At 36.6% G+C, this 72089-nt stretch overlaps 2 protein-coding genes and 3 long non-coding RNA genes across 13 annotated transcripts in view; 3 read left to right on the plus strand and 2 right to left on the minus strand.

Moving 5' to 3' along the window:
• The window catches only part of LOC111901574 (uncharacterized), a 4940-nt gene extending 4929 nt beyond the window's left edge, over positions 1-11 (minus strand). For both annotated transcript variants that reach the window (XR_006183842.2, XR_002853544.3), the window contains exon 1: positions 1-11. This exon is cut by the window's left edge. This is a non-coding gene — a long non-coding RNA (uncharacterized LOC111901574).
• Positions 12-22861: 22850 nt separating this feature from the next.
• LOC111901568 (uncharacterized) lies at positions 22862-25511 on the plus strand. Of its 8 annotated transcripts, none has more exons than XR_006183840.2 (4): positions 22933-23426; positions 23571-23620; positions 23699-23812; positions 23957-25511. It is a non-coding gene; the product is annotated as an uncharacterized LOC111901568 (long non-coding RNA). The 8 variants fall into 8 exon arrangements; XR_006183838.2 differs by having other exon boundaries at positions 22942-23426; positions 23699-25174; positions 25268-25511; XR_006183839.2 differs by having other exon boundaries at positions 22942-23426; positions 23699-24124; positions 24222-25511.
• A 2179-nt stretch (positions 25512-27690) lies between these two features.
• LOC111901573 (uncharacterized) lies at positions 27691-30154 on the plus strand. Its single transcript, XR_002853542.3, has 3 exons — positions 27691-27877; positions 27982-28063; positions 29541-30154. It is a non-coding gene; the product is annotated as an uncharacterized LOC111901573 (long non-coding RNA).
• Positions 30155-31667: 1513 nt separating this feature from the next.
• LOC111901567 (guanine nucleotide-binding protein-like NSN1) lies at positions 31668-35024 on the plus strand. The gene is made up of 9 exons (XM_023897435.3): positions 31668-31827; positions 31959-32203; positions 32804-32933; positions 33049-33213; positions 33302-33519; positions 33607-33871; positions 33959-34138; positions 34222-34436; positions 34544-35024. Exons 1-9 carry the CDS (start codon positions 31809-31811, stop codon positions 34880-34882), a joined length of 1776 nt encoding a protein of 591 aa, XP_023753203.1. The 5' UTR covers positions 31668-31808; the 3' UTR covers positions 34883-35024.
• A 3418-nt stretch (positions 35025-38442) lies between these two features.
• On the minus strand, positions 38443-40268 carry LOC111901566 (uncharacterized). Its single transcript, XM_023897434.3, has 3 exons — positions 39839-40268; positions 39017-39171; positions 38443-38880 (listed from the first exon to the last, which is right to left on the minus strand). Exons 1-3 carry the CDS (start codon positions 40251-40253, stop codon positions 38656-38658), a joined length of 795 nt encoding a protein of 264 aa, XP_023753202.1. The 5' UTR covers positions 40254-40268; the 3' UTR covers positions 38443-38655.
• Between the last annotated feature and the right edge of the window lie 31821 nt (positions 40269-72089).

Below are 72089 nucleotides of genomic sequence, written 5' to 3' on the forward strand. Positions count from 1 at the left end.
CGTGTCCATAAAGAATCGATATAATGCCATAAATTGCCCAAAACGAAAATACTCAGTAAAAAATCCAGGAAATGACAAACCACCATAAACAAAGGGCCGCTTCTGACCAAACAGCATGAAGTTTACTGTTGCTAACTTAGGACTTTTTTAACATATATATATATATATATATATATATATATATATATATATATATATATATATATATATATATATATATATATATATATATATATATATATATATATATATATATTAAACATAATATGTTAAATAAAAATCATACATATAATATTATTTTTATTAAACAATATAAAGCATTATAATATAAAATAATATATAAAGTAAATGACTATATATGTAAAATTTGTTCGTATATTTATGAATTTTTTATATTTAAAAATGCAAAAATCGAAATTGAAATGAATGTATAGTATGAAGGACTATAAATGTAAATTTTATTAATTAATAGTAATATTATAGTAAGGTTTTTTTTGTTTTTCTCGTAATGAGGTGTCTTTATAGCCAACCACTTAGCCAAGTGAAAGTGGTTTTTGACTTTTAAAAATGGTTTTGAGCCTAGTTTCGGGTGTGAATAACAACATCCCATTTAAGATTGTTAGAAGTGTTTTAAAATGTTATTGAAAAATAAATTTAACACTTATCACAATTTTAAATGTATAAGAACTTAGGTAGGAATGAAAAGTAGAAAAATATTTGATTTCTTTTCTCTTTTTACTTCATGAACTTAATGGGGACGGAATAACATAATTGATAATCTAGTAGGAACAAATTAATAGAGAAAGTCTTTCAGGTTCCAAAATGGGTCGAGTCTTAAATATGTGTAGGTCATGCAGATCATCAAACATAGATACAATTGCCTCAATGTTCTGATACAACCATTGGTTTAATGCCACATGTAAAGAAAAAACAGACAAGGTCAGATTTGTAAGAAGTTATGTTGCGCTTGGTTGTGGAAAATTCTCTAGTTTATCAAGAAAAGTTTTCCAAGAAAAGTGAAATTTTTGAAATGCATTTGGTTTGCTGATTTTTCTAAAAAAATCTGTAAAAACAAGAATTCTTTATTTTCCAAAATTACAATGAACTTGGAAAAATGATAATTATTGTTTTTCACAGTTTTCTATTTCTAAAAGTTTTCTAAGATATATAAAAGCACATACCCAACCCCACCCACACCCCCACCTCACCAACCACTAACCACACCTATCCTCACCCACACCCACCCAAATCAACCCCCACACCTACACCTACCCATAATTACACCCATATCTCACCCACTTCATGCTACCCAACCCGACATACCCCTACTACCTATATCCACCCCATCCTTACCTAACCTAGACATCACACCCCTTACATATCCACATCACCCACTCCCATCCATACCTAAACCTAGCCACCTTAGCCACTCGCATACCTACCCCACCCCCACCATACCTGCCTTACCCATATCCACCCCTACCCATCCACACCCATCCATCTTACTTGTGCACCCATACTCACCCTTACATTCTCCTCACCCCTAAACCTCTTAACACTCTGTAACAACCTAAAAATCATTATAAAAAATTTTCATTTGTGTAAACCGGTTCCACAAACCAAAATATAATAAACCACATGCAACAACCCAAAAACAATGATAAAAAAATCATCTTAAAAACCATTAGTTCCATACATCAAATGTATCAAATTCGACCACAATACAAAAATGTCAAAAACATCATAGTACAAATAGCCACAAGTGCAGAATCATGAGGGGGATGATGTGCCATCACATCGGGTTCTTCCCTTTTGTAACTGAAGTACCTAAAACCATAAACATAAATTGTAAACACAAAGCATAGTGAGTTCCCCAAAGTACCACATATCAAACATACAACTGGGGCTAGCCGTGGGGTATACTCCAACCCAATATACAATCATGGACCTAGCCATGCGGCCTATCCCTGAGGTCTCTTTCAACCCATCACATACTTATGGGCCCAACCTTGGGGTTTATTTCAACCCAATCATACAATAATGGGCCCATCCCTAAGGTTTATTTCAACCTATTCATACAAATGTGCTAGAGTCACAAAGACAGTTAGCATCCTACATACACAATTTAGTGGGTTGACATTGGTGCCCTCGACCCACAAGCACAATGAGAAGACTCACCTCTAACTGAAGATACCGAACCACACACTCGAGTTATTGCTACCATGGCTCCTCACACTGATCATAACCCAAAATCAACCCTAGTTAATAATTGAGGTTTTAACACATAAAGAATGGTCCAAATCATCTTTTATCTTAATAAGGGAAAAAAACCATTTTACCCTTCCCATCCACGACCCAACTATACAAAGCCCAAATGATCAAAACATATCCATGAATCCTCATCCCACAGGCTTCCTAAATTCTCCAAGACTCTCCCCGATTCGAGTATCGATCCTGTGTTTTCACTAGTACGGTCCCAATACTACCTTCCACGCCTATCCATACTTTCCTCAAGAATCACCCTAAATCCTCTAAGTCACATTCTCAATTGTTACTCCAAATGCTCGATGAACAGAACAACTAAACCCCACTGAAGCACTTCCTAGGCTTTCATAGGTTTTCGACCTCACCCTGCCATTACCTGCTAAAGAACTCCCCATAATGTCAGTTAGCTACCTCATGAATACAATCACATTCAAAAAAGCTTATATAATCCTTCAAGTAAAAGAATCATCCCTACAACGATTAGACTCAAATAAGAGTTGCGCAATAGTGTCAAATCCATTACTCTGAGATTATTCGACCTTTATTACATGTGACTTAACATATTCACTTAATAGCTAACTCACGTCACTTAAGAGTCCCACAAAGCACGAAGCAAGCAACATTCGTGTAGTAGCACTCCAATCCATAAAATAACCGCAGAACATTCAAACTCACATACTACAACTCATACTAGGAACTTCCACTCTCATTGTCGGTTACCTTATACATGCAAATTATACACAATACAAGATCAAATAGATTGTCGAATAAAAGACTCTACCCTAGGACCACAACCAAATGAGGAACGGGAAATAAGGCCAAATCAATCAATCTAATACCGATACATATTCCCATTCCAGCATAGCATCCAATGATCCCTAGGCTACAAGGCATCACATATCATGCCAATCTATCATGAAATTCCTGAAAGTATCCCTAGCATCATCCTAGCATGCAATTCTCATAACATATAATCATAACAAACATGTATGGGTATTCTGGGAATCACTTACTTGAGCTCGACCGATGAATGCATCACACCCCCTTTGTATTTACAAAAATCCTTTTAGAAATTTCCTTCCATTTACAAAAATATTTTTAAAACTCGTTTTCTTTTTTAAGAAAAATTACCAATTCCTCTTTTTTAAGAAAAATATTTTAATGCCACTAAACAATAACCACAACTAAATCTCCTTACAATACATTAATCGTGACTAACCTATGAGAAAAAGGCAAATCAAATTGTTACTTATAATACTTTGGAAAGCTTGGTTACCACTAAATGTAGTTGAAGGTTGGTTCTACACAAAACTCATGTTAAACACTAAAAACACTTTGCAGCCTTCTGTCACACCCTGAAACCGATGGCGGAAACATTCCGGGGCGGAGGACGTCATGTATAGCATCACAACCAATGAATAACAGCAATCATAGCAACACAACCACTACAGTGAATATTTGAATAAAAACATTTACATCTCTTTGAAACTCAGTTTGAAATACATCCAATAGTTTTACAAAATAAAAACTTAAAATCTCTAAATGCTTCGGTTCCTCAAAAATCCAACAAGTACCTGTCTACTGATTTCCTAAGAAGACAAGCAGTTTGAAAAATATCAGCATAAAGCTGGTGAGTTCATAAGCAGTAATTTGTAATGAAAACTTATTGATAAGCGAGTCAAAATGATTATGTAGTTTCAAGAAAATCCGATATTTTCTTTTGTGAAAAACGTACTGTGATCGATTTCGTATACAACCATGAATGTTAAAGAACTGAAAATCGTATAGATATGCAAAATACTACTTCATGTGACTAGCTAAGGCTAATCATGAAGTATACGTATTTAAATATAAAACTGTAGCATAAATAATTCGGTTTTTGAAAACCCTGGCTCGGCCAGTATGCATAGTGTGTTTAGTTCTATTTGGTATAAATAAAACTACTAAAGAAAACCAGGTTGGTAAACTATCGGTGATTTATACATAATGTGAGTCGTATAACCATGCTTGATATGACTAGAGACCTTTCCAACGTTCTTCAAGCTTTGACGTTAAATGACATTTGTACATCTTAGGCGTGCCCGCCAAAGTGTAGCTAATAGTCCAGATGTGAGATTGTCAGTCCTGAATAGATCTATTCACAAACCTCACGCTCTCCCTCCAGGAGACTCTGGTTATACAGTTGTAGGATTTATCCCTGTACACCTAAGGGTACAGTAATGAAGTAGCGCCTCACAGTATCGTACAATCTAGTTTACAAGTAAAGCAGTAGCGTTCTACCGTAATGGAAATCCGAGTGTATACCACGTATAATGATAACTTACAGTTATGAAAAATCATGATAAAACAATGATATAAACTGTAAATAGTTTCTGTTCCAGTGCATATGTTTAGTAGAGAAAGTTTTCATGCTTGATAAGTTCTTAGAGAAATTCCCAACTATACCGATTATAGTTTGTATGAATAATGAAGCGAATATCGAATCCGTAAAAACTATGCAATTTTCGTGAAAACGTCCCTTATGCTCGACATAGTACAAAAGGGAAATAAAAGTATGAAATTTTGCATAAGTTTTATGTATATTCCTAAAAACATTTATGTTTAGCTTATAAGAAAAACATTTATGTTTAGCTTGTATTCCCCCTGAAAACCTTAAAAATACGGAAAAACGTAGGGGTATGAACTCACAGTTGTTGCGTGGAATTGTTGACTGAAAAGAAGGTTCCCGAGTTGTTGCACGTGACACTTAACAAAATCCTATTGTCAAATAAATACATATATGCATCTAAATTAGCGATTTCGATGAATAAAGTGTCGGAAAACACTTGAATTTGGTTAAGGAATGTTACCGAGACTTGTTTGAATCGAAGGAATGAGTTTGCAGCCTTAGAACTCGAGTTTACGGTCTCTGAAGATGGGTTTATAGTTTCTGAAATGAGTTTACGGTTTCTGAAATGAATTTACGGTTTCAGCAGCTGGCTGAGTTTACGACCGTAAACTCAAGAATTGAGTTTACGGTCTTTGAAGCTCGGACCGTAACCTAGAATACAAATCATGGATTAGGAAAGAGATGCGGATACTTCTATTTCATTTGATCTTCGCGCTCCCACGTGAATTCAGGCCCCCACTTGGCATTCCAGCGGACCTTCACTATAGGGATGCGACTTTGTTTCGTTCGTTTGACTTCCCGATCCATGATTTTGACAGGTTCTTCCACGAAGTTGAGGTTCTCGTTGATTTCAATCTCGTCGAGAGGAATCACAAGTGTCTCATCGGACAGACACTTCTTTAGGTTCGATACGTGGAAAACAGGATGGATGTTGTTAATCTCTTGCGGTAACAGGAGTTTGTATGCTACGAGACCGATCTTAGCAAGGATCTCGAATGGTCCGATGTACCTTGGGTTTAGCTTTCCACGCTTTCCGAAGCGTATCATGCCTTTCCAGGGTGAGACCTTCAGAAGGACACGATCACCAACCTGGAACTCCAAGGGTTTTCGTCTCTTATCGGCGTAGCTCTTTTGCATGTCTCGTGAAGCTTTCAGTCGTTCCCGGATTTGTACAATATTCTCCGTTGTCTCTCGAATGATTTCAGGACCGGTGAGAGTACTGTCGGGGATTTGACCCCTGGCTAGCTGTGTGTCGCCCACCTCAGCCCAACATAGAGGGGATCTCCACTTACGGCCATAGAGGGCTTCAAACGGCGCAACCTTGATGCCGGTATGATAGCTGTTGTTGTAGGAAAATTCAACCAAAGGAAGATAAGTATCCCATGACGCGCCGAAGTCAATGACGCAGACTCTCAACATATCTTCCAAGGTCTGAATTGTTCTCTCACTCTGTCCATCAGTTTGCGGATGATAAGCCGTGCTCATATCCAATTTAGTTCCAAGAGCCTTCTGTAAAGACTGCCAGAACCTCGATATAAACTTGTTGTCTCGATCGGAGATAATGGATGAAGGTACACCATGAAGGCGAACTATTTCTTGAAGGTAGATCCGTGTGAGTATCTCCATCTTGAAGCTTTCTTTGATTGGCAAGAAGTGGGCGGACTTCGTCAACCGATCGACAATTACCCAGATGGCATCGTGCCCACTCGGAGACCTGGGTAACTTGGTGATAAAATCCATGGCTATCCTTTCCCACTTCCACTCAGGTATTTCTGGCTGTTGAAGTAAACCTGAGGGTTTTTGATATTCAACCTTCACCATGGCGCAAGTCAGGCACTTGCCCACGAAGGTAGCAATCTTTGCTTTCATGTTTGGCCACCAATAGAGTTGTTTGAGATCCAGGTACATCTTATCCGAACCTAGGTGAACGGAGTATTTAGTCTTGTGCGCCTCATTCATGACAACCTCTCTGTAACCACCAAACTTTGGGGTCCAGATTCGGTTCATGAAATAGTACACTCTGTCTTCTTTGACCTCCAAGTTTTTGTCCATTCCTCGCAAGGCTTCCCCTGTCAAGTTCTCGGGTTTTAAGGCTTCTAGCTGAGCCTCTCTGATCTGCACGGACAGGTGGGAATGGATGGTCATTGTTAGTGCCTTCACCTTATGCCCTAAATACTCCTTTCGACTGAGGGCGTCTGCTACCACATTGGCCTTGTCGGGATGGTAGCGAATTTTGCACTCGTAGTCACTAAGTATCTCAACCCATCGTCGCTGTCTCATGTTTAACTCTTTCTGATTAAAGATGTGATGTAAGCTCTTATGGTCGGTGAAGATAGTGCACTTGGTTCCATAGAGATAGTGTCTCCAGATCTTTAACGCAAAGACCACTACTCCCAACTCCAAATCATGAGTTGTGTAATTGACCTCATGTGTTTTCAACTGCCTCGAGGCATAGGCGATAACCTTTCCTCGTTGCATGAGCACACAGCCTAGGCCCTGAATGGATGCATCGCAGTAGACCACGAAGTCTTCCATCCCTTCGGGCAGGGACAAGACAGGTGCGTTGCACAGGACCTGCTTCAATGTTTGAAACGCAGTGTCTTGCTTGACTCCCCAACTGAAGGTTACACCCTTTTGTGTCAGGGTAGTTAAAGGCTTAGCGATTCTGGAGAAGTTTTGGATGAATATGCGATAGTAGCCCGCAAGACACAAGAATTGCCGGATTTCTGTGGGTGTCTTCGGTGCAGACCAATTCTCAATCGCTTTGATCTTGGATGGGTCAACGTGTATCCTTTCCTTGCTAATCACGTGTCCAAGGAAATTCACCTGCCTGATCCAGAATTCGCACTTCGAGAATTTCGCGTACAACTTTTCTGCCCTTAACGTTTCAAACACCTGCCTTAAGTGTTGTTTATGGTCGTCCTCACTCCACGAATAGACAAGTATGTCGTCAATGAACACAATCACAAACTTGTCTAAGAAAGAGTGGCACGCCTGATTCATCAGGTCCATGAATGTTGCCGGTGCATTAGTTAGACCAAAGGGCAGTACTACGAACTCGTAGTGTCCATACCGAGTTCGGAATGTTGTTTTAGGCACATCATTCTCATGAACTCGCAACTGATGGTACCCTGATCTTAGATCGATCTTTGAAAAATAACTGGCCCCCTGAAGTTGGTCAAAGAGATCGTCGATTATGGGTAAGGGATATCGGTTCTTGATGGTCAGCTTATTCAGCTCCCGGTAGTCAATACACATCCTAAAGGATCCATCTTTTTTTTTCACGAATAAGATCAGAGCTCCCCAGGGTGAGGAACTCGGCATTATGAATCCTTTGCTGATCAGCTCATTAAGCTGGCTGGATAATTCTTGCATTTCTGTTGGCGCTAAACGGTATGGAGATTTAGCTACCGGAGTAGCTCCGGGGATCAATTCGATACGGAACTCCACTTGACGCTCGGGAGGGATTCCTAGGAAATCTTCAGGGAAGACATCAGGAAAGTTACAAACTTCGGGGATGCTCTCGAGGTCTCTAACTTTTCGCGTTTCGTCTACAACATGAGCTAGGAATGCATGACACTCCTTCCGTAGATATTTTTGAGCTTTGATGCACGAAATGATACGGAGGTTCGAACTGAGCTTATCACCATAAATCATGAGGGTTTCGCCAGAAGGAAGATTGAGACGGACAGCCTTCTCGAAGCAAAGAATATCAACATGATTGGAGCTTAACCAGTCCATGCCGATAATGATGTCGAAGCTCTTGATGGACACAGGCATAAGATCGATAGGAAAAGAATAATTGTCTAGAGTAAGAGTGCAGCCTATGAATATGTCGTTAGTGCTCTCCTTCTTTCAGTTAGCCATCTCGACGGTAAATGTTTCGGTTAAAGGTTGGGATTTACCTTTGATTAGATGTTTGAATGAATGACTAACAAAACTCCTCTTCGCACCAGAATCGAAGAGTATGCATGCATAAGAGTTGTCAAGGAGGAACGTACCCGTAACAACGGTAGGATCAGCAACTGCTTCATTCTAGCCCATAGCCAAAACTCTACCTGTATTGCCACCAGTTGTTGCCTTGGGGTAGTTTCTCCTGTAGTGCCCAGCCTCTCCACATCCATAACAAGTTTGACCAGCGCCCGCCCCCGGGGCCTGGTTGGTTGGTTGAGCCGGTGTCTTGTAGTATTGAGTTGTGTGTCCCTTCTTCCCACAGTTGTTGCAGATCAACTCATGGCAGGGCCCGTGATGATGGAAGTTACACTTGGTGCACAAAGGCAGTTTTCCAGCATAACTACCTGTAGGGGATTGGGTGGTTGGAACAGCAGTGGGAGCAGCAGCAGGAGCAGTAGCAACATGAACTACTACTATTTGTTGTTTCTTGGAGGGCTCCTGCGAAGACTGACCCTTTCGCTTATTGCCAGAATTCTTCTTCTTCCCACCGCTATCCTTTTGGGGTCTAGGGACAATTGTCACTTCATCCAGATCGATTCCATGATCGATCAAAGTTTGTGCCAGATCCTTGGCGCTTTCGAACGTAGTTGGCCTAGCAGCCAAGACGTTTCCTTTGGTAGGTTGTGTCAGTCCCCAGATGTACCTCTCGATTTTCTTGCTTTTCGGGGTGACCATTCCCGGACAGAGAAGCGCCAGATCACAGAATCTAGTAGTGTAAGCAGCGATGTTGGAACCCTTCATCTTCAAGTTCCAGAGTCCGTGCTCCAACTTTTGCACTTCGCCCCTGGGCAGTACTCCGCTAGCATGAGCTCCTTAAGCCTTTCCCAACCCATGGCATTAGCCACTGGCAGGGTTAGGGTTTTGACTTGACCATTCCACCAGGTCAAGGCTCTGTCAGTGAAGGTGTAAGCGGCAAACTTCACCTTGTTGGCTTCAGAACATACGCAAATTTCAAAGATGGATTCGATCTTTTCGAACCATCGAGTCAGGGCGATGACACCTCCCTTTCCATCGAAGGACTTGGGTTTCGCAGTCATGAAGTCCTTATAGGAACACTCTTTCTGATGTCCCTGACTTCCATCTTATCTCTGTGGGTCGGTTCCACCTCCAGCTTCTCCAGTGTTTACTTGTGTCATTGCTACAGTCACGGCGGCGGTAACTGCTGCCTGGAACATGACAGGGTCGAACTGAGGAGGTGGTGGTGGTGGTGGCGGAGTGTCATTATTCATTCTGATGGGTCTTGGTCGGGGAGACATCTTGTTCTAGAACAATTAGGAAGAAGATGATGGTAAGTCCTCGAGATATATATAAAAGAAACAAAATATATCTCATCCTGATAATGAAAGCATTCTACCGAGTGATAATCATAGAAAGGTTACTAACACAGTAAGTATCGCTTAAGGAAGGAGATGTAGCAACACTTATAGTGAATTCGCGTACTAAGTTTGGCTCTAGCGAAAATACTCCTATAGCATTTTATGTGAGATGATTTTGGTAAGTTTTAGGCTTGCTCTAGCACCACAGTCACCCCCAAACACATGTTGGTCATGTCTCGGCTGAATATAGTTGATCAGGCTATATTCACCCTAGACATGATTAAATAACTGCCTAGGTTTAACCGCAGCGTTCCAGCATCCAAATACTTTTGTTCCGTTCTACTAGCGACACGAATCCTGTTATGTATGCATGCTCGTATATTTCTTATAAAAATACTTATATTTTGAAAGTATACTTTTAGCGTAGAGCACTTAGGCCCCTTAGTGTTTATAGTTGTATACCACGTAAGGTTCGGTATATTAGTTCGCTATAAACATGGGCTCTGATACCAATCTGCCACACCCCGAAACCGATGGCGGAAACGTTCCGGGGCGGAGGACGTCATGTATAGCATCACAACCAATGAATAACAACAATCATAGCAACACAACCATTACAGTGAATATTTGAATAAAAACGTTTACATCTGTTTGAAACTCAGTTTGAAATACATCCAATAGTTTTACAAAATAAAAACTTAAAATCTCTAAATGCTTCGGTTCCTCGAAAATCCAACAAGTACCTGTCTACTGATTTCCTGAGAAGACAAGCAGTTTGAAAAATATCAGCATAAAGCTGGTGACTTCATAAGCAGTGATTTGTAATGAAAACTTATTGATAAGCGAGCCGAAATGATTATGTAGTTTCAAGAAAATCCGATATTTTCTTTTGTGAAAAACGTATTGTGATCGATTTCGTATACAACCATGAATGTTAAAGAACTGAAAATCATATAGATATGCAAAATACTACTTCATGTGACTAGCTAAACCTAATCATGAAGTATACGTATTTAAATATAAAACCGTAGCATAAATGATTCGGTTTTTGAAAACCCTGGCTCGGCCAGTATGCATAGTGTGTTTAGTTCTATTTGGTATAAATAAAACTACTGAAGAAAACCAGGTTGGTAAACTATCGGTGATTTATACATAATGTGAGTCGTATAACCATGCTTGATATGACTAGAGACCTTTCCAACGTTCTTCAGGCGTTGACGTTAAATGACATTTGTACATCTTAGGCGTGCCTGCCAAAGTGTAGCTAACAGTCCAGATGTGGGATTGTCAGTCCCGAATAGATCTATTCACAAACCTCACGCTCTCCCTCCAGGAGACTCTGGTTATACACTGGTAGGATTTATCCCTGTACACCTAAGGGTACAATAATGAAGTAGTGCCTCACAGTATCGTACAATCTAGTTTACAAGTAAAGCGGTAGCGTTCTACCGTAATTGAAATCCAAGTGTATACCACGTATAATGATAACTTACAGTTATGAAAAATCATGATAAAACAATGATATAAACTGTAAATAGTTTCTGTTCCAGTGCATATGTTTAGTAGAGAAGGTTTTCATGCTTGATAAGTTCTTGGAGAAATTCCCAACTATACTGATTATAGTTTGTATGAATAATGAAGCGAATATCGAATCCGTAAAAACAACGCAATTTTCGTGAAAACGTCCCTTATGCTCGACATAGTACAAAAGGGATATAAAAGTATGAAATTTGCATAAGTTTTATGTATATTCCTGAAAACATTTATGTTTAGCTTATAAGAAAAACATTTATGTTTAGCTTGTATTCCCCCCTGAAAACCTTAAAAATACGAAAAAATGTTGGGGTATGAACTCACAGTTGTTGCATGGAGTTGTTGACTGAAAAGAAGGTTCCCGAGTTGTTGCACGTGACACTTAACGAAATCCTATTGTCAAATAAATACATATATGCATCTAAATTAGCGATTTCGATGAATAAAGTGTCGGAAAACACTTAAATTTGGTTGAGGAATATTACTGAGACTTGTATGAATCGAAGGAATGAGTTTACAGCCTTAGAACTCGAGTTTACGGTCTCTGAAGATGGGTTTACGGTTTCTGAAATGAGTTTACGGTGTCTGAAATGAGTTTACGGTTTCAGCGGGTGGCTGAGTTTACGACCGTAAACTCAAGAACTGAGTTTACGGTCTTTGAAGCTCGGACCGTAAACTCGGAAAACGAGGTTTTGAATGCTAATTTTGATGCGAGGTTTGATTCCAGACGCTCCGAAGTGCTCCAAAAGGTGTTTTTCGATGTTTCCCGGAGCTTAAATGCGATTTAAGGAGTTTACGGTTAAATAACCTTAGAGAGAGGAGGAGAGAATGCGGCCAGAAAAACGTCCCAATGAAGTCGGAGGCATCGTATTTATAGGGTGAAAGTGGGGGCCACTCATCACTGACCGTAAACAGGGTTTACGGTCGTAAACCATTTTACGGTCGTAAATGAGTTTACGGCCGTAAACCTAGTTTACGGTCGTAATCCCCTTTAGACCAAAAATGTTGATTTTCGAGATTTTCAGGTTCATGCGCGATTTTTGGTTTCGACTCGTAAACAATTTATTTAAGCATAAATAGATTATTTTATTAAACCAAATTTTTTACAGAAAGTTAATGGATCTGAAATTTAATTAACGGAAATGCATAACAGAAAACGGAAAAAGTTTCGGGTTGTTACACCATCCTGGACCTTCAATTATTCTACCAATATACTGCACATCTAGAGTTCCAGAATTAGGCTCAACTTGCGTCCTCTTCAAGGCAACCAACATTCCTTAAGAACACAACTTGTACCATACCGTGTTAACTCCACCATGTGATTATAGCCATGGGAACCCCTGGAAACCCAAATTTCTAAATAAACAAATCCAATAATAAAGAAAAATGAAATATTGAATTGAGGAAACCAAAAAAGACCATTTTGCCCTCTATTATTAGACCATGTCTTCAATCTTTTAATTTTTATCTTATAAAAAGTACGTATGTCCAACTTTAAATTGGTTTCCATTTAAGGTACCAGTATATAGAGAAAATTGAAGAACACAACCTTGATGTTATTTTTTACTCAAATGTTGCAATCTTTTCTTGTAAATAAGAAACCCCGCAACCTGATTCTTGACCCTGACCCATTTTCATGGGTCCGCTTGTCTGTTTTTATCATTTTCTTCAATTTGTATTTGAATTTTACTATAACCAGATTTAGAAAAGGACAAAAGCTCTTTTTGACATGTATCTTTGCTTTCTTTCTCTTTCTCTTTTTTATTTTAAATTTTTTTAATTCCTTGTAGAGCTTTGGCAACTTTTTTTCAGAATCGTGTGAGTCGGGACTGATGTGATTTCAGACAAATTCCAAGTTCAAGGTCTCATCACATAGGAATTTGAAAAGTAAAACCCTCTACAAAATAAAAATAAAAAAGATAAAAACTTTATACTAAATGATCATCAAATGTAAGATATAGCAATGATATCCAATTGTAGTAATGAAAATTGCTTTATGTATCCATGATATTGGTATAATCAGTTAGGTACAGATTTCTATGAACAATATTGCACTAAGAAGAAATAAAAGTAAGATGTTACAATAAAAAAACATAAAACATGGCATTAGGGGTAGAAACGTCAAAAAAAACAATAGCATGGTAGTATGAAGAAACTAACATCTGGGTTTGAGGAGTCCTCTAACCTATTGATATACAAACCACTTCATTATCTGTCTCGATCATATGCATAATCATATTATGTTAAGCAAATTTTGCTAACTCCATATAGAGTGGTTGGTGTGGTCTGTCAGGGTATTAATAATGTCTTGAGAGCAGGGTATTTTTTTAATAAATTTATAAAAATATGTGTATTACAAAATTTGACAATAAAATTTCAAACCTCAGACCATGTGGTCGGGATTTAAACTTACTCTTATTTAGAGAGAGAGAGAGGGAGAGAGAGAGAAGGGGGGAGATAGGAAACCATTAATTTGGATATTTCGATGGTGTTGAGGGAGATGGTAGTTAGTGTAGAGAATTGGTGTAGCAAAGTAGATAAATCTAAAACCTTTCCTCATAAACTCATATGTACTTCTTCTTCAATGTTATTCCTCTGTTACTATAACAACAAATCAAATTTAAAAAAATTAAGTGGAGATAAAATTAAATAAGTAAGATTGGGTTAGGGAGTGTGGTAATCAAGATTTATATGTAAAAAACATTTATAGAAGCTTACATGGTTCCGATTTTGATGATTGGTGCGGGTTCAGCTCACAGGTGTAGAAAGATGAAAAGAATCATGGTTAATGTGAAAGGGATTTCGTTATTCCCACCATCATTCCCAAAATTTCTCTTCTTAGCCATCTTTCTAAAGATGATTTCTCCCTTTTTAGCCACAATCCTTCCTCATATTCTAATGTTTCTTGTTTCCCTGAACACACAAGGATGAGATTATTCACCGAGAAAAGGGAAATGAAATAGAGGTGGCCGATTTCTAAAGATGGAGAGTAGTATCAGTTCGATCTAGGGTTTTATGTGAAAAATATATTAGGGCTCGATAATCAAACAATAAATCGAAAAGAATGTATAAAGAAGAAAGGAACGAAGCATTCAAGTGTTACCTTGCAGCAAGAGTCTATAACGGTCTGGAAGTAAACCAACCAACATAAGGGTAGTGAGACACTACATATAGGGGAAGGACACGGGATGCAAGAGATAAGTGACGAAATTTGGGAAGCTTTTGGAATTCAAATAATAAGTCGTAACTAAATTGGTGAAATACCGGTTCCAATCAAAATCTGTTTTTGGGTTTTCAAAGAGCATGGAGAGACACATTAGCTGGTTGAAGGTGGTGAGGGTAGTGATTCCATATAAAGTGTATTCAAAGTGTATTTAGTGTTGACCGATTCAATTGGTTGAATATAACATGGGTGACCGATTCCAAATTTGACCGATTCATTTAGTTTATCATTGACTTTTTTACTGGATAAGATTTATATTTTCTACATGCATAAAATGATTGTAAACACTGCATTAGGGCTTGTACGACTTAATTTTCAGCGTTTGACCAAAGATGCTTTATAAGGTGATATATATATATATATATATATATATATATATATATATATATATATATATATATATATTTGTTGCAAGTCCTTATCAATTATTTCATTCTTACCCAATCTTACTCTTAGCTCATTCCAAGATCGCACACATAAAATATGTTGAGCACTATTTTCATGTTCATCAAGTCTTTCATAATGGTGTTTCCAATTATTAAATCCATTATTTGCCAAAAGAAATTTGATTATTATTATTAATAGATTTAAACAATTTACAACAAAAACAATAAAATTTTATCTACTTGTTTAGAATAAATTAACCATTTTCGATCACTTGTTTCACCATTACCTAGCTTTCTAGTATAAGCACCATAAGAAAAATGTCTAGATAAACTATCTTTAGGAAACACAAGATTTGATTCTCTAATTTGTCATTTTTCAACTAAAATTTCCCTTAATTTATTGCCAATATTATCCCAATTACATGGATCATAATATTTAAAGGAGGAACAAATTGATGACCATTTTCATTCATATCATTATCATTACTAACATTGTTTTCATTACTAATTTTATTCTCATTAGTGTTATTTTCATCTTCTTTAGTGGCATTACTTTCATTGGGAATTTTATTCTCGTTAGTGTTATGTTCATTCTCATTAGTGGCTTTATTATCAATTTCATTTGTATTAGTGTTATTTTCATCCTTATCGGTAACAATATTTTCATTACGAATTTCATTCACATTATTATTATTTTCATCTTTATTAGTAACGTTATTTTCATTATCAAATTCATTCTCATTAGTGTTAATTTCATTATCATTGTGGCCATTTTCATTATCACTTGTGATATTTTCATGTTGAATTGAAGCATTGGGATTATCTATTTTTTTGTAAATGTATTCATGGAACCCTTATGAGTCTGTTCATCTTGCTTTATTTTTTGTTTCTTTTTCCTTTTTTGACTTCCAGATAGATCCTTTCTAGGAAGCATTATTATCTTATAGTTATTATATGTGGATTTTTATTTAAACAAAGCAATGGAAGACAATGATAATATAAGATTATTAGATAGAGCAATGGAAAAAGAACACCCGATTCATCAATTTGTAGGCTCACTAGGCTGTTGCCAAGTTGCTATTTGCTTCCAAAAAGATTCATATTTCTTTTTCAATTACTCAATTACTTACACTCAATATATGAGACAAAGTTAAATCCGTATATATAAAAAAACAGAAACAAAAAAATTGAAAAGTTCAAGTTGATTAAATGGGGGCTGATAACAGAAGTCAGAAGTCAACAAAATCGATGTTGGGTATCATCTATATCATGATTCATAAAATGGTTTTGGGGACTTTCACAAATCAAAAAAATCTATTTGAAAGATAAAATATAAGAAATCAGATGGAGAAGAAAATTGAGAAAACACGAAATCTAGAAAATTGATAAATCTCTATCACTCTAAGAAATCAGAAAATCGATAAAAAAAAAAAGAAGTAAAAATCAATTGCTTATTCTTACCTGATCAGATGTTATTGCTTCCTAATTGGTCAATCGATTACTAGACGTCTGGATGGAATCGATTTCAGAAATCAGTTGTTCTCGTTTTCCTTCAATATCGGGAGCGGGAGTGCGGGACTGTGGAAGATACGAGGGGTCGAGGGGACGGTTCAAGAATCAAGGTTCAAGGACAATAACAATTGGCATTGAAAACTGAAGAGTCCTGCTTTAGGCTTGAACGAATCAACGTGTGTACGAGAAGCTACGGAGAAATCAGGCGCCATTTTTTTGTGATTACCTAATCGAACTCTATATCATCATATGGGCCTCAAAATTTCAGAAAACACATACCGGACTATTTCTATTGGCTATACAAGTCTTCTAAAATGGGCCCTATACAAATTTTGGGGCCCTGGGCCATTACCCAGCCTGCCCCCCCCCCCTATTGGGTCGTGCCTGGTTGGGCGTACAAGCCTGTACGTGCATCATAAAAGCCTTCGAGCCAGTACGCTTAGCGTACAAGCTGAGTACGCCAAGCATACTCAATCAGGTGGCATTTCAATGTTGGGATTTAGGTTTGGGCCACGTTTCTTTTTACCACAAGTAGAGATTTTTGTTATGATTTAGATCCCAAATGTTAATTGGTTTTTATTATCATCTGATAGCTCGAGGAGTTGTAGGACCAGCAGCTAGGGATTATTCAATTCTCTCAGCATTACGAGGTGAGTTTCCCTATTGGGTTTAGCGCGTCAAATGCACCAATGTCGGCCCCATGTTTATGTTATTGTTGAGCATCAGCGCTTCCGGTTGATCTAAAACCAATCGGTGTTAGAAAAGGCGCAACCTTACCCATATAGCGCATTCAACCCTCTAGGACCAGGCATTCTATTGTGGCACTCTAGGCCATCGTGCGAGGACTTGGTCGATGCCATTTCTGACCCCCAACAATCCACCCCCTCAGAAATTGCTCCCTGAGAGAATAGAACCCTCGCCACTGGCTATGATACCACTTGTTGAGCATCAGCGCTACCGGTTAATCTAAAACTAATTTGTATGATGCCCACTTTGTATGATATGTATCTTTGTGATTATTGCATGTGTATGTGTTTACTTGATATATGTTATATGTATGTTGGGTGGGGCCCAATCTATTTACCGAGCGGGGCTCAATGTTAGGCGAGGCCCGATGTCGGGTGGGGTCCGATGCCTAGCGGGCGCGATGATAGGGAAAGGCCCATTATTTGTTTATTTGTATGTATGGTATGTGGTATTTTGGGGGAACTCACTAAGCTTTGTGCTTACGGTTTTTAGTTTATGTTTCCGGTACTTCCGATTTCAAGAGGAAGAGCTCGGGTTGACTGCATCGCACACACCACATGTATTATGTTTTTGGGACACACTCTGATTTTCATGATGTGTGGTATACTTATTTTTTGGGTTGTATGAACAATGTTTTTGGAATATTGTCTTATTCAAATTTAAAAATTAAAATTGATGGATCATATTTTTGGAATGCTTTAAGTTGGTATCAGATCCTTAGCTTGAGGGATTTGGGCACACTCTCGGGTGTGTCTGAACTCAAACTGAGGATTTGGTAAAGATTTTCAAAAAGAATTATAATGTAAGAAAAGGGTTTTTCTAAAATAAGAAAGGGTGTGGTGCATGCAATTTGTCGAGCTGAAGTAAGTTTTCCCAAAATACTCATACATGTTATCTAATATGCTTTGATCTGTGAATCTGTAAATCGCATGCTAGTTAGGGCTAATGATTTGCTCAGTTTTTGCATGATAAAATGATAGGAGAGATGCCTTTGTATGCCTATTATATAAGCTTGTAGACTTGCCTGCTAGTATTGATCAACCCTTAATAAGAAGGCTTGATTAGACTATGCTTGGTTTTGATTACTCGATGCTCGAATGCTACTTGCTTTGTGCTTTAAGGAATTCTAGCTAGCTCCATATAACTAGTAAACCAATATCTAAGTTACATATTCTGATAACTAAATAAATTTACAAGTTTAGGTTTTAACTCTATTGCGCAGCTCTTGTTTGAGTCCAACCATTGTAGTGTGAGACCTTTCATTCGAAGAATTATCTGGTTTTATTAATATGTACTGGTATTCATGAGCTAGTTAGATGAAGTTAGCGGGAGTTCCTTCTGCAGCTGATGGTGGAGAGTGGAGTGGAGTTTTCCTTAGGAAGACCTAGGATGAGATCTAGTGTTAGGAGCCTTATATAAGAGGGATAATTGTATAATCATAGAGTGACATGATGGAGTCAAGGAAATCCTTGAGGAAAGTATGGGTAGATGTGGAAGGTAGTATGGGCCCGTACTACTGAAAGAAGAGGACCCGTACTCGATTCAAGGAGGGTTGTGATAACACCAGGGAACTTGTGGAGTCGTGGTTCTCTCGATTTATAGATTTTATGTGTGTTATGATGGTTTATTTGGTCCATTTTCAGTATGGTGACATTGAGAGGCAGACCTATTGGCAGTTCTGGTGCCGGTGAGGGTTCGGGCTTAGGTTCCGGAGCCAGGCAGCTTAATGACCAGACGGGGGAGTTCATCTCATCTGATATTACATGTAATATTCTTGAGCAACCTCATGTGATCTTTGGCACCGTCAAGGAGGGTATACTGGAGATTCTAGATGAGAGGTTGAGTGCCTTTCGCGCTGAGATGGTAGACTTGATTGGGACATGCTTTTTAACCTTCAGGGAGTTCCGGGCATGTGGAGCTTCGGATTATCACATGGCGAGGGACCCAATAGCGAGCAGGAGGTGGTTAGCAGATGTTGCTAATGCCTTCTGCACCATTCGTTGTCCCAAGTGGGACAAGGTCAGACTAGCTTCATACCTTTTGAAGGACAGGGCATGAGACTGGTGGGAGGAGGTAGGGCGTGTTTTGGGTGATGATGTTGTTGATGTGATGTCATGGTATGACTTCTCGACTAGGTTCCGATTTGAGTTCGCACCAGTGATCAAGGTACAACAGTTGGCGTGGGAGTTTCAGGATCTCCGTCAGACTACTGAGATGGTGGCTGAGATCACTGCCATGTTAAGGGAGAAGGGGCTTCTGGTTCCGCAGTATGTGGCAGAAGAGGAGATGAAGAAGGTCTGGTATCATGAGATGTTGAGGAGTGACATTTGGCAATTTTTGAGCTGATCCAGTTGTAAGACGTTGTAGGATATGATAGCTCGAGTTAGGGATAGGGAGATTGACCTAGAGTTGGAGAATAAGAGTAAGCATGAGTATGTTTCGAGTGGTGAGGGTTTGGGCAAAAGGCCCAAGGTATCTGATTCTATACCGAGAGGCCATCGGGGTTGTAGCCACTATGGCAAGTGTGACAAGATGCACAAGGGGGCATGCATGGTGGGTGGTTCTGGCTGCTTCAAGTGCGGTCAAACTAGTCGTATAAGCAGGGATTGTACTGCTACCACCACCACCACTCTGGTATCTGATCTGATTTGCTTTCATTCCAATCAGAGGGGCCATAAGAAGGCATATTGTCCGAGTTTAGCAGCAGCAGTACCAACATCAGCACCCGCTCCTGCAACTCTCCAGATTACTGACGGCCGCTAGGGTCAGGCAGACGTGCTTGTGGCGAAGAGCAGGGTTTCCAACTGATGACAGAGTAGGTACATGCAACTCTCGATGTAGTGAATGGTATGTATCTTATCCTTCTCTCTTTATTAATATTGAATTGTTTGCTTATGTTTATATGTTTTATTTTAGTATCGTTCCGTGTGAACGGTATTTCTGCTTTGGTATTGTTTGATTCGGGGGCTACCCGATCGTTTTGTATCGCTTGCGCTGAGCAAGAGGTTTCCAGGGCTCCGGGGGAGCTGGAGAACATGGGCGGATCCATAATAGATCCCGGGGTATACCGGGATACCCCTAAAAAAATTCGGTACTATAATTTTTTTAGAAAAATTTCATTTTATGTAGTGTATATATACATAATAGTAATATGTTTAGCGAGATAACAACAAAAGTTGTAGTTGGTTTAGATGGTTAAGGCGTTAGGGGATGTTTCTAGAGGTCGCAAATTCAAATCTTGTGGCAAACATTTATTTTTGCAGCTCTTTTTATATACCTTTATACATATTATACCTATTATATTATGATGTTGTGAAAATTAAACACAAGTAATGAGTTGTCCAAGTGGTAAAGTGTTAAACTTTTAAGTTTGAGGTCTCTATTTTGAATATTGGCCGTTACATGGGTGTAATTTTTTTTTATCATTTTTTCAACTTGTTTTTTAAAATTCTAAAATCGTCCCACATCGGCCATAACATGAAACATAGCTCATATACATTTGTTATATAAGCAATACAAGCTTCTCAATTCTTAACAAGTTAAATTTTTGAATGGGGTTGGGTTTAAACCCGAAACCAATTTTGGAAAACCGAGAAACCGAACCCATCGGTTTGGGATACCCCTTTTACTTTGAACCTGGCTCCGCCACTTTGTCCTCTTGATGAGGAGATTGCTAACGATAAGACTGTTTAGGTTGTGAGGGTTCATCTGGGGTGTACTCTTCAGTTGTTCGGTGAGCAGTATTTGGTGGATTTGGTTCCCATTTCGTTGCATGGGAATAAGGTCATTGTGGTTATGGATTGGTTGAGCCCTAATGGGCCAATAATCAACTGTGAGTAGCATTTAGTATGGGTTCGGACCCCAAGTGGGGGAGAGTTGGTGATTCATGGAGAGAGACTGCAACGTGGGCCGATTATGTGTTATGTTGCTTATGTCATAAATGTTGGATTAGGTGTCTAAACCCATAATTATAATTGGTATGTACTTGATTTGATAGTAGCATGGTCCTTTTGGGTTGCCTTCACCATAGCAACTTGACGGGATGACTTTTGGAGAAAGAGGTTAATAAATGAATTATTAATATATTATAAGAATAATATATTAATTAGAAATCATATTATTCAATTAGTATTTAATCAGAAATTAATTTGGTATTGATTTTAGGATTAAAGGAATTGATTGAAAGTATAATGATTGGTTTTGCAAATCAATGATAGTTGCAGAGTTTGGCTGATGGACTCCTTTAGAAGGGAGTGGACGAAATCTATAGGAGGCCCTATAAAATTTCGTCCAAGGCTTCTAGGAAGGAGGTCCATGGACTGCTTAAGGCCTAAGGGTTTCCACCTGAAAACCCTAGCAACCTCAACTATATAAAGACACCACTGGCATGTGATTTTCTACCTAAGCATTCTAAGAGAAACCTTAACCAATTTTCATAGTGTCCTACCCTATATTTCACTCGTCCTTTGCTATTGGTGTTTGTGACTCGATTAGAGGTGCAAAACTTGAGGCACTAGATCTTTCAAGAGTCAATACCATCTGTGGAATTCTTGTTATTACGAGATAACAAGCAAGGTAACATTCTAACCCTAATTTTCATATATATCTAGAAAATTGTATGCTAGTATTAGGGTTGTTGCTTTGGAATTTCTATTTGCATGTATAACTATAGAAAAACTTGGATCCAAAGTAATTAGGGTTGCATGATCACATAGGATTGTTGTTATGCTCCAATTCCATCAGTGGTATCAGAGCCTAGGATGTTTTTCTGTTATATTTTTAATGCAATATTGATCTGTCCAAATCGAATGCAAAACAAAAATCATTTTCTGTTTGACAAACCCGACGAGTTCTATGATGAACTCGACGAGTTCTATGATGAACTCGACGAGTCCACTCCTTGACTCGACGAGTTCACTCGTCTGTTAGCTTATTTTTAGATTTTTTGATCTATTTTGGATTAGTATAATTAGCATAATTCGTTTTTATCACGATAAATTGAATTTGTTGAATGGTAATCTGATTTCCTTATCAAAATAGATGGATTTGGTCAAATTTTAAGATAATGACAAATTATGTGATTAATTAATTATTTAAAATTTGATCTAGTAATTTTGAAAAGTTTCAAATTGCACCCTTTAAGTTTTGGAATTTAAAATTTAATTAAAAGTTTAATTTTGAAATAGTAAATTCTAAAACCCTAGTATTTTAAAAGTTTAAAATACAACCCTTATATTATTATAATATTAAAAGATTAATATATATATATATATATATATATATATATATATATATATATATATATATATATTTACTATCTTATAAAAGAAATCTCACTGTTTCTATAAATAGATTGAATATAATAATATTATTTTTTTAAAACGTCCAAACCATTAAGCTGATAGTACAAGTACCTACCAATAAAATATTAATAATTATTTGAATTAACCCAATTAGGTTAAATCGTACAAACAACGTATACAAGTAGCTAATGCGATACATAAAAGATCTTTGACCCGATTCCTTTATCTTTCCCTCTTATCTTTACCTTCCAGTTGACTAACTCACTTGATTCCTTATAAATCTGCATTAACATTTCAACATACGTGCTGAACTTTTCCTATATCTAAGCTGAATATAAACATCATAAATAAATTAAAGGCAGTAAGGCACATAATATTAAATTCCTTTGTCCATTGGATTCCTCCATCTTCTGAGTCCCTTCGTTCTCTCCCACTTCTTCATGCCTTTTGAAATAAAGAAACCCTAATGCCGCTAGACTCTCTCTCTCTCTCTCTCTCTCTCTCTCTCTCTCTCTCTCTCTCTCTCTCTAGCATTGTTGCCACCGAAATCAACCACCTCGTTTTTCTCAATGCTACAACGACCCCAACCCATCTGGCAACGATTTCCGTAAGCAACTCAGGTTTACCCTTCCAACCCACAGGTTTCTTGATTTGTGTTGTCCTATTTTGGGTTTTTCTTAATAATATGTTGCAACGACCCTCACCCCCGCCACTAACCAGTAACCAGCACCGCCATAGAAATCCCACAACTCTTCGTCGATGTTCGATTTCTTTGGTGATGGAACCCATCTCTATAAGGTACTCACCATAGCTTTTTTTGTTCCTCTATCTAACTTACTGTGTATATCGATAGTTGACCCTCCTGCCTCACATCTTCGAGTTTCAAGGTACAACTTTGGGAAAGTAAAGATATGTTTGTTTTTTTTTCATGTATTTCTGAAGATTCAAGCTACAACTGTGGGAAATCAACGATAATTAGTTTCTTTTTCCCGGTATTTTTCTAGATTCAAGCTAGAAATTTGGGAAATTATCTCAGTTTGTTTTTATATTTCAGACTTATTTGCTTGCAGATCCAAAGGCAAGAGAGATTGACACACTAAAAATGAACTACAAAGCTCCATGAAGCAACTCTGGAGAAACTTGAGTTAGTGAAAACAGAATCTGAAAGTTTATCATCACAGAAGGTAATAAAATGTGAGAAAAATAAGAAACTAAATGTGATTGTGGGTTAGAATGAAACAACTCAAAAGTGGTTAAGGTGATGTTGTAAGCCTAAAAGGTTTTGTATTTATAATTTCCTATTCCTAATGAAATATATAATGAATCAGGTCCACCTCCTACCAGGAAACTTGCAACTTTGTTGTATAGACTAAGAAGAACGCATGTGGTTGCTAAAATTAAGAGTTACTAGACTAAAACAACAATGTAGTCAAAGCAGAAATTGTAAAAAGTGTGCTTATATCAACCGATCTTATACATATGTTGCATAAACTAAGGTGGCATTTTGTTGCATAATTTAATCATAACATTTGATGTTTTTCTTTTCGGTTCACTAGAACATCTTTCTAATGGGTATCTTTTTATTTATGTTAGTTTAATTTCTCTTCGTGCCTCACAAAGCGTAAAATGAATGACACATTTTTACCCTTGTATTGTATGTTCACAACTATATGCAAACTATGCCATTGGTAAAGATGTCCATGTCATGAAAGCAGTGGTTGGAGAAGAAGCCTTCTTCTGAGGATCCGGTCAGTTTCACTTTCTCTATCTAAATTACAATCATGGTTCTTAATGAGATAAAACTTGTTGGACTTGTAGTGGCGTGTGAAAAAAATCGTAAGAAATTAGCATTTGATAAAAAAGGAAAATTCATTATTTGAATTTTTTGTGTTTTTCTTTGTTTAACCTTTTATAAACGTGGGTGATCAGGAAAATTCATTATTGGATATTGATGCTACATTATATAAATCAGGTAAATGGTATAATTTACAAATTAGTATAAGTTTTAGATTTATGTTTCAATTTATGGTCTCTATCTTAAGCAACATTTTCCTTACAAAGGAAAAAAGGAGTTACTTTGGAATTCATTTAGCGCAATAATATGATGTTAGAGTTGATTTTTGTGCCCGTGAAACAAATTCAGACGAAGGAAGCGAATTGAAAACCCTATAGCCTAGACGATTTCAATGCTTGAAACAAAGAAGTTTAATTCGGGTATTTTTGTGATTACCTTTAATTTCATGTTTTATTATGTTTAATTTCGTTTTTTAATTATCCATGGTTAATGTAATTTTTTTTAACAAGATATGGTCGAGATCTCAATTTTTCTTTCTTTTCATGTTTGTGTTAATTTGTTACGGTTTTATCATATATTTTTGTTTATTGTTCAAATTATAAAGATAGTTTTTGTAGTTACAGGAAAATGAATTCTACCGGCTGCTCCCGGTTTCACAAAAATGTTTCCATTTGTTGTTTCTCTCTGACAGTTGATTATGTGGAGGATCCAATCACCCAATGGAGTATAGGAGGATATTCTCAAGCTTCAGGTAATCCTGTTTATCTTGCTAATTTTCTATATAGTTCCCTTTACTTTGGTATTTTGATGGTCTATATAATGTTTTATACTTTATTCCTTGGAGCTTTTTGGTTTGAATCCAATCATCTTTATGGCTTTTGTTGCTTGATTCGGGTTTGAGATTCTTGGAATTACATGATTGGTGGTTCAGACTTTGGAGGTACTATTGCCTTACAAGTTTCATCTTATGTAAATCCGACTTTATAACCTATCAATCTGGATGGTCTTACTCTGCTATGTAAAAGTTTATTGTAATATTGTATTTGTTGGATAAGTACTTTATGTCTACAGTTTGTCAATTTTCCCAACTTCATTGTTCCTTAGTCATTAATTTTACAAAATAAATGAGCAACTTTTTTAATATAAACAGTTTATATTATTGTTACATAAATTAAATGCAAAATAATATTTGACTTTTTTAAAAAAATATCGTTAAGGGACAAATCTAGAGAAAAAATATGACACGCTTTAAAAAACGAAATGTCAAAAGAAAATTATTTGAAAAAAAAGAAACTAATTAACGCTTGGAAAGTATTTTCCAAAATGAAACTAATATTCGCCTGTTCATAAAAACCCTAAGAACTTTATAATGGCGTTGCAATTCGGGATAACCAGAAACATACCAGAACAATGTGTCCGACCTTTGTGGAATGCAATCGAGTTCCGATGCATTTCATGTTCTTTAGATGATGACATGTTTCCGTATAGAAACTAATCGGTGAAACGAATATAATAGCCAAAAGAAACTAATTGGCGAAAGGAAACTAATTTCCAAAAGAAACTACTCGTTGCCGCAAAATCGATTAATAACATAATGTATATGTTTTGTGTTCCTTGAAATATAACATGTTTTCCGAATAAAGTAATCGTTGAAACAAACTAATTGTCGAATGAAGTTATTCGCCGCCGCCGCTTTGCGCGGGTAAACGGCTAGTGTATATATATATATATATATATATATATATATATATATATATATATATATATATATATATATATATATATATATATATATATATAAGACGAGTCAGTCTTACCGTTAGTAGGCGTCATTCATGAAGTCGATCTATAAGGGGGTATAAGGAAACTGCTTATAAAATGGCGGTTAAATGGGTGTCCACTCTCACCCACCGCTTCCTTAATTGGTGGAGGGTCGTTAGCCGAACGGGTAAGATAGAACATTAATTCTCTCATTAATAAGTATAATGACGAGTACCTTTCCAACTCGGCGAGTTGGCCCGGGGTTTCCCCGATCTTCTGGACATTGTTTGAACTCGACGAGTTGCTGCGATAACTCGGTGAGTTGACTAGGTTTTTTCCAGGTTTTCTGAGAACTGAAGGAACTCGGTAAGTCGGTAGGTGCACTCGACGAGTTGGGTCAACATGGACGGTTGACCTTGACTGATGACTTTGACTTTGACGATGGTTAACTTTAAGGGTATCTTTGTTAATTCGGGGTTTTGTTGAAGTTAGTCGCATGGTGATTGTAGGCGGTTGAGTTTGGAGCTGTGAGTTGAGATTTGTTCTTACCAGTTCAACATTTATTAAGAGGTGAGTCTCCTCACCATACCAATGGATCAAAGGCACCAAGGCCGGCCCATTTTGTGATATGTGGTACACTAGTTGATTTAGTGATATGTGATATACTAGTTGGTTATGTGTTATGTGGTATGCTAGTTGTCTTTGTAATATTTGCATGAAAGACCATGGGGGGAGCCCATGACACTTGGATATCAGACTATGTGAGGGAGCCCATGACATTCCAGGTAAAGACCATGGAGGGAGCCATGGTGCTTGGATATCAAACCATGTGGGGGAGCCCATGACATTACAGGTAAAGACCATGGGGGAGCCCATGGTGTGACAACTATCAATATTGGGTCAACCAAAGTCAAACAAAGTCAACAAGTCAACACGACTAGTATTAAGATTCTTGCATAATCGCTATGTTTTCTTAATGTACAAACTTAGAATTTTAATACAAAGTATCCCTTTGGATTGCCAATTATAAAATTTAAACCCTAATTAGGGTTAGTACGTAACAACTCGATAATTCTGCTATATATTATTTGGAAATAAATAATATTCATAACACAAATGTATTGGAATTCATAAACCTAACACTACATGGCAAATTCATAACAAAGGCTACAACCACAACTTTTTGGTGAATTCTTCACCAAATGCAATGAAGTCTATACCCGTCTAAACACCAAAGTTCAACGAAACAAACTTGAAAATATGACTAAACTATTCATGTAGCGTATTATTATTTAATAACAATGTTTGTTATAATAATTTATATTCTTTTTATATAATTCAAATTAAATATTTATACACACTTTATACCATGTTTTTATCTAAAAACATATCATTTTTATAAAAACCCCACATTTTATAAAAATGACTACCTTTTTTTTTATAAAAAGGGGCTAGTTTGACTTTAGGGGGTTAAGGACCCAAAAATGACAACTTGGTCCCCTTCTCCCCAACAAGTCCCATCCCCCACTCTTACCCATGCATTCCCACCCTACCTACCCCCTTTTCCCTCTCTCCTCATACTTAGGTCGAGAGCCTTTCTTCATCCACCATTTTCATCATCTTTCATTCTTCTTCTCCAAGTTAAGCTTCAATCTTCAAGCCCTAAGTTCTTCCAAGTGTTATTGAAGTTTTGGTAAGTCATTTCTTCATCTCCTAGTGATTCTACACACTTCTATACTAGTTTCAATTCATTCTCACACATTTCATACTATTCATATAATCTTCAAATCTTCATAGTATTCTTCAAGATGTACTTCAAGTGTTATTGACTTGGATCTTCCACCTACAACCTTTCTTTCATCAAGCAAACACCCATAAGGTGAGTTCATATCCCTACATTTTCAAGTTTTCTAAGTTTTTTGGGGGAAAATACAAGTAAAATACTACTAAACAAATATAATATACAAGTTGTTATAAATAATTGCTTATATGTTGTGTAAAAGTGCTAAATACATGAAATGAAGTTACTATCAAGCTTTATGAACTTTTATATGCAAGAATTTGTTTAAAATACAAATCTATGAAAAAACAAGTATAATCATGCTAGATGTTCTAAAAAAAAGTCACAAACTCAAACCCATAAAAAACTAGGGTTTTTATGAACACAACATGGATAATCCAGCAAAAATGGTTATAACAAAGTTATTACACTATTTTTGTGAGATCTAAACCAAAATATGCTATTTTGGATATATGTCTTGAAACTAGTCAAAAATACCAAGGTTTTTGTTTTAAAAAAGAGAACTCTAAAATTCTATCATTTTATGCAAAAAAATGGGTTTTTCTAGCAAAAATGGTCATAACTAGGTTATGACACCATTTTTGCGGGTTTTGACCAAAAATATGTTGTTTAAAACATATAAAGGTAACTTGACCTAAAAATCACAGAGCGGTAAAAATAAGTTTTACGTAACTATATTTTCACTATTTGCCGTTTGTGACGTTAAAACTCAAAAACTAGAAAAAAATAGACATTTTCATACTAAAAACCCACTTACTTGTGATAGATGTAAAATACTTGTTATTTATGAATATCTAAGTATACTAAACCCTATATATATGTATATATGTATATACAGGTACGAAGACCAATTTCTATAATAAACTACATAAGTATAGTTTATGAATCAATAACACTTTTGTAACATGTTGAGCAAAGTGTATAATTATATAAAATACATATATAATAATTTCATACTATTTTATTATCATGAAAAAGTGATAATTACACATGCAAATGTTTTCATTTCAAACAAACGTAAACTCGTTAAATCAAATTTTGTGAGACAAAATCTTCACTGTACCTACCAGAGTACCTGCAAAAGTCATGTTTATAACCAAAGTCTCTCATAAGAGAGCATGATACTTGTGTATAGATTTATATGAGACTGATAATCCCGCACCCTAACTGTTAGCTACAGTTAGACTGATAGGTCTCGGGTGACAAATGACATAAGATTTCGACGCCTGAAGAACGTCGCAACAGGCCATCTATGTTATAGCATGATTATAATAACTCACATGGTGAAACAACGATACATTTATTTTACGGGGAAACATTCATTCAAACGGTTTTATATAAATTAAAACTGCATATTACTATTTTAAATATGGAAAATACTTGTACATTTCGGTCTTAAGGTTCTAAGACTGCAACTCATATTTAAGGAAAATATTGGATTTTCCGGAACGAACACTATCTTTTTTACAAAGAAAGGCTTTAAACTCTTCATACAAATTCTTATGAACGCACCAACTTAATTGTTGACATTTTTTCAAACCACTTGTATTCTCAGGGAATCACTAAAACAGGTACCAACAAGCTTTTGAGGATGAGACGCTAAGGCGGTGGACAAATATTTTTATCATCATAACGAGATTGATTTTTAAACATCTAACTCTTACAACAATGTAACCTTTTCAATTATATTTATGATGGTTGTGTTTGCTTTGGTCACTATTATGCATTATGTTATGATACAATACATGAAAGTCATCCACCCCGGACGTTTCCACCATCCTGGTTTGTGGGTGTGACATATGGCACTTGGATATCAGACCATATGGGGGAGCCCATGGCTTTCCAAATAAAGACCATGGGGGAGCCCATGTCATATATGTGTAAGACCTTGGGGGGGAGCCTACGACATCCCTATATGTTATATGCATGGCTTACGTGATTGACTTGGATTATGTGATTATGTGGATTATGTGGGGTATGTTTTGGGGAACTCACTAAGCATTAACTTACAGTTTGTTGGTTATTACAGGTACTTCAGGGTCTAAGGGCAAGAGCTTGGCGTGATGACACGGCATGCACTCTCTGGCGTTTTATTTGAGACACTCTGATATTATGAAAAATTTATTTGATGTTATGAATTTTGAAAACAAATGTGATTGGAATTTTATATCTTATGAAAATGATTTGGATAATTAAAAATGAAAAATTTTATTGGATATTTGGGCTGTTGCATTAGCGTACTCGCACAAAAAGAAGAAATGGTTAGCAGATTCATCAGTACCATTGCAGAAATAACAAGAAGAAGAGTTAACTGGAATCCTACATTTGGAAAAATTAACCACAATAGGAATTCTATCTAAAAGAAGCCTCCAAACAAAACATTTCACTTTTAGAGGAATCCATCTAACCTAATGGAACTCCAAAGTATCTCCATTAGGATCTAAATCGCTAATAACAAATCTTAAAGACTTTATCGAAAACACCCCTGATCTTTAATCCACTTCCATCGATCTGCACCATCTGAGAATTGAAAATTAGCAATTAAATTTGATAACTCCATTAATTGCCTACTCTTCCTACCCGCTATAATTTGTCTGCATCAGTCCCATTCCAAACAAAAGCTGGAATCAGCCCCTAAAGAAACCCTTTCTGAAATAAAACAATTTTTTATTAGAGTTCAAATCATATATATTGGGAAATTTATCTTTTAAGAGGCACGGACCACACCAAATATCATTCCAAAAGAAGGTTTTGTCACTTACCCCCACCACCCTTACAAAAAGTTTTTCAAGAGAGACATCAAGATCAACTAAATCAAAATTAATATAATAAATATTAAGTCGAACACTTGAAATCGACTTTTTGGCCCACGGCTTGCCATCCACAAGAGAAAAATTATGTACTGCCTTAATACACTTTAACCATAGCTCATTACGCTATGTTTTTACCATCCACAACCACTCCGGAGAAAGGAGGCGTTTAAGCAACCAACACCCAACCCATCCTTTGATTTTGGTTTTGTAACTCTATTCCGGGACACTGAACAAAATTTATTTTTCACTGATCCCCCTCTCTAAAGAATTCTTCTTTTAATACAATAAAAAAAAGAATGATCCTTTTAGGAGCCCAAAACAACCAAAAATAATAAAGTGGAAGACTATTGAGTACCGAATTAACAAGAGTAAGTCTTTTATCAAACGAGAGAATAGTAGCTTTCCAATTTTTCAACTTAGCTTTAAATTTCTCAACAATCACATTCCAATTTCTTACAAGCCTCATATTTGCTCCAATAAGAAGCCTAAGATAATTGAAAGAAAAAGAAATGGATTCACACTTCAAAATACTCGCAAGTCATCCACTCCTATCCCGAACATTTTGCTTTTGTGAAGATTCATTTTGATAGAATAATTTTTTATGTTTTTCCAAACACCATTCTAAAAATGCTTTTGAGTTTGTATTTTTTTATTTTAATTTATTGGTTTTTATTTTTTATTTTTTTAATCAATAAATCAATAATCATTTATAAAACTCAACACCAAACATAAGTAAGAATTTGGAAGCGTGGTTTATAATTTTGTACCAATTCCACTGTAAAATATATGGTTATTTTGACGAATCTTAAAAATTGTGAACTTTTATATATTTTTTAACCTAACAGAAAGTCATAAATAATTTTGATACAAATAGCTAAAATATCTACTGTTTTCATGAGGAGGGAAGGAGTTTATATGAATTCGGCGCCTCCTTCAAAAACCCTAATCTTTCTGTCATAAGCCCCTCTCCTCCTTCAACCTCCAAATCAACATCAAACAACTAATCAACCATGCCGAAGAGAAGCAAAAGTAAATGCTATTCACACTCATTTGGAACCTTACTTTTGCGCAATTTCTGTACATGTGTGCGTGTTCGTGTATCCTTTATGCTTAAATTTAGTCGATGTATTCATGTCTGTTGTTTTTCTATGTGTTTACAGAGAGTAAGAGCAAGAGAGTAACATTGAAACAGAAGCACAAGGTAATAAAGAAGGTGAAAGAGCACCATAAAAAGAAGGCCAAAGAGGCGAAGAAGCTTGGATTGAACAAAAGGCCTAAGGTTGAGAAGGATCCGGGTATCCCTAACGATTGGCCTTTCAAGGAACAAGAGCTTAAGGCTCTCGAGGCTCGTCGTACTAAGGCGCTTGAGGAAATTGAGCAGAAAAAAGCTGCTCGTAAAGAGAGGGTAATTTGTTTCTTCCCTTAGTTAGGGTTTTGATGTGTTTATTTGGATGCAGCCCGTTGGTTCTAGTCCCAAATGAGCACATTTTTCATTGTTCATGTTAAACACCTATACCTTCCAATGCTAGATTCATATGCATCCCGATAAGAGGTTTAAACAGTGTTCCTTTGTAGTACTTATTAAACAGTGGGTGTTACTTGAGGGATGAGGCCATCGTGTGAATTTGGCACAGTTGTTGTCATATGTGATTATTATGTTCGAATAATTAATCTGATATTAGCAGCAGCAAAACTGGGGTGGAGCAAACTATATACCGCTATGGTTAATTTGTATAATCCACTTTAAAAACCAATATCTTCTCTTATATGCTGGAGTTGTTGTAGGTTGCAGTATGAAAAGGGTTGTTAGGATTCATATAAGTTCTTAGATTCTTTACCTAATGCAACTCACATGTGTCACATCAACAATCTTTGAGAGTGTTTTTGTGGTCATAGATATTAATTGCTTCCTTGTTATCATGGGCACTGATCATTTTATTTCTAAGAAATGCTTTCTATGCTACAAAGCTTTGGTTTGAAATGACACTACATGTTTTCACTTCAGGCTAAAAAGAGGAAATTGGGTCTACTGGAGGATGATGGTGATGATATCACCAACCTGGCTGAGCAGGTTTCTGCTAAAGAACAGGAATCTGGTGAGAGAAAAGCTGCTAACAATTCAACAGCAACTCGGGGTATGTGATCGTACATGATCTTTTTGAGCTTTTTACCTATCTTTTCTTACTCCACTGCAAATCTGGTTCTGTTATCAACTTTCTAAACGTTTTTGGATTTTCATGGACAATTCAGAGAGGTCGTTTTACAAGGAGTTGGCTAAAGTTATTGAAGCATCAGATGTCATTTTGCAAGTGCTTGATGCTCGTGATCCCATTGGTACCCGATGTAATGATATGGAAAAGATGGTCTTGAAAGCTGGCCCTGAAAAACATCTTGTATTGCTTCTCAACAAAATAGGTAGATCTTCATACCCTTTGAAGATGCATTTTCTTATTTGTTTTCCAGTTTTGATGAACCAAATATACTATTGGAACTTGGATATTAGATCTTGTTCCCCGTGAAGCTGCTGAAAAGTGGCTTAAGTATCTCAGAGAGGAGTTGCCAGCAGTTGCTTTTAAGTGTAGCACTCAACAGCAGAAATCTAATCTTGGATGGAAATCCTCAAAGGCTGCAAAAAAGACGACTAATCTTTTACAAACAAGTGATTGTCTAGGAGCAGAAACTCTTATAAAGCTACTCAAGAATTACTCAAGAAGCCATGATGTAGACATTTTGACCTTTTTATCTTGTTTTTTTCTCTTGTGGTGTTAACTTATAAGTTTTTGACTGATGGCTTACGTGTTGATGCAGATTAAAAAATCGATTACTGTGGGTGTAGTTGGGTTGCCTAATGTAGGAAAGAGCAGTCTAATTAATAGCTTGAAAAGATGCCATGTTGCCAATGTTGGTGCTACACCAGGTCTAACAAGAACAATGCAAGAAGTTCAATTAGACAAGAATATCAAATTGTTGGATTGCCCTGGTGTTGTGATGATTAAATCTGGGGAGAATGCTGCTGCTGTAGCTCTTCGGAATTGCATGAAAATTGAGAAACTAGATGATCCTGTTTCTCCAGGTAATTCAAATTTATCCAAGAAAATATCTTTTCCATACATGTGATGTGTTTATGTTTATGAAATATGCTTTTATTTGTTGATTGCAGTGAAGGAAATTCTAAAGTTATGTCCAGCAGAAATGTTGGTAACTTTATATAAGATTCCTGCTTTCGATTCTGTTGATGACTTTCTTTCCAAGGTTGCTACTGTGAGGGGTAAGCTCAAAAAGGGTGGTGTTATGGACATCAATGCTGCTGCAAGAATCGTATTGCATGATTGGAATGAAGGTTTGTAAAATGAGAAATAATAAATGAGAAAAAGAACGCAAGCAACTGAAGTATGTTTTTTTTTTTCATATTTTTTTGTATAGGTAAAATCCAATACTACACGATGCCTCCAACAAGGAATGAAGGAGAGGAGGGTATGGAAGCAAAGATTGTATCAGAATTAAGTAAGGAGTTCAATGTGGATGAAGTTTATGGCACTGAATCCTCATATATTGGCAGCCTTAAATCTGTAATTGAATTCAATCCTGTTGAGATTCCACCAAGTGACCCTCTTGCTTTTGATGAATCCATGCTTGAGGTTTGTAATTAGTTTTTTTACGAATTTGCCCTCGTTAAGAACATCTCTGTTGCTAACTAGCTAGATCTTGTTCTTGATTCTGTATGGATTTTTTTTGGCTTTTACAGGATGAGAAAGAATCAGAAGTAACCACTGAAAAAGAAAATGCATTAGAAGCCATGGCAGAAGATGCAGAGGAAAGTGAAGTGAAGAAGACAGGTAGCCAACAAAACAAGAAAGTAAAGAAAGCAGAAAAGAAGAAGAGAAAGGAGAAAGCGAAAAAGTCTGCTGCTGTGGATGAAGATGAGTCCATGGATGGTGATTATGATTTTAAGGTGGATTATGTGAAGAAGGGATCTTCTGCCATGGATGTTGGTGAGGAAGATGATGATGAGGATGAGGATGAAGATGATGTTTCAGTTAAAGATAATGGAAATGACAAATCTGCATTGCCAGAGACAAAGTAGTAGAGGATAACAATTTTTGTTTTACAACATTGTACCTTCAAATTTTTTTTAATGCTTGAAAAATCTATCCAGTTATAGCGAAGCACTTTTAAATTTTTTTTTTATCATGTTAAGCAGTGAAAATCTATTTATATTTTGTTGACGTTGCTTTTGTTTGGTAGACTTATAAACTACAACTTCTGTAATAAGAAGAAAAGAATTAACAAAAGGGCATTGCTATTTCTTGCATCCCACCTTTTAATCAGATGATTTATCTGATTCACATTATATACCCATACAATTAGCAACGTTGCATGAACCATAGTAACCAAGCTAAAACATCAACCATTTTCGTAAAGCTATAGGGTGTAGGTGTGGGTTGTGGTAGCACATGTGGTTCGCCATGTAGACCACAACTAACAGCACGCTGAGTCTGCGGTTTTGAGAGTGGTTCTCTCTCCTCGGCTAGATGTTCCAAGTATTTCAAATTTCGGTTTTGTACTTTAATTTATCCTGATTTTACCCCCTAAAGTTCTAAAACTTTAAATTGTAACCATTTTCAACTTGTTGTCCGTTTGTCTTCTTATTTGTTTTACGAGGATAACTAAGTTTTATTAATACGATATGATAAAAAAATGAATTAAAAAAAACAACCTTCCTTCACAAATTTGTTCCAAAAGCTACTGAATTTAGCCTTACCTTTTCCTTTTTTACAAGTTTACCCCAACTTCTAATTGTTTTTATGAACTTGGGTTACTTATTTACAATTTTAGCCCCATGTTAAATTATTTTTTACGATTTTGGTCCATATTTTTTAAATCTTACATTTCTTTTAATATATATATATATATATATATATATATATATATATATATATATATATATATATATATATATATATATATATAAGCTTAGGTTATTTTATTTTTACTAAGTATTGTGTGCCAGAATGCACAAATCTGGACCAATGGATGAAATTAATCAATGAACATGATTTGAGGGATAATATTACAATGGGGTAACATGTAGCATATAATCACACAATTTTAAGCAAAATGATATTTTGGACAATTAACTACATTTATAAAAGGAAATTTTCGGATTTTTAGGGATGATTAATTCTCCTAATTTAAAAAAAAATATGAATTTTTTAATTAATTCAATTTCATTTTTTTACCGATTTTATTCTGTCAGAATATTATTTGTTAGAATGATGCTCTTTCAGAATTTTATTCTAATAGAACATTATATACCCATACAGTTAGCAACATTGCATGAAGCATGGTAGCTAGGTTAAGGCCTTGTTTGGTATTGAGCTGACCGGGTCCGGTCAGCCTGTTTGATAAAAGACGAAAATGGGCTGATTCGGTCAGCATTTACCGACCCATCTACTTACCCGGTCCATGTTTTAAAAGTAGCTGACCCAGAAAAAAGACCGATGTGCCCTGATAAAAAGAACGCATCTCTTCGTCTATTGTTCTCCCTTCGTTCTTCCACACAAGCTTCTTGACGCAGTTCCTCCCTATCACCACTCCGAAGCCACCATCTGAAGCAGATCCGTCGGCCTCCGCCTCTCGCCAACGCTGACATCCGCCTGTCTCCAGCGCCGATCAAGCTTCATACCCTTTCTCGTTCTCTCTTCTCTGATACTTCCCCTCTCGATTCAGGTAAATAGCATTCTTTGCTGCTTTTAGTTTTGATTGAGTTTTTTTGTGCTCGATTATTAGTTTGTTGTTTTATGATTTCAGTTGGATATTTTTCATATTATCGTTTGTTATTGATGAAACTCTTGGGGTTTTGGGGTTGGTGAGCACAAATCAGAAAAATTGATAATTTCAACTAGATTCAAGTATGAAGCCAAAACAAGAATTTGATGAAAATGAATGATTATTTGCATAGTTTGCTTATAAAAGTTTCAATATCAAGATATGTGAAGTCACAATTGCTTCATTTAATTTAACATAACATTAGATTCATCGCATTTTGGTGTCATATAGTTCTATATAAGGCATCCAAGTTGATCAAACTTTTAGGACCTTTTCATACAATGTACTGAATTGTTTTGTGGCCCTATGAGTATATCTCATGGCTATACTTTGATGTAATCATAAATTGCATGTATTTTTTATTATAAAACCTGTCACATAACATTTTTTTTATCATAATAGGTTTTGATGGTGCAAGAGAAGGGTGAAAAAGACTGTTAAAGATGGAATTGTGATGCAAGTATGAAATATGACAAAAAAAGAAGTTAAAATGGAATTACGATGTATTTTAGTTTTTTGCAAAGTCATTGGTGAAAAATGCTCTTAAAGATGCAATGTATTTTTTTTTCATACATGCACTACATAGCAATGTACTTTACTTTTTTGGTTAGTTTCTTTTTAAAACCTACATTAGATGGCAATGTATTTTTTTAGGTTTTTTTGTTCTTTTTTAAACAAATAAATAGCATTGTACTTTATGTTTTGTTTTTTTTTTCTTTTTTTAGAATTGTATTACAATAGAAAATGAAATGTTACTTAACAAAAAAAATTTATCTCACAGTAAATAAAACAGAAAAATAAAATAGAAGGGTAAAATTGTTATTTTTACCAGTCAGACGTATAATCAAACAATATAGTTCCAGTCAGATGTAGATTCAGTCAGACTTTCAACCTAGTCAGGCTTTGACTTAGTTAGATCTTATTCAGTCAGTCAGTAACTATCAAACAGCCCCTAAGACATCAACCGTTTTCGTAAGAGGCCTTTGGTTTGACTCCTATGAAGCAAGCGTCTTTGTTTTTTCTTTAGTTTATTTTAACCCCCAAATGCTCCAAGTATTTCAAATTTTGGTTTTGTAGTTTAATTTATCCTGATTTTACCCCCTAAAGTTCTAAAATTTTCAAATGCAACCCTTTTCAACTCCATTTACAAATTTGTTCCAAAAACTATGAAATTTAGTTACAGGTTTACCCCAACTTCTAATCGTTTTTATGAACTTGGGTTGCTTATTTACAATTTTAGCCAAATGTTAAATTATTTTTATGATTTTGGTCCATGTTTTTTTTAATATTTTTTAAATCTTACATTTCTATAAAACTTTTTATTTATTTATTTATTTATTTTTATTATTTTATATTTTTTTACGATTTTCACCAAAAAAAATTACAACTTTTTTTTTTGTTTTTATATTTTATATAACTTTTTACATCTTTTTTACAAATTCTTCCAAACACTGTTTTTATAAACTTTTCCAACTTTTTTTTTTACAAATTCGATTTTTCTTATGATTTTTATAACTTACTATTTTTACAAATTTTTTTGTACAACTTTTACATACTTTGTTTTACCATTTTTTTTCAAATTCATTTGTACAAATTAGTTTTTTTTTACATAATTATTTCTTTTATAATATTTGCATCTTTGTTTTTATGCATATATCTTAAAGATTTTTCCATTTTTACATCTTTGTTTTTTTAAAGACTTCCGTTTTTACAAATTCTAATGTAAATATGTTGTCAATTGTACATACATAAATTTTTATCATCCAATTACACCGTTTTAATCCTTTCCAGAGTTTCCACCCCAACGCGCAAGCATACAACACCTGGTTTTTCTTCAAATACATTAACCACTTTTATTTCACATCCAAAACAACCCCTAAATAAAATATTGAGGATTCTCTATAAATATCAACTCAACCCTTATCAATATACCAAATCAATTGTTCCACAGCCTAAACTAGTAACCATATGCTCAACCATGGTCAACACACAACACATATTCATTCAATCCCTGTGGCAAGATTTATCTTAATCATCTATTGATATTCCTAAAAGTGGGTCCGTGCTGTCCTTACTGGGGCCCTCATCTTTAGAATCTGAGCTTGATGAAGATGGAGAAATCGTCACTTCATCAATGATTACAATTGGTGAAGAAACACTTGATGCAGGAGACTTTGGAACAATTCCTTGTGCTTCCATGGCTTCACGAGCCGCTTTCACTTTCGCCTTTTTAGCTCTTTCTACCACTTCATCCTGCATACAATTCCAACCAATTAGATTTCCTTCAAATGCCACAAAATGGATTTCTTACCAATTTACAAAATTAGGTATTCATAATTACAACTCTAGTCTAGTAGCTTCTAGAATGAAAAGAAAATTGATTTAGTACCTGAAACTCCTGTACTTGCTTTTGTTGTTCAGCTTGCAATCGGCCAACTGTACTCAACAACTCACCCACAGCAGATTCCACACGTTCATTAAGTGCTTCTGCAAGAGCCTTCCCCAAGAAAAATGCATCCAACACTTGTTTACTTTCATTTTCACCTGCATATTTTCCATTTTTTCTCATCAAGTTTAACAATTTGCAAGGCTATCATTAGGTAGATTATTCAAAGTAAAAGTCTTAATAAAAAAAAAATACGAAAGTATAATGTTGTAATAGACAGCGCAGACCTAAATGTTGAAAAACCTACACAGCATACATTAAAATTAAAATTGTAAATTTCTACCAAGTAGTTTGCTTTTAAGGCCAACAAGTCCGGGTTCAAGTTCTTCAAATCGAGCTATTATGAGTGTATACAAATTCCATCCCAATTTAACTGAAAAACTCAAAACGTATATCTGATTTTTGTAAGAAGATGAAGATGTTATAAACCCCCCTGAATACAAAGACTCTAAGAGCCCATCACCAAATTCTTGATTGAATACTTAAAACCAGCCATAAATCGAAAAACAACTCAATCCAAACGTACAAAGTACAAACCCTCTAAAACCCAATCTTTGTAACGCAACTACCCTCATAAATGACCATTTCCCAATCCCAATCTGCAAAATCACCCCAAAAGTCGAATTCAATTACTAAAAATTATCCCCAAATGTGAAACGCAACAACAGCTTATTACAATTGCACTGTAAACAAAACCCCCCATAATTTCATAACACACAAACATTAAAATTTTCAGTACGCATTACGTGTAGAGAAGAGGAGTACCAGGAACAGGGCCACCAGGTGTGCTGCTGTTACAATTGCACCTAAAACGATGTCTCGGAAGAACCAGTTTCTTCTGCAACAACATACCTACTGCTCCCTTACCATGACGATTGTTTGTGAATTTAAGGCAGAGAGATGCAGAAACCGATGAATTGGAGTTTCTAACGATTTGGCTGTTGGATGGAACACGAGAATATGCGGTTGGTGAAGAAATTGCGGTACTCATCTCTCTATGAAGTTGTGGAGGGAGACGAGAGATCTGGTTTGGGTTTGGGAATGGTTCCGACTTCAAAGAATGGGATGATGTAAATGCTATAAAAGTATAAGACAGTACTCTGTACCCGCCATAAGCTATTTCTCTCATGGACCAATTTCTGTTGGATACTCGTGGTGGGCTGATTATGCGACACGTCATAGGGACTCTGGATCTATAAAAATCAATCCAATCAAAACTGGACCAAAATTAAACCGCTGGATCGGAAAAGGAAATCCCATGTCTTCTAGATACTAACTACAGTGATCTTACTTCCAATTAGGACAAAACTTGTCAAACAAGTAGGACAATAGTTGTCCCAAAAAATGCTATATGAAAAAATGTTGTTTAAAAAATTCATTGACTTGTTTGATTGTACATCTGACTTATTATGTTAAATAATAAAAAATGATGTTGTTCTGAACTGTTATGAATGAAGTTGCTAAATAATTATAAAAACATACAAATTGTCATACAAAATCAAAATTACACAATATCATTTAAAATCATAATACAAATTGTCATATAAAATCAAAATTACTGAAAATGTATGTTAAAATCAAAATGTTTGATTGAAACTTTATATATAAAATTGTCCTCCTAAATCATATGCTCGAAAATAAAAAGAACGAAAATAAGATGAAATAGATGAAGGTTCATGTTTAGTACTTTCCGATTAGAAGAAACAAATCAGGGAAAAAAAGATGAGATGGTTACATGTGGGGCGGAGCTGCTGGCTGCAATAACGTTCGGGTAGAGCTGGCAAAAATCGATCCAATCCGCCAACCAAACCCGAAACAACCCAAAATTAGTGGGTTGGGTTGATATTTTCAACCCATTTAACTTAAATGGATCAACCCGTTAAACCCATTTAATAAAATATGTTGGGTTGGGTAAAATTATCAATCCGTCAACCCATTTAACTTTAATATATATATATATATATATATATATATATATATATATATATATATATATATATATATATATATATATCCCACTTTTTATATTTATTTTAATGTATTTAATTAATTAAAAATTAAAAAGGCCCCATTCGCTATAACATCCTTGAACAATATTTTTTTTCATTTTTAATTCATCAAATCAATCAGTATTATCCAAAACCCATCATAAAATGTATCATAATCATCATAGTACAGTAACAATCATCAATGCGGAAAAATCATCAGAAAGAATAATGCAGTGCAATCAAGTGGGACCATTCCCTTTATGGCTGGAAGTACATGAAAATATTCAAACCATAAACCGTAAGCACAAAGCTTAGTCTGCACATATATACCTATCAATTTTAAATTTATAACCTAACAAAACTTATCTACTAATGCACTTATAGACAATGTACCTAGTCAATTAATCGTAAAAAAAGTAAGTTAGGTGTCGGTCTTAGGGAATAGTATTTAGCTGATACGTGTGAAATAGTACTAGTTTTAATCCTACTAATTTAAACACAAAATAAACACACGAAAGGCAGTATACATATCGATTAACAATATAGAAGCAAGTACTAGAATTACCTAAATAAAAACAAGTAATAAAAAGGGGGTTTTCTCTAGTTTTGCAAGACTAGAAACTTAAGAATTCAAATAACACTCAAACAAAAGACAATTAATCAACTAAAGAGAACAAAAAGACAACTAGATTCAATGATAAAAAAGACTTCTGTTCAAATTCGATTCACTTATTCGTATGGTCGATTTCGTGGAAAGTGCATTGGATCAATATATCAATGGTTATTAATTTCTAATGTGATTAGGTTCATGTTCACTATTACTAATCCTTTAGCAAACAAGTTAATTCAAACAGTGATCAAGTGATTAAACTAACAAGTTTCCTAGTGTTCTGTTCGAATTAAGTAAGACTTGTAATGTTAGTTAACTAAATTTGTCAATTCAATCAACTCATATGTGGTTGTTCATCACATATGCTCACACACTAATTAACTTATTTTCTAAATAACCCTAGGTTCATGTTCACTAATACTAGGCATACAATCTTGTTTTCACAAAACTATATGATTCAAGCAATTAAGAAGATGTTCATACAACTCAATAAACTTGATTATTAACAGAAAACAATCATCATTAACACATAAGGATCTTTAACAAGATTAAAAGATAAATAACCAAATCAAATTAATCCAAGCCACTCAATAAAACCATATTCATAAGATCATCTAGTCTAAACAGAAGTATGAAGCTTTTAGCTCATAACTACAACAAATAACAACCTAAAATCAAAATCTAATGTTCCAAACATGGTTAACACAAAAGATTAAGATAACAGTAATGTTTGTTTGCCTTCGCAAGCCCGTCTATAGGGATAAATAGAAGAAAATCTTGAGCATGTGGTGCACGTAAACACTGGAAAACTGCTTTCTGCCAAGCCGTCATTAGGGGTGAGCATAATAACCGAAAAACCGAACCAAAACCAAATTAACCAATATAACCGAACCATAATAACCAAACCATTATAAAAACCGTTGGTTCGGTTTCTGGTTTTTGTTAACCAATAACTAACGGTTTGGTTATGATTTTATAGGTTAACCGAACCATTATTAACCGAACCACTAACTTTATATTTTAATATATAAAAATTATGGATTATATATAAAATAATATAGTCAAACTTATTTAAGACCCATTAAACTTTCAAAATATAATTCATTAATCGTCACTTATCAGGAGACGAACGAGCAATCAAACCATCAAAGGCTAATCATGCAGACACGCACAATCTTCCAATCCTACATTGAGTTAGATTATTGATTAATATTGTAATTCCTAATCGGCTAATTCTACAATTTGTAAACATTATTCACAGTTAATTTAATCTTCACACTCATAATCCTAATCGGAGGCTTCTCACATCGTTAATCCTAATCAAAGACTGTTTTGACTTTATAGACCTATTCGAATGATTTTTTGACTTTATAATCAAGAATTCTAGGTAAGTTAATTGTTTGGCTATTTTTGACTTTGTGATATATTAAGAATGTATTTTTGAATTTTTTTTTGGCTTTTTTATTTACTGTTTTTGACTTAATCACATTGAATGTATATGAGTGAGTGACTTTTGTTTTTTTATCCTGATAACACATAATATAAATGTTTGGCTATTTTATTTTACAGTTTTTGATTTAATCGCATTGAACGTGTATGAGTGTTTGAGTTTATTTTAATGTTAATATTAGTTATCAATATATGAAATTATTAATGTCAAGTTTTTTGATGTTTTTTATTTTCATTGAATGTTTTTTATTTTGAATGTGACTATGTGTTATCTCACTCTAAGTATCAAATATACACATTTTTTCTATTACTATAAGTTAGCTTATAAACAATGGCGTCGATGACTTTTTTGTATTCTCTTTTCATTTTTTGTGCCAATATAATTTTGCCGTTTGTATTAATTTGAACATTACGATTAACAAATATTAACCATTAACCAAAACCATTAACCGACAAAAAACGTTAACCATAACCAATATTAATCATACCCAATGGCTACCAAAATGCATTAACCAGTCATAATGGTTATGGTTCGGTTTTGACCAATAACCGAACCAAATCGCCTCATACACACCCCTAGCCATCATGTCGAAATGCACTTCCATAGCTTGGATAATTTTACTAAAAAGGACACTCACAAGTGTATTCTGGGATTTAGGGGGTGTCCTCGGTAATAAAAATGTTAAGGCCAATGTCCAGGAACTTGTTACGAAGAGAAGCCAAGGTACAAGCATAATCAAAATTCATACCACATACGCCTCTATCCTGTACGGTGTGGTCTTGCAACACCCAAGATTGGGCCCTTGAGGCAACAAAAGAATATGAGTTAGAATCTAGTGCCGATTACAAACCCAAACCACCAAACCTAATGGGCAGGGGAACAATTCTCCATTGTATGTCGCCAAAGAAATGGCCACCACAAACCACACTGTCATCAATCGCCCTGCACATCCCTCTGTCAAACAACGCCACCTCCTCCATGTGAACGGGTTGGAATATACTCAACCCAATGAAAAGTTTAGCAATACCCATACAAGAGCGAAGTAGAAGGAGCTCACTCTAGGGATCAGACAACTGTGGAAGAAGGCGCATCAAATTCACAACGCTTTCGGCTCTCTTTATGGCTAAGTTGCTAATGAAACTAGCCTCTCTACTAACAACTCCCCCAAGAAGTTTAACTCCCAATGGCGGCCTCCTTATTCCAACTGGGAATAACCCCACACGAAGCTTCCTACCATCACACGAGGGCCAAACAAGTTAATTTTTCTTGATATTCAACTAAAAGCCCAATTCTGGACCAATCACCCTAATGATGTCCAACGCAATAACACTCCCAAAAATCACAAGAATTAAAAAAAAACAAAACAACCATGATTCAATATTGTTTACAAAAAGATCCATTGTTTCAAAAGCATTATTTCAAATCAGAGTTTTCCCAAGACCCAAATACATAAAAACCGAAAGTTATGTACGATCACTCCTTCCCCTTCCTACGATCCTCAAAAGCACCTGAAACCATAAACTAAATATGTAAGCCAACTATTAGTGAGTTCCCCCAAAAGTACCAAAACACCACAACAGACAAGCATACAATATGAATAACCAACCTGACTGGACTGCCTCGTAGGGCCTATAGCCTATCTGGACCGCTCTACAAGCCTTCGGCATGACTGGACTGTCTCACAGGGCCTAAAACCTAGCCGGACCACTGCACGGTTAGCCGACCTGACTAGATCACAAGGCCTATAGCCTATCCGGTCATCCCCGGGTGTCTTGGCCTATAGCACAACGCATGACTGCCTCAACCTAACACAACATGTAGACATATACAACAAAAAAACATAAACACAGAGCCAACAAATACATATAACATACGGATCCACCAAACAACTACAACAATCAAATCACCATCGTGACGAAAATAAATAATCTAGCGGGTCGGCATTGGTGCCTTTGACCCATGGGTACAGTGAGGAAAACTCACCTTACAGTCTGAATGCAATCTGAAAACTCCCAGCTCTGACAACCAGCTTAACCCAAATCCTAAATGTCAAAACATTTCCCGTTCTAAACTAATAACATTTCCCAAAATACCCTTGGTCAAAACTGGTCAAAATCCACAAGCCAACCGACTCAACCTAGTCGAGTCAACTCAGGCTTCGTATACGGGGCATACTCCGGATGTACGCGGGGCGTACTCAATGTTTGAGGCATCGGGGCCAAATCTGAGTGCCCCCATCGTATCAATTGGTACGCCCTGCGTACGCAACAATTGTCCTTCTTAACTTATTAAGAGCTTATTACCTCAACTTAATATGTCCAAATGCAGATCCAAGTATAAAATATCATGAAGAGTCCAACTTTATGACGTTGCATGCTCATTAAGTGCTTAATACACAAAATCCCAACTTATTAACACCTTAAGACCTTCTAGAGCATGCATGGGGAAAAACTAAGCAACAAGACCACATTTTTATGACTCAAGACCCCTCATTAGGTATAAAAGGATAACTTATTCGATTAAGAGCATGTCATGCTCAAGAAGCACCATTTTTGGGACCAAAAATGCCCTAAATAAAGAAATGGCTAGATCTACAAGATAAGATGATCAAGTTACGAACTTTTTAATTCCTGGAGTTTAACACCCAAAATCTCGAAGGTTAATTGTGGAATTATGTCAATTTCAAGTTGAATTCGGTGAGTTGGAGGAGCCAAATCGGCGAGTTGAAGATGAAAAATTGTAGGGATTTAATGGGTCTACTCGACGAGTTGAGGAGCCTCAACATGGCGAGTTGGCTACTCAGAAGGAAACCTTAATTTTAGGGTGTTGCACCCTATTTAAATACCTTAAGTCCTAGGTGTTGGCCTCATTTCCAACTTCTATAGCCCCTAACCTTAATCCCGAAACCCTAGAGCCTCCTTGAGTGTTGTGAGCTCATTGTGGGTGTGTTTTGGTGTGTTTGAAGATCGTTGAAGGAAGAAATGCTTGGTGCAGAGTGGTGGTTCAAGTAGGAGCTTTCAGATCTGGGTTCTTTGCTCCATTTCCAACACATTTCAGGTATAAAGTCCTAACCTTGCTTAATATTTGATTAGATCTCCTTGTTTTGGTTTTTGTGGTGTTTTGACCTCTTTTTGGGGATGATGATGGAGTACAGTAATTTTAGGGGTTGCTCTTCCAGATTTGGGTTGGTTTTCATACCCTTGAGCTTAAAGGTGCAAGCTTTATGAGGATTTTGGTGTTATGCATGCATTAAGTCAATTATTAAGTCCATTCCAAGCTTAAGAGCTTCATTTAGACATGCATGAATGTAAAGTTGGCAACTTTACGTGATTTTCCAGCTCAAGGAAGTCATATCTATGTTTTGGAGTCATATCCTAATGGATTAAGGGCTTAATGTGTTAAGAGGTGGATTTTTGGCAAACTCGGCGAGTTTGTTGGATAAACTCGGCGAGTTGGCTTGGTTTTCCACGACATGTTTAGATTGATAGAGGAACTCGGCGAGTTGGTGGGTCAACTCGGTGAGTTGACTTGGTTTTTCCCGATATGTGCAGATTGATGGAGAAACTCGACGAGTTGAGGGACAACTCGGCAAGTTGGGTCAACTTGGACCGTTGACTTTCACTTTTGACGTATGTCTTTGACCAAGTTTGTCTCGAGGGGTGTTTGTGATAACTTGATTTGGATTTAAGGAAAATATGGGCTTAGACCCATATGGGGTTGGGCCCAATTCGGAAAATTAGGCCATTAGTGGGCCTTTGTGGATCTTTTGGTTTTGGGCCTCAGTTTTGGTGTATGTTGGGTCAGGGGTAAAATGGTCATTTTACCCCAAGTATGGATTATGAATTATGGCATGGAACCCAATTGGTAATTGGGTGTGTTGTTGGTATTGATAGCTCGTGAAGCCGGCAGGGCAGCAACTAAGGACTTTCTTTCGGGGAACTTCTACATTCGATGTGAGTTATCCTCACTGTACTTGTGGGTTGAAGGCACCAATGCCAACCCAGTGGATTGATATTCTGTTATGCATGTTGCTCTATTGTTATGATCTGTTAGATCGGTACACTGGTAGATAGGATGTTACTATGTTGTTATGATCTGTTAGATCGGTATCCTGGTAGATAGGATGATACCATGTTTAGTGATATGTTAGATATGTTTGACTGGATGTAGAACGTTATATGATTATCTGTTTTACGTGCACATATTGACTGGTGGCTGAGGCTTCTCTGCTTTGTGCGTAAGCCAACAGGTCGAGGGTATTCCATCCCGAGGATGATTGGACCCATAGTATGTTGGCATTCTAACCCGATGGTTGAGGGTCTGGGGTATTCCAACCCGATGGTTGAATGGACCCATAATATGTTGGCATTCCAACCCGATGGTTGAGGACCGAGGGTATTCCAACTCGATAGTTGATTGGGCCCATAGTATTCCAACCCGATGGTTAATTGGACCCATAATATGTTGGCATTCCAACCCGATGGTTGAGGGCCGAGGGTATTCCATCACGAGGATGATTGGACCCATAGTATGTTGGCATTCCAACCCGATGGTTGAATGCCTAGGGTATTCCAACCCGATGGTTGATTGGACCCATGGTATGTTGGCATTCTAACCCGATTGTTGAGGGCAGAGGGTATTCCATCTCGAGGATGATTAGACCCATACTATGTTGGCATTCCAACATGATGGTTGAGGGCCTGGGGTATTCCAACCCGATGGTTGATTGGACCCATAGTATGTTGTTGTTTGTATATGTTATTGATGGGTTTTAACCATAAGAACATCATATGTGCTCATACAAACCCTAATGCTTGGATCTAGTTTTCTCTATTGTACATGCAATTCATCCAAGACTTTAAACCCTAGATCTAACATACAATCAATCTTTAATCATATAAATGGGTTTTAGATCTTACCTTGATTGTTATGTAGCAATAACAATCTCAAATCCTCCTTGTAATGACTTTAGAAAGCTTAGAGTCACAAATGTCACTCCTCTAATGGTTCACAAACACCAAGAACAAGAGGATGAAGAACAAGGAGAGAGGAGGCTGCCCGAGAACGTCCAAAACCCTAAGGAGTTACTTCCACACGTTTTTGGTGCTCTAGGGATCTTTAAATAGTGAGGCTATTAGGGTTATCTAACAAGGAAACCCTAATTTGGATGCTTAAGCCCTAAGCAACCCATAGACTCCCTCCTTAGAGGCCTTAGACGATTTCTCATGGGTTTCCCCATAGAATTCATCCACTCCTTTAAGATGGAGTCCATTAGCCCAATATTTAACTATCACACAATTGACAGTTCTAGTCCCTTAAGTTTAATTAATGTCTTTTAGCCACAAACTTAATTCTTATTAATTCTTGACTAATATTAATTAAACAATATGAATTTAATATATTATTCCCATAATATATTAATAAATCATAATTAATCCTCTCTCTCCATAATTCATCCTATCAAGTTGCTTTGGTGAAGGCAACCCAAAAGGACCATGCACCATCGGGTCAAGTACATACCAAAATAGTTATGGACTTAGACACTAATCCAACAGTCTCCCACTTGGATAAGTCTAATAACTATTTGCGTATGACTTCAGATCCTGATCTGCAATCGTAGCTTTCCAAAGCCGCTGTCAACTCTGATCTTATCAGAAGCGTGTTCTTTAGATAAGGGATCATATATTCCTCCATTCCAGATATCGTATAGATATGAGACATGAATTCTAATCATTCTCTATATACTATTTCCCTACTTCTGATTTATGACGACTGACAATAGACTACAATTGATCACATCAAATTAGTCCCGGCTTGGCCAAGCGCTTAGGTGCCATCAATAAATCATCGAGGGGCCCAAAGATATCGCTTTTATCCTACTTTGGATAAAAGGAACGGATAAACTTTGACTCAATGCTCGCTTGCACTCACTTACCGAATCACAATATGTTTTATAACACCAAGTTACTGGTGTGTTTACATATTATCAATGTGCAACCGACTTGCAAGATATAACTCACACATCTCAGTTTCAAGAATATAAGATATTATCTTCTCACCAATCACTCGTGATAAAATCCATGAAGTGATCCAAGTGAGCGTGGGTTTAATCCAATGCTCAAAACATATTCATAAGCACTCATGAACGTTGCAGCAAACAATTTCTTATGTCTAATACACTCTAGACAATCCACACACCAATTCACGACAGTCTTCATTCATACCTACATGCAAAGTGAAACACAAGAATAATACTAATCCCATATGGCCTCAAACCTTTGAGTATAAATAAAACACCTTTTATTTATCACCATATCGATTACTCATTATTTTGTTGTTTCGGGTAATCAACTTTTTACTTGAATTATTACTACATTTGTCCCATGCTCTTAGCATGCACACAATGTTTACCTACGGTTCTTACTTTGTGAAATAGATCAAATGAACACATTTCCAATCATACTCATTTCACAACTCCTAATCCTTTTTCATAAGTGAAAGAATATCAAATTCTTACTACTTATAGAATATGCTAGATTCTAACATTTTATGCAATGATCCTTTCATAATGTCATAGTACAAAAGTCACAATGACTATTGCCAATGAAATTACAAAGTCCTCTATTTGAGATTGTTACAATACAATTCCATAGACGTGATGTCTCTCACTCAAAGTAGATTCCTCGAACATCCTTTCGCATAAAATTTTCTAATCTAGACATAGACTCTTAATATCCAACTCCTAATATGGAAACATTTCCATATTTTCCATATGACAACTTATTCTTAATAAAATCTCATCTATTCATAATACGGTCGATATGGTCCATCCAATATCATACTTCCAACTACTCACAAGCGACCAATCCTCAGCGAGCTTTGGATCATCCTTTGTTAGTTGTTTAATTATCTTAGTCAAAACCGATTCTTGTCCTTTTTCCCTCTAAATGAGCTAGACATTTGGAAAAATTTTAGAATGGTCAAATATTATAGCATTTGCAATCGATCCTTTACCCGAAGCGTATAGGACACGATGCATAATGTCTTACATAAAGATACGATACTTTATCCATATTTTGCCATAATATTTTATGTGTCACATTCTCACAATTCGATTTATGAAGAGAGATGCCATAATCATAATTGAAATTTGAGAACGCACTAGGTATCCTTGACTAAATTTATTAACATTCCACAACCTAAGCCTTTAGATTTGAAATGAAGCATAATATTCTCTCCCTTAATTATAGCAAAACAACTATTCAATCCTTACGACTTTACAAAGTATAACTCTTGTTTTCTATAATTAATATTGCTAACTTGCAATACTTGCCATAATAATCATACAAGCACAACATTTATGCTCCCACTATGATGATTATTACCACATAAGCATAACACTTATGCTCCCACTAGCTTTGACATGTAATTAGAAATCAACTAAACTTCCAGAAAAACAATACCTATTGAATTTCTTAAGTTTATATTTCTAAAACTTAATGCTTTGATAATCTTTTATCTAAGCTTTTTATACACTTTTGCCTTAGATAGCTCATATGTGTGTCTAAACAATTCAGAATAATTGCCAAATCTCACAATTCGAATCATGGAAAGCGATACCGTAACCATAATCGAATTCGAGAATCCAATTTTCACATTCACTATCTTCTTAAAATCTCTCTTAGTGAAAACATTTCCTCACATTCATTTTCATGAAGGATGGAATCTTATGACACTTAGATTTTAATGGTGTATGTGTTCCTATCCATGCGAATTTGTCCAAGAACCAAAGTTTGCGACAAATCCAAACTCTTATGGACCGAACTTTCTCAATATTGATCTCTTGCCTTATGGTAACACAGCTATCCACCATGTCTTCCAAGTAGTTAAGCAGCTCACCCTTTCCTATCAATGTACTTTTAATTGATCAAAGTGCTTGCCCTTTATGCTTTCAAATGAGAACTCATAGAACTCACATGCATAATTAACTTAATTGGAATGGCACAGAAACAAGATATTGTCACGCCGATTGGTAGTAAACCTCAAGTCGTGTGCTAGTGATGATCAATAAGGTTTATTCTTGATTAGTTCTTGAACTTTTCAAGACCATTAAGACTCCCACTGACTCCTTGACATATAAGATTCTTTTGTCAATAAACATTTCTTGACAAACAAATATTCAAGAGTTAGTGTAGCTTTTATCAAGACAAAAACAGTTGACAAAATGGTCCTAGTTGGTCTTTGTCTTATTCAAGACATCACAACTTTCCAATTTCAAATGTGCGAGAATAAGAAAACCTTTTTCAAATCTACATTTGATGAATGTTATAAACCTTCTTAATACTTATCACTCAATATCACAATCTTAACTCTAGGACTTGTTTTGGAACGAAGTATGATTGACTTCTTGATTTAACCATTTCTTCAATTCTTGATTCCTCTTATCAGACATACAATTGTACTAAGACTCACTTAGAGGATCAATTGAGATATGGTTCTTAATCATTAAGACCTATCATAAAACATAATAAAAGGTATTCTCCCTTCTTCTTAGAATATAGAAACTTTTATCTTTCTGCCTACTTGATTCTTCTTATTCGTTCTGCTATTGATTTAAACTCTTTCAATCAACTCGGAATTACACTTAATTTTATAAGTATAATCATATTTACTAAACCTTTAGTAATCATGACAAATATCTTTGAAACTCTTGTGGTGGACTTGATCAACACACAACTTTGTGTATTCGATCTCCTAGACCTTCACTTGACACTTTGTCAACGAATTAGTCTAATTTCCAAATATGAAATTTCTCATACATCATGCAACCAAGTTGTATGATTCCAAATTTCTATCCAATTGAAACTTGGTCGATGAGAAACTCTCCCTATTTGGTAAATTTTTGACATTTCCACAAACAACATAATTAAGAATCAAATCCATTATTGCTAATAATAGAAACATTCAAACATCAATTTTTCATACACGCCATTGCAAGGATAAATAAATAATATAAAATCAAAATTTATTTTATTGCGGAAAAATTTGTCCTTACAATGCAATTCATTGAAAAACTATGATAATACATATTTCTTAGCAATCTTATTCTAACTCTAAGTAGTAGCTCAAGAATCTAATCTTCAAGTAATGCGATCGAAATCCATTTCTTCACAATTAGATTTTGCTCACTTCATCCCTTAAGCTTCCTCTCTTTTCTTTGATCCTACAAAACATCAATTGTAATCTTATCATATTATGTATTAAGAATCTAGAATAGGAACTTAAAAGAGTTAGTTAATGGATTTTACCTAAAGTAGAGCCATACATTTTGACTCTCCCATCTCTTAGATCTCTTACGTAAATAGGGCAGCTTCGTCTCCAATGCCCCTTCTCTTGGCAATAAAAGCAAATTGACTCTTTTGGAACAGCACATGGAACTACTTCAGACTTTTCCTTTCTCTTATGATCAAACTCTTCGATCATGGCATGCCTTTCGTTGCCGTTGCCTATATCCATAGAGGTCTTGAAGGCAGATTCACCAATCAACTTTGCTTTTCCGGTACGCCAAATCATTGCTGATTCAGTAGCAATAAGCATGTAGGTGAGATCTATAAGGGTCACGTCGTGGTTCATCATATAGTACTCTCTTACGAACTTACTATATAATTTAGGAAGCGAATGAAGAACCCAGTCAACAGCCAGCTCCTCACAGACAACGAATCCCAACATTCTTAACCTATCAATGTGTGACTTCATCTCTAGGACGTGTGCACACACCGACTTTGCTTCTTCATGTTTACTTTCCAAAAGGGATTGAGTGAGCTTGAACTTTTCAAGCCTTCGAACTTGTGGGTTAGGGAGAATAATTAGAGGAGGTGGAGGAAGTGAAGCATGATCTCTTGTTCCTCGATCGAATCGTGGAATATCATCTTCATGCGGAAAACTTGTTCCACGGGATTTGGGAATACCATAGTTGTCATACTTTGACATCTACAAAACGGGAGAAAACAAATTCAAGTTAGTTGATTGATTGAGTCCTTAATAAATCACCCAAATGAGATATCAAGGCTAGGACCCAACACAATATTCCACAACTCGGGAGAGGGATGCCGTAACCCAAATTGCAGAACATTTGAAGGTAAGTGAATGACGATTCACTAATTTTCCACCATGAAAAACGAAAAACAGATTAAGTTTAAATCTATTGAAAATTCCTAGATCTTTGAGATTCATTGAACATTTCAATGGCATGTTTAAATCTCGATATGCCCCTCTAGTTTGTGACTGGGATGCCGAGGATCGCAAAGCGGGTGTGAATAACCATGCAAATCTACATGGTGCCCCCACATGTTACATTCACCTATTCAATGTGCCGGTTAACCACACACGCTCCACCGAACTATGACAAACATTGAGTCACCCTTTGCTACCTTTGCTTAGAACCATTTAGTGTGCCGGTTAACCACACACGCTCCACTAACGTCTTCGCAAGGGTACAAAGTGTAATTTCATGGAATTGCATCAATTGACTTTTTCCTAAAGTAACTAAGATTGGGAATTTGTAAAACATTTAGTTACTTTTGTACTTCATTATACTTATAATGGAAGGTTTCTGTCCTATCCTACTCGTTCGGCTAACGACCCTCCACTAGTCAAGAGTGCGGTGGGTAAGAGTGGAGACCCATTCAATCGCCATTTTATAGGCAATTGCCTTAAACACCCCTTATAGACTAGCGTCGTGAATGAGGCCTACTAACGGTAAGACTGACTTTTACTCATACATATATAATATTAGACTTTTAATGATATATATAGTATAGGGTGTATTTTACACTTTTAAAATACTAGGTGGTCTAATTTAATAATTATACACTTTAATTAATTAATAAAACCATAAGGGTGTGATAAGAACTTTTCAAAAAAAATACTAGGGTTTTAGAATTTAACATTTCTAAATTAAACTTGTAATCAACTTTTAAATTCCAAAACTTGAGGGCAAGTTTGAAACTTTTCAAAACATTAGGGTTTCAATTTTTTAAATTTCAAAACCAAAACTTTTGAGTTCAAATTTAAACTATAAAACCTACATGGGCACAATTGAAACTTTTCACAACACAAGGATCAAACCACAAATAATAGAAATTAAACAATTAATTTGTCATTATCTATATTTGACCTAATTTCAATTTCTTGCAAGATAAGTTACCCAATTAATACAAATAATCAATCGTTAATCATATAAGGAAGTTATTATTTAATCAATTGGTAATTATCTTTTGTTTAATCAAGGATATACTCAAATATAAGATAAAATTCGAATATTAAAGACCCAAAACAATTAAGGCAAGTATCCATGAGTAAAACAACAAGAAATCCCGAAACTGCCTCATTATGACGCTCGAACTCGCCGAGTTCCTCTATGGACTCGCCGAGTTCAGCAGGCAGGGAGCCAAAAAAAACAATTTTTGCAACAATAATGAATATACTAGGCATCAATACAATAGAAACCAATCAAGGCTCTGATACCACTGATGGGTTTTAACCATAAGAACATCCTATGTGCTCATACAAACCCTAATGCTTGGATCTAGGTTTCTCTATTGTACATGCAATTCATCCAAGACTTTAAACCCTAGATCTAACATACAGTTAATCTTTAATCATATAAATGGGGTTTAGATCTTACCTTGATTGTTATGTAGCAATAACAATCTCAAATCCTCCTTGTAATGACTTTAGAAAGCTTAGAGTCACAAATGTCACTCCTCTAATGGTTCACAAACACCAAAAGCAAGAGGATGAAGAAAAAGGAGAGAAGAGGCTGCCCAAGAACGTCCAAAACCCTAAGGAGTTACTTCCACACGTTTTTGGTGCTCTCGGGATCTTTAAATAGTGAGGCTATTAGGGTTATCTAACAAGGAAACCCTAATTTGGATGCTTAAGCCCTAAGCAACCCATAGAATCCCTCCTTAGAGGCCTTGGACGATTTCTCATGGGTTTCCCCATAGAATTCATCCACTCCTTTAAGATGGAGTCCATTAGCCCAATATTTAACTATCACACAATTGACAGTTCTAGTCCCTTAAGTTTAATTAATGTCTTTTAGCCACAAACTTAATTCTTGACTAATATTAATTAAACAATATGATTTCTCCTTTAATATATTATTCCCATAATATATTAATAAATCATAATTAATCCTCTCTCTCCATAATTCATCCTATCAAGTTGCTTTGGTGAAGGCAACCCAAAAGGACCATGCACCATCGGGTCAAGTACATACCAAAATAGTTATGGACTTAGACACTAATCCAACAGTTATTTGTTTGGGTGTTGGTATTTTGGGGGAACTCACTAAGCTTCGTACTTATAGTTTTGGTTAATGGTTTTAGGTACTTCAGTGGATCGTGGCAAGGTGAAGGCGTGACCGTACACATCCTCGCGTTTTGGACTTAGGAATTCTAGGAAAACTTTGATAATGTGAATGTTTTGAAAACTATGTTGAAAGAGATTATGTTTTTAAATAATGTTTTGGGAACAACGGTTTTTGTAAACACTTTTATAGAAAAAGGGTTGTTTTGAAAAGTTTAAATTTTATGAAAATTTTGGGATGTTACATGGAGGTTGCTAGCAAGTAGAGAATCTAAGATCCAAGTTGCTTCCAAGCTCCAAATTCCTTGTACGAACTTCTTCTTTTTCAAGAACACCACCAAAGCACACAAATGAGCTCAAAATGCACTCTTCTCAATTAGGGTTTGCTAGCGGAATGTTTTCTTAGATGGTGGCTGACGAGGGAATGAGAAATGAGGTGATAATGATGCTTATTTATGGACCAAACCCAAAAAATTAGGGTTTGAAGTTTTCTCATGTACACCCTGCATACGCGGTGTACGTTCAGCATACTAGGGTCTGCCCTAGTATGCTCCGCATACACAACGTATGCCCAACGTATTACCCCTTTGTCTAAAATCACCCAAAATGCCACTATGGGCCATTTTGCACTCTATCATATACTCAAGGACTAAAATGCAATATTTATTCATACATAGGGTAAAAATTGAAATTATCTCAACACTAGGATGTTACAATTCTCCCCTATTTGAACTATACTTCATCCTCGAAGTTTGCTGCTGCAAATAGCTCAAGATAATGCTCACGCATCTTCGCCTTCGGCTCCCAAGTCCACTCGGAGCCTTTCCGATGTTGCTATTGAACCTTTACCAAATGTATCTCCTTTGTAACATTCGTATTTCTAGGTACATTATTTATTCATTTATTTTGGAGATTTTGGAGGGACTCAGCGAGTTGATGCTTAGACTCGCCGAGTAGAGTCGCAAATTCCATACGGGTTAATGACCGGACTCGGCGAGTCGACTAGTGGACTCGACGAGTCCGTGCTGTTTAATGAAACCCTAATCCCCGGGGTTTTAGGCCTATTTAAAGGGGCTTATAGCCACCAATTGCGGCTACCAGACCCCTGAGTGAAACCCTAAGCGATCTAGAGCGTTTGTGAGGAAGGAGAGGCCATTTTTGATCCTTGTGTGGGTATTTTTGCAAGAAGAAGGTGACCAACGCAAGAGGGAGCCAAAGAGGGCGCTATTATGTGGATTTCAGAGCCTAAGAACTTCATATTGAGGTATATATTCGATCCTTCTTCAGTTTTGGGTGTTAATCCTTGAGAGTTAGGGTTTCTAGCCCATTTAGAGTGTGATTGATGGTGCAATTGGTCCCTTCTTGTGTTGAGGCTTCAGATCTGGATCCAAAGAGGTCCAAAGACCTTAACTCCCTGATCTTTATGGGGTGACTTTGGGTAATATGAGCTTAGGGTGACATATTGAGGCCATTTCTTCAAATAGAGCCATTGGATCTTTACATGGGCATCAAGATCCAGACTTTACGTGTTTATATTGCTTAAGGAGGCCAGATCTATGGGTTAGAGGAGCGGATCTGACCTCAGGAGGTCATTTGAGCTTGAGCATGGCATGAACTCGCCGAGTTCCAAGAACAGACTCGACGAGTAGGGCTAGGGTTTCCCATAGTTCACTCAGTGAGTAACTTGCCGAGTTAAGGGAATGACTCGGTGAGTCATAGGGAAATAGAGGACTGGAGTTCAAGGCGGAACTCGCCGGGTTCATAATGAGACTCGGCGAGTTGAGTCGGGGTAGCCCCGCGATTCATGCCAGGTGTAACCCGTCGAGCAGGGGAAAGACTAGACGTGTCATGCGGGACTAGAGGGATAGTGGACACGCGTAGACTCGTCGAGTCACCCAAGTACACTCGGCGAGTCCGGTCAAAGTTTGACCGTTGACTTTGTTGACTTTGAGGGTTTGGTCAACAATGGGGTCTTTGTGTCAAGATAGGGGTAAAATGGTATTTTACCCTTTTGAGGATGCCAAGAGAGGGTTGAGTCTGTTGGATTAATGTCTAAGTCCATAACTATAATTGGTAAGACTTGACCCGACTCGACATGGTCCATTTGGGTTGCATGGCATCATGCACTTGGATAGACTATAATGAGAGAAATAAGACACTTATGGTTATTAATATATTATAAGTTCTAGTATATTAATAATAAGAATAATAAGATTATTTAATTAGTATTGATCAAGAATTAATCTAGGATTAATTAAGTGATCAAAAGAAGACTAATTAAATATATGGGTTGATTGTGTAAATCATCCATACTTGTATAGTGGGCTAATGCTCCATGGATAATCAAGTTGGGCTAAATCCCATAGGATGGTCCATGGATGCTCCATGGTGTATTTGAACCCATGGATCCAAGGAAATGGAAAGTCATGACAATTAGGGTTTACCCTAATTGTAACACTATATAAAGATCTTATTCTTGACAAAATCGGCCACTTAGTGTGAGTAATGGAAGGGCTAGCCGATTTCATGAAGTGTAGATTTCTCTCAAGTTATTCCAAGTGTATTTGGTGTTGTGTGAACCATTTGAGGTGTCACACTTGGGGCACTAGGCACTCAAGCTTCATGAAGACTTTCTACATCAAAGAGGTATGTATTCTATCTTGTTACTCTCATTGTTTTGTATGCTAGATTAGGATAATACCTTGGAAGTTCTTATTTGCATGTATAATATAGAAAACATAGATCCAAGGTATTTAGGGTTGCATGTACACTTAGGAGTGTTAGAATGCTCAAAACCCAACAGTGGTATCAGAGCCTAGGTTTGTTTTCTTGTTATACTTGCAAAACTGCTTAAAAAATCGAAATTGTTTCTGTCTAATCATCAGACTCGACGAGTCCATCAGGAGACTCGGCGAGTCCATGCCTAAATAGTGATCAAATCGATCCAACTCGTCGAGTTGGTTCATGCACTCGACGAGTTGGACCCCCAGACAGCATAAATTCGACTTTTTGGACTTATAAACTTGTTTTTGATGTGGTAATGTTCATGCTAATCCAATTTCAAAGAAAATTGTCAATAGATTCATGTTTTGTATTAGTTTAAGGTTTAGACTAATTACATGAAAAAGTTTGATTTGAATTATCTTGTTCTTATGAGTTGCTTAGATTAATAGAAAAGTTGAGTGAAATAGTTGTTTTTAATCCAAATTAATCTAAGAGTTGATTCTAAAATGTGTTTTTGTAACTTGTCATCAAGTTATATGAAAAGTCACATTTAAGTTTCATAAAACTCATAATAGTTGGCAAAGTTACAAAAAATGAAGAGTCTAGTTCTAATTAAAATAGTTTTATGACTCCATAACTTGTCCTCAAGTTATGGAGGACCAAGAGTCTCTTCATTAAATAATAAATAAATTAAAAAAAAGTGTAACCTTAATTAATTCCATAAGTTATAAAATAAAGAAAAGTTAATTCTTTTATTAGTTTAAAGTCTTCCATAACTTGTCCTCAAGTTATGGAACTTGAAGAGTTTTTGGATTAAAACTACTTTAAACACATAAGTTATGGAATTAATTAGTTTTGAATAGTTTCAAAACTTGCCCTCAAGTTTTGGAATTTGTAAAGTTTTCTCTTATGAATACTTAATTCCAAGTTAGCCCTTAAAATTTTTAAAGTTAAAATTCAACCCTTATACTTTATAATATTATAAGTTAATAATATATATATATATATATATATATATATATATATATATATATATATATATATATATATATATATATATATATGTATAAGAGTAAAGTTAGTCTTACCGCTAGTACGCCTCATTCACGAAGCCGGTCTATAAGGTGGGTATAAGGTTGTTGCCTATAAAATGGCAACTTAATGGGTGTCCACTCTCACCCACCTCTTGCTTGACTGGTGGAGGGTCGTTAGCCAAACGGGTTTGACAGGACTAGAATTCTCCCTTCATTAAAAGTATTAATGATAAATACTAAGTAACTAAACTCTTAATAATACTCAATCTTAGTTACATAGGAAAATGTGAATAAGGTGCTAATCCATGAAATTACATTTTGCACTTTGTTTAAATTGGTTAGTGGAGCGTGCGTGGTTAACCGGCACACTAACTCGTATTTAACAAGGTAGGCAAAGGGCAACTAATTGTTTATCATAGTATCGATGGAGCGTGTGTGGTTAACCGGCACATCGATTGAGGGGTAAACACTTAAGGGTACACATGGATGTGTGAGTCAAGTAAAGGACTAAGGGATCGAGTACACATTCTTGTGCACTGATTAAGTCCACCACAAAAGATTGATAAGACTATTCGTCATAGTTTACTAAAGCTCAGTAAATATGATTATACTTACAAGCTTAAGTGTAACTCTGAGACATTGGAAAAGGTTCCAATGTATGTCAGAGTGAATAAGAAGAATCAAATTAGGCAGAAGGATAAAAGTTTCTCAAATCTGAAAAGATGGGAGAGTACTTTAGTATCAGTTTTGTGATCATCTTAATGATTAAGAAACCATATCAAAATTAGTTCTCTAAGGAAAATCTTAGTGCATTCTTATGACTAAGAAGAGGAACTTGAATTGTATAAGTGGTTAAATCAAGAAGATGAGTCATACTTCATTCCAATACAAGTCTTAGAGTCATACTCCAAGATTGTAACTTGAGTGACATGTCTCAAAGAAGGTTTAAAACACTTGTCAAATGTGAGAGTAAAAGATTTCTGCTCTTGTACATTTGAAATTGGTAAGTTGTGATGTTTTGGATAAAACAAAGACCAACTTAGGCCAATTTTGTGAAGTGTGTGTCTTGATTAGAATCCACACTATCTCTTGAATAGTTGACAAGAAAGTCTTATATGTCAAGAGGACAGTGGGAGTCTTAAAGGTCTTGAAAGTCTCAAGAACTAATCAAGAATAAAACCTGAAGTTCTTCACTAGCACATGACTTGAGGTTTATAACCTATCATGTTGACATTTTCTGGGCCATTCTAGTAAAATTTGGCTTTGCATATGAGCTCTTAGAGTTCTCAATTGGTTGCACAACAACTTGGAAGCAATGGAAGGCCCTTGAGCTGCCAGGTGGCAAGAAATTAAGATTGAGTTCAGTCCATACGAGTTTGGATTTGTCATTATCCTTGTCTTGTGACTATGGTTTTGACAATTCACATGGATAAGAACACATACACTAGTAAATCTAAGTGTTATAAGGTTTCTCTCCGATTCATGAAAATGATGGTGAGGAAACACTTTCACTAAGTAGATTTTAGCTAGATAGAAATTGTGATATTTGCATTCTCAAAGTTGTTAGTGGAGCGTGTGTGGTTTACCGGCACACTAACATGGACTTGTGAGAAGTGGCAAAAAGGTCTAACCATTATGATTACGGCATCCCTCTTCATAATTGTTTAGACACACAAGTGTGCTATCTAAGGGAAGGTGTATGATTTTGATAAAGTTTTATCAAAACAATCTAGTATCAGAAATCTGAACTTTGGTAAGAAAGTCAGCTGATTTCTGAGTACATGTCAAAGCTAGGGAGCATAAGTTTTATGCTAATAATCATCATGTTAGTGGGAGCATGATAATTATGATAAGTATTGCAAGTTAGCAATGTTAATTATAGAAAACAAAAGGTTTCAATTGGGAAAATTTGTTTTCTATAATTAAGGGAGAGGAAATTATACTTCATCTCAAATCTTTAAGCTTAGATCGTGAGGTTTTAATCATTTAGTCAAGGATATATATATGAATTTCATGTTGGAATGGTTCAACATAAGGAAATTCTGTATATGGGTCCATTATTTGCGTTCTAAAATTCTATTATGATTACGGCATCCCTTTTCATAATCTGAATTATGAGAACTTGGCAAATTGAAATGGAAATGTTATAGCAAAAGACTGGTTTAGTCTTTATGTGAGACATCATGAATCGTGTCCCATATGCTTCGGATATAGGATCGATTACATGTGCAATATTCATCCTTTCTAAAATTTTCCAAATGCCTGGGGCATTAAGAAGGGAAAAGGTTTAGAACTGGATATGACTAAAAGGATTAAACAATTGTCGAGGACAATCTATGGTTTACCAAAGATTGGTTGCTCAAGGACAATTGGAAGTATAGTGGTAATTTTGGAAGGACCATATTGACATAGTATGTAAGGAGGCAACTCTTGTTTAGAAGGGATAAGTCAAAATGGAATCTGGAAATGTTTCAAAGTTAGAATTTTCAATCTGTTTAAGATTAGGAAACTTAATGTAGGAAGGATGTTTCTAAGGAGCTGATCTCCTTTGGAATGCTCTGTAATGGTTGTTGTCAAGTCTTTTTGATTTTGTGCATAATCATTACAAGAAGATCAATGCATATAAGTTTAGAATCTAACAGATTTCAGTAAATGACATGAATTTGGAATTCTTGCATTTGCAGTAAGGATTTAGGAGTGTGAAAAGAGAATCATTGAAGTTATGTTCAATTGATCTAGTTCACAAAGTAAAGATCATAGACAAACATAGTATGCATACTTGGTGTGTGGCATGACTAGTGTTTAGAAAACATAGTGTACATGCTTGGAGCATGGGACAACTATTGTTTTAAATTCAAGAATAAAGTTGATAGCTGAAACAGTATACAATGAATAATGTGTAATCATATGGTGATAAATAAAAGGTGTTTTATTTATGTTCATAGGTTTTGATACCATATTGGATTCAATTATTATTGTGTTTCATTTTGCATGTTTTGACTTCCAGAATAAACTAGGTTATTCTTCCGGAATGACTAAGTTATTCAAACCATCCACAGTCGGTCATATGTTGGAAGTAGATATGAATTAAGACTGTCATGGGTTGGCTTGTAGAGGTCTAAGGTGTTGTACAAAGGGCTACAACACTCATGAGTGCTCATAAGTTCTGAGTATTGGATTCAACCCGCGCTCATTGGAATCACTTCATGGATTTTATCACGAGTGATCATGAGACGATAATATCTTATATTCTTCAAACCTAGAGATATGAGTTGTTACAATGAGTTGATAGTACATTGATTGCACGAAAACGCATTTGGTAACTCGGTGCTATAAAACGTGTCTTTGTGTATGATTCAACAAGTAGTAGAACAAGCCATATGAGTCGAAGTTTATCCATTCCTTTTACCTTTGGGATAAAAGCGATATCTGTGGGCCCCTCGATGATTTGATGATGGCAAATGGAAGTGCTCGGCCGGGCCAGGACTGATTTGATTTGTTCAATTAGTCAGTCGTCATAAATCAGAAATCGGGAAACAACAAATGGACAGAGAGAATGATTATAATCTATGTCTCAGTCCATATGATATCTAGAATGGAGGAATATATGATCCCTTATCTAATGGACAAGTCATTGACAAAGGTCAAAGTTCATCTACAAGGTCAGAGTTCGACAGAAGCTTTTGAGAGCTATGATTGCCAGTCGGTTCTTGAAGTCATACGCAATAATAGTTTTAGACTTATCCAAGTGGGAGACTGTTGGATTAATGTCTAAGTCCATAACTATAATTGGTAAGACTTGACCCGACCCGGCATGGTCCATTTGGGTTGCATGGCATCATGCACTTGGATAGACTATAATGAGAGAAATAAGACACTTATGGTTATTAATATATTATAAGTTCTAGTATATTAATAATAAGAATAATAAGATTATTTAATTAGTATTGATCAAGAATTAATCTAGGATTAATTAAGTGACAAAAGAAGACTAATTAAATATATGGGTTGATTGTGTAAATCATCCATACTTGTATAGTGGGCTAATGCTCCATGGATAATCAAGTTGGGCTAAAACCCATAGGATGGTCCATGGATGCTCCATGGTGTATTTGAACCCATGGATCCAAGGAAATGGAAAGTCATGACAATTAGGGTTTACCCTAATTGTAACACTATATAAAGATCTTATTCTTGACAAAATCGGCCACTTAGTGTGAGTAATGGAAGGGCTAGGCGATTTCATGAAGTGTAGATTTCTCTCAAGTTATTCCAAGTGTATTTGGTGTTGTGTAAACCATTTGAGGTGTCACACTTGGGGCACTAGGCACTCAAGCTTCATGAAGACTTTCTATATCAAAGAGGTATGTATTCTATCTTGTTACTCTCATTGTTTTGTATGCTAGATTAGGATAATACCTTGGAAGTTCTTATTTGCATGTATAATAGAGAAAACATAGATCCAAGGTATTTAGGGTTGCATGTACACTTAGGAGTGTTAGAATGCTCAAAACCCAACATAGTCTAGTCTCGAGAGTTATATTTATGAGAGTATTTACGTTATGTGATTAGGCGGAGGCTAGACCATATTTCTATCGAGTCATAGATTTACCGAGACATCTGAGGTGGGTCTTCTCACTATACATTACCTAGAGTGGTAACAGAGTTATGTGCTAGTGTATTGTATGCTATTTATGTGTTATTGTGATATGTGATATGCATGATACAGAGTTTCCAGAGTTAGGACCAGTGGGTCCATAGAGTTAGGGCTAGAGGGCCCATAGAGAGAGTTGGGACTGGAGGGTTCCACTCAGACACACTGACCATAGGGTCAGCAGAGTTATAGCCTTGAGTGGCTAATATATGTTAGAGTGGTATTTTGGGGAACTCACTAAGCTTCGTTCTTACAGTGTTTTGTGTTATGTGTTTTAGGTACTAGTGAGGAGCGCGGGAAGGCGCCGACATGATTCGTACACACACACACATGGAGTTTTATGTATTTCGATCTTGGGAAATGTTTTGTGGAACATAGATATGATACAATGAGATTTTATTAATAATTGTAAATGAACAATGTGTTTTGAAAATGTGAAAAATTGCTTTAATTTTTACGATGTTACATCCTTGTTGCGCAGGACTTTCATCTTTCTCTTCATTATTGGTAGTAGCCTCTCAATATAATTCAGGAGCTCATCAACCTGGATATCATCCAAAGGAATCACTGCCTCGTCGTCTAACACACACTTCCGTAACTACGAAACATGGAAAATGTTATGGATCTGACTGAGCTCACTCGACAAATCCAACCAGTAGGCCACCCTGCCTACCCTGGCGATCACATGGAACGACCCAATATACCGAGGACCCAATTTTCCCCTCTTCCTGAAGCATATCACACCCTTCCAGGGTGAGACCTTTAGTAGAACCATATCGCCGACCTGGAATTCAAGCTCCAAGGAAGTTTCCAGCCAAAATTCTTTCCGAGGAAGAGCAAAGGATATGGTCTGCTGTTTCATGGTCATCATCCCTAGCTGACATATTACAAAGAAGCCATGAAATGGATAAGGCAAAGACCAAGCTGGTGATTGATGCATTCCGAGCCACTCAGTCAATGATGCCTCCAGTTCCCTCGCCAAGAATAGCTCCAATCGATGAAGGTTCTCCACTTCGGAAACCTGACAACATTCCTGAAGAGCCCCTGATTCCTCCTCCTCCTACAAAGTTTACCATCGATGAAAACATGCAACATGTCATCTCGGTTCTCAACAAGCAACAAGACAAAGGCAAGAAGCCTATCTCGGAATTTTAAAGCTTCGTACCAATCACCAAAAAGTCTGAAGGTTGGTCCTAGGCTCAAATAGATCAAGCCCTGGAAGAAAGCATCTGAATTCAAGCTCTCAAATACAACCCCAATCCTATGCGAAGGCTTTCCCTACTATGCATAGAAGGAATAATCCATGACTTGGACATACTACCATTTATGTATTATGATCTACCAACTCAGGACTCGGACCAGCTCGATCTTCCCATCTCTCCATACGGAAAGTTCTACATCAAATTTGCTCATCTCCACCTAGAAGATGATCCTCAAATGATCATCAGAACCGAAAGAGAACGTTTGAAGACTTTATACTCCTTGAACACACCTACCCAAAAAGGAGTGTGGTCTCGGAAGAGAACAACCAAGATTTATGGGTTCGGAAGGAAGGTATTGACAAATTTTGATTTGGACTATCTTTTGCATAGATTTTATGTATATCAGAACAAGAAAACACAATTCACAATCACAAACGCTGTCTTCCCCTTGATCAATCCGAACGGCACCCTGGCCATTGCAACTCATTTCTAAACGCGTCAAAATGATCAAATGATCATTGTTGCCTACAGTGTTGCTATGAATAATTTGAAGGATTATGTTGTAGAATTTTTTTAACGCCCCGTTTATTTAAATATATTAATAAATGTAAGTCCCGGGCTAATTTGTGAAGAATTTAGAAGTTGGAGGTTAAAAGTGTAAAATCCGGATTCAGGTTGCAAATAATTATGAAGACAGGGGGATGTTTGGTAAGTATTAGACCTAATATGAAAGGATTTATGAAAGCAGGGGCTAAAGAGTCAATTATGGACCTCATTTGAAAATAATTGTAGAGGGAGGGGCCACTTAGTAAAATATGGGACTTAATTTGTAAACGATTTACATGGATGGGGTTGAAATGGTAAAATATGGACTGAGTTTGAAAAGATCCTATGGGGAGGGACTAGACTTGTAATTATGCCAAAAGTTTTAAAGTGGACGGGGCTTATAACCCACCACCTTCACTATAACCCTAACCCTAAGGAGTGTGTATGCAACCGCCAACCCCAAAGTATCGGCCGCCACTTCTCCCCCTTCTTCGACTTATAGCACCGCACCACCACCTCTGTTGAGGTCTCCAGCCATCACCTCCTCGCCACCACTGAAGGATAATCGGAGCAGCCGCCATGTTAGGTCGGCGGTGAAGACGAAGAAGGCACGACGAGATCGGGAACGTGGTTCGTGGGTGATTTTGTGGTTCATGGGTGGGTCAGACACTCTCTCTTTACGTCTCTTCTGTTGCTGCCCCAGCCTACACCACTGCCGTCATGTTGTTGTCGCCTCCGGCTGTTGCTCGCCATCGAGAATGATGGTTGCAGTTTCGTTCTATGTTCGGTGTGGATTGTTAACTCACTTTTGTTCATGACAGGGATGCGTGGGTTGATTCATGAATGGGAGTGTGTTTCAGATCGTGTTACGTGTGGATGCTCGGCTGGGAATCAAGAGAACTGCCGCCACCACCTCACGGTGGCGACTATCACCACAATCCGTCACTGATGCTGCCATGTGTGTATGTTGGTGCGTTTGTGTTCATTGCTGCTGCGAGAGGGTGTTGTGTGGATGTTTAGTTAGCCGGAAAAGCCACCACCACCACCACCGTGAGGTGGTGGCTGCCACCGTGTACCACCACCGGCCACTACAAGGGTGGTTGTGTGTGTGTGTATGTTTATATTAGTGTTTGTGTGTGTTATTGAGTTGTATATTGTAAATGATGACCAAAATAATAATGAAAATATCAAAACCACCACCGTAGGGTGGTGACCGCCGCATCCTGCCGTCACCGGATGCCGTGTCGGGTGGCAGTGCTCTTGCCTCGTTGAGTTTGATTTCGTTTGGGGTGCTTGAAACCCTAATGGGCCTTGTAAGCCCTAACGGGCCCAATGAAGCCTAATGGGCTTAGTGAAAACCCTAATGGGTCTAATGGACCCTAATTGACATAAGGAAAACCCTAATGGGCTTAAAGACCTAGCTATTGGGCCTATTGGGCTAATATGGGTTGGAAACTCTAATTAGGGTTTGGAAAACCCTAATGCAATGAAACCCTAATTTGGGGAATTAATTGGGACGCACGAGAATTATTTGATAACTTGAAATATTAAATAATAATCGTTGGCAAAAATTAATCTAAGTAATATTAGACTTAATGGATTAAGTCCTTAATGGGTTAAGTAGGAAACTTAACCCTAATCATCTTTTTATATGAAACCCTAATTTCTCTTAGGTTTATTATTGGGCCTTGATGATTGGATTATTAATGGGCCATCCAAGAATAATCATATGGACTAAAATAATTTAATGGACCTAGGGTAAGGCCCATGTAAGGGTTTTGGGCCCATTTTAGAAAATTGGGCCATAGATGGGCCACAGTTTAGGCCTTAATGATTATATGATGTTGGGCCTTAGAGTAAGACCATGTATAGGCTTGGGCCCAATTTAGAAAATTGGACCATATGTTGGGCTTTGATTCCTAGTTGACTTTAGGCCTAAGGATTGGGCCTTGGGCTTGAATAAGCCAAGCTTGGGGTAATGTAGTAGTTATCCAAAGTATGTACTTATGGTTATGTGGTGGAACCCAATTATTAATTAGGTGTTATTTTGGTGTTGACAGTTCGGGAATCTGTCATCCAGTAGCTGGGGTTAAGTCTGTGGGACTTCAGCAGTGTGGAATTGAGTCTGTGGGATTTCAGCAGTGCCAGGTGAGTCTCCTCACCATACCAATGGGTCTAAGGCACCAATGGCGGCCCATTTTATGATATGTGATACACTGGCTGAAGTTGTATTATGTGGTATGTTAGCTGGTTATGTGATAGGGAGTATGCTAGTGATTATGTGGTATGCTAATTGATTTTGTGGTACGTGATAAGCTAGTGGTCTTTGTGATACTTGCATGGAAGACCTCGGGGGGGTTCCCGGGGCACTTAGGTGTAAGACCTTGGAGGCTTTCCTTGGCATCCTAGGTCAAGACCTTGGGGGGGGGGGGGGGGGTCCCGAGGCACTTAGGTGTAAGACCTTGGAGGGTTTCCTTGGCATCCTAGGTCAAAGACCTCGGGGGTTCCCGAGGCATTAGGCTAAGACCATGTGGGGGTTCCCATGGCACCCGGAGTAAGACCCTGGAGAGTTTCTAGGGCTTCCTTATGTGTTGTTTTGCATGACTTATGCGTTCTGTATAGTTGTTTAGCTAGCATGATATGTTGTACGTGTTTGTGTGTGGGTATGCTCTGGGGAACTCACTAAACTTCATGCTACAGTTTTGTTTATGGTTTCAGGTATCTTTGTTTTGGAAAGGAAGGGCTCAGCTTGATTGCAACGCACACACCCATGTTTTCCGCAATGAAGGATTTTGGGGATGAACTCTGATAAATGTTTTTAATTAACAATGTTTTGGAATGAATGGAATAAATGATATCTATGTTGGGTTATATTAAAAATGAAAATTTTACACTCGATTCTTGGGTTGTTACAATTTTGCAGATGTGACTTCGAAATGGCTCACTTGTTCGGAACTGAAAGGTTCTTGGCAAAAATTGACTTCAAGCTGCCTGAAGCTGAAATATTGGCAGAAGGGCCAATCGATGAACCTGTGTTGGGGTACATTTACTTACAGAAGAAGACAAACAAGAAGGACTTTTTTTGAGTCCTTGACAAGCATCTTGTCCCCTTCAAAGCTCTTCAAAACTTCATAAAAATGCAGCTAAGTTAGATACCCCTAAGCATGTGAAGTCCAAGTTTATAAGCCAACTTCAATGGTATATTGAAGTCCGAGATTGGCTGTATAGAGCTCTTGTGTTCATCCAAGAGGATGCCAACTGATCTGACTATATTGCTAAGTTCACTTAGGGGGGGATTGTTGGAACCTGAAAAGTGAGCCTCTAGCAATCACAAGTATTGAAGATCCAAAGTCAGCTGTTTGCGAAGTAGAGATGAAGTTCGAGGTGAAGACTATTCCGAGATGGAGAGTAGATCCGAGAACAATCTGTTTGTTTGAACATTTATTATTTCTTGTCTTATTCATGATGTAACGTTTCATAGGACTTAGCCTTTTGTATCTGTTAGATAATCAGTTGTCAGTAGCTGATTATTATCCAGTCCTATAAATGTATCCAAGTTTGTACGATGTACCTCCTTAGCCTATATAAGGAGTGACTTGAATGACAAGAAAATCACACATTGTTACTCCAGAGATAGAAAAATTCCCTTTGATTTACTTTCACTTTTCTCTCAAAGTTAATATCTTTCATAAACATTCTTCTTGTTCATTTATTGTCTTTACATTGATTATACTCCTAGTCTCTTCATTTAATATTGTGTACTTTGTTGAATCGTTACTTCAAGTCTCGACTGGTATTACTAGACTTGATTGGAACCATTAATTAAGAGTAGACATTGATCTTAAAGATTATCTCAAGGTTTGAGTTTTCAAACCTTGTCCTTGCGCATCATCCTAGTACTCACATGTCTCCTAGATACAACTTTGTTGCTTGACCATGTATGAATTCTACCCACAAGGATATAGAATGGCACCTCAATCTGACCTCGTGAAGTAATGCGGATCAATCCACAAGGTTAAAGGCATTAGAGAAGTCTACAATAAGCATGGAGAGAGACCCGTCATCGTGGCGCTCACTCAACACCCTGTTGACGCTATGTTGTATGGCCTCAACACCACTCGACACGCCGAACCCAAATTGAAAATCATTCAAATACTTGACTATTTCTTTACCAATACCTTTCATAGCCAACTTGGAATCCAAACGTCTCCATATGGTGCATACTGCAATAAGTTGTATTTATTTATTATATTTTAAGAGCGGTGTAAGAGGAGCAAAGGAAACAAGTTCTGCCAAACTTAAAGGGCATCTTCCTCCTAGCCATAGACTAACCCCAAATGTAATAACACGTAAGAGGTCTCTGGCTATAGCTGAACCCTCTACACAAAGAGCCTCCAAAATATATTGAGCTCTCAACCTGTCTCTCCCACACAAGGTTCCTTTAGGGAATGATTTAATGCCCCCAAGGACATTATCAATATCCACTACAAGAGAGGTTCTGAAAATATGTACTCGACATGGATGGTGGTGGCTTGTATGGATGTTTATCCTCCAATGTCATCATGGTATCATCCCCGTATGGAGTAACCCCAAAGGACCCTAAAATTTTCACTGCTGCTGTGAAATACCCATCTGTAACCTTATAGAGACATTTCCTGATGTTGGTGTTGCTTAGCGTTCTTTCCTCCTGAATGTACTTTTTTTTTGCCTTGTTGCTCCAGCCTTGCATTGTTAACCAAGTTTTTAACAAACTTGGCTATACCGTCTTTTATACCCTAGGTAGTTAATGCACTTAGGATATTACAATGCTGCAAGGACTTTTTGTTCCCAGACCTACCTTCTTGCCTATTCTTGGGCCTGAACAACTAAAGAGTACACCTAAGAAGAATTAACATTGTAACCCACGCTTTAATGGACCCGAGATGAGCAATGACCTTGAAAATGGTTGCTTTCAAAGCATGAGAGAAAGCTATACGATAGTTATGAGAGATGGTTTTGACTGTGGTGATATGTAGCTTAAACACACGATCTAAGGGTTGGGCATCCAACACCAACCCCTCACTAAGGTTGACCTCTGGTTCATTGGGCGGCGACTTTTGAATACCAACAATATGTTCGCTCATGTCATCAACCTTGTCATTAAATTTAACAAGACCATCTGAATGGTGCCATGAGCAACTTAGGCATGTAGACTTATGCAATCCCCATATATCCTTTGACCAAACGCCTCCAATGTTGCTGCCACTGACATAAACAATCCATGGTCTAAAGAAATAGCCTCTCACAACACAACTCTACGTTCATCCATAGGGATGTAAGAGTAGACCTGGCAAAACATGACACGACACGAAAATCCGACACGAAATTAGCGGGTTAGGGTCAGAGATTTCGACATGTTTATGTAAACGGGTTGACACGACACGACACGATAATTAAACGGGTAGGGTTAGGGTTAAGACTTTCAACTCGAAGATGACTCGAATATGATCCGTTTAATTATATATTATTTATTATAAATTTCATATTTTTATAAATATATTATATGTTACAGGTTTGTAGTGGACCAAACTTAATAATTAGAAGTAATATTCAAATTTTCAAAGTTACTTAATTTTAGTCATTCTCACCACCTATCTCTTTTGCTTCCCAACTTTAAATTTTTTCATTTTTTCTTCTAAACTTACTATAAATTTTGTCATTCCATCTCATAACTCCAGTGTTTCACTTTTTCCTTCTTGCCTCTACAACTTTTACTTTCCAACCTTTAAAATGTTTCAACCCGACATATTTACAAGGTCTAAACCTTAACCCGAAACCCGACACGAACATAAACGGGTTGACACGGCACGACACGATAATTAAACGCGTCAGGTTAGGGTCAAGTCCTTTCAACCCGTTTAATGTCTTGACATGACACGAACCCGACATGGCACAACACATTTGCCAGGTCTAAGCTCTTGAGATGTTACCTCCTACTTCACAGTTCAGGCAACAATGAAACCTCTGAAAAGGACATGACCAAGATCCACAGGTAAATGTAGGATACTATTGTTTTAAGGTCTTTTTCTTGGTTGCATAACCGAGTTTCCAACTCCGATATAGTTTGGAATGTTTGGCTTTTAAATCCTTTGTAATTAGTGTTTTATTTTTCTTTCGCACAATCAACATAAATATGTTTTTTTTCTTCAATTGAAATTATAGGCGTAAAAATTTATTATTTCTCCACAAATGAATACATAGAATCACAAATGAATATATTTTGTTCTCGCGTTCTCAACCTTTTTGATGTTCTCATTTGATCATACTATATATATATATATATATATATATATATATATATATATATATATATATATATATATATATATATATATATATATATATATATATATAGAGAGAGAGAGAGAGAGTTAGGTTCAAATGTTTTCACTATCTA

Source organism: Lactuca sativa, chromosome 5, assembly GCF_002870075.4.
Source record: "Lactuca sativa cultivar Salinas chromosome 5, Lsat_Salinas_v11, whole genome shotgun sequence".
In the NCBI taxonomy this organism is placed as follows: Eukaryota; Viridiplantae; Streptophyta; class Magnoliopsida; order Asterales; family Asteraceae; genus Lactuca; species Lactuca sativa.

Coding starts and splice junctions, on each gene's coding strand:
- LOC111901567 (XM_023897435.3), top strand. Junction 33,872..33,958: donor AGATGATCCTGTTTCTCCAG/GTAATTCAAATT, acceptor TGTTGATTGCAG/TGAAGGAAATTCTAAAGTTA. Junction 34,139..34,221: donor ATTGCATGATTGGAATGAAG/GTTTGTAAAATG, acceptor TTTTTTGTATAG/GTAAAATCCAATACTACACG.
- LOC111901566 (XM_023897434.3), bottom strand. CDS start 40,253: ATGACGTGTCGCATAATCAGCCCACCACGAGTATCCAACAGAAATTGG. Junction 39,172..39,838: donor ACCTGGTGGCCCTGTTCCTG/GTACTCCTCTTC, acceptor GAAAATATGCAG/GTGAAAATGAAAGTAAACAA. Junction 38,881..39,016: donor AGCAAGTACAGGAGTTTCAG/GTACTAAATCAA, acceptor AATTGTATGCAG/GATGAAGTGGTAGAAAGAGC.